The 72,089-nt window shown below is 44.2% G+C and overlaps 3 protein-coding genes across 3 annotated transcripts; 1 reads left to right on the top strand and 2 right to left on the bottom strand.

Annotated features, from left to right (window-relative positions):
* Positions 1–38,800: 38,800 nt before the first annotated feature.
* On the top strand, positions 38,801–48,115 carry LOC131290901 (tektin-3-like). Its single transcript, XM_058320087.1, has 6 exons — positions 38,801–38,923; positions 45,568–46,395; positions 47,219–47,328; positions 47,404–47,575; positions 47,655–47,791; positions 47,887–48,115. The coding sequence occupies exons 1-6, from the start codon at positions 38,801–38,803 to the stop codon at positions 48,113–48,115; spliced, it is 1,599 nt and encodes a 532-aa protein (XP_058176070.1).
* A 2,569-nt stretch (positions 48,116–50,684) lies between these two features.
* On the bottom strand, positions 50,685–53,587 carry LOC131290694 (xylulose kinase). The gene is made up of 4 exons (XM_058319857.1): positions 53,249–53,587; positions 52,615–52,736; positions 51,715–52,539; positions 50,685–51,563 (listed from the first exon to the last, which is right to left on the bottom strand). Exons 1-4 carry the CDS (start codon positions 53,297–53,299, stop codon positions 50,906–50,908), a joined length of 1,656 nt encoding a protein of 551 aa, XP_058175840.1. The 5' UTR covers positions 53,300–53,587; the 3' UTR covers positions 50,685–50,905.
* A 388-nt stretch (positions 53,588–53,975) lies between these two features.
* LOC131291267 (ubiquitin-like-conjugating enzyme ATG10) lies at positions 53,976–54,640 on the bottom strand. Its single transcript, XM_058320455.1, has 2 exons — positions 54,329–54,640; positions 53,976–54,271 (listed from the first exon to the last, which is right to left on the bottom strand). The coding sequence occupies exons 1-2, from the start codon at positions 54,633–54,635 to the stop codon at positions 54,000–54,002; spliced, it is 579 nt and encodes a 192-aa protein (XP_058176438.1). The 5' UTR covers positions 54,636–54,640; the 3' UTR covers positions 53,976–53,999.
* Positions 54,641–72,089: the final 17,449 nt, after the last annotated feature.

The raw sequence follows: 72,089 nt of genomic DNA, 5'->3' as shown, positions 1-72,089 counted from the left end.
TTATTTGTATAGTTTTCCAAATTTGTCATTTTGCACCCCGGTTTTTCACAAATCGTGTCTTTTATGAGTCATATCCCAAATCCTGGTAGGAAAGAGTCTTTCTTATTTGTGTCGTTTTCTTTTAGTTTCATCTCGTCTTTCAAAAAACTTCATTTTGTATAAATTCAAAAATATCTATTTAGTTTTATTCTCACTTCGCTCCATCGTAGATGTATTTCCGGCGCAAACACAAATACACACCTGCTTGGTGTAATGGAAGAAAGATTCGAAAGCACTTGATCCACCCGAAAAAAACATCCCTAAAATAGGGAGAAAGAGAAAAAAAGGTGTGATTGTTGAACAATCGTACATCTCCATATCGGAAGGCATAAGCGTTTCCTAACAATCGAACATGACATGCCACGAGGACGCTTCGATTGATGAAAAGCTGCGCGATCAAAGGCAACAGGCTGCCCGCCCGGATGCTGATGTCCGATCGCTGAGGCCACTATTAATGGCTTCCACAAACTCGGCAGAAGCCCATTAACATTCTCATTACCGTCCGAAAAACCCGGCCGTTCGACCGAGGGGCAGCAAATCCCCTCCCCTCCCACCACGCCTGTTGGCTAGCGATTTTGTTGCCCCGCGTGCGACATCCGGGAAAAGTTTGTGTGCGCCGCGAGTCAATTGAGCCGTGCAGTCCCGGGATGGAGCCGCTGAATTATTGAGCACCAGCAGGCCGGCGGAGGAGGGGTGGGAGGTTGTGGAATTTTGATTTGGATTCTGCCGGAATCGAACACCGCTGGCCGGAATATTTCTCCCGTGAGAATGCAATGGTTGGCGTTCCGAAAACCCCAAACCACTTCAAGGGTTGGAATTCCGGGATCGCATTCCGCGGGCATTTCCCAGGTGCGAGAGGGGAGTGGGAGCGCGAGGGGGAGAACACTGAGTGATTTTGACCCATTTTTCATATCTTTGCCACTACTGTGTGTGTGTGTGTGTGATTTTTTTTTTTTCGTTTTCAACTGTATCACCCACTTTTCTCCCGGCTTTTTTTTGTTACTTGCGTTTTCATCTTTCGCCTTGTTTTCTCGCAACCAACAACACGAAACCACTTCACCAAAAGGGTACTAGATTATTTATTTTTATTGCGTTTTTCCCTTCTCGCTGTCCCGGTGCTGCTGTTGTTGTTTTACTTTTCCTCCCCCTTCCCATTTCCCATTGCTAGGAAAAGCAGGTCAGAATTCAACCATCCGGCGAAAATCAATCACGGTAAAAGCGGGCCGCACGGCGGCTTCACTGTCGATCAATTGGAAACAGGAAGTTCAACCACCAGCACACAGAGACACAGCACAGCATCTCCTTGCACCTTTCCCCTCCCTCACTCCACTCCCCGCTCCACACCACCCCTCCATACCGCGGGTTAACAGGCCACAAAAACCACGACGATATTCGGCATGTGTGAATGGATGGAGTATTCCCTCTCTCACTCACTCAGCGTGTGTGTGTGTGTGCGTATGTTGGTGTCCATCATAGCGGCGAGCGAAATAAATCAATTTTTATTGCCGAGAAAAATATTGTGATTGCTGTTAATTCCCAGTTACTGTGCGGAACCGATCCATTGCAGCTTCCGAGTGCCCAAGCAATCGTCCGGGACATGATTTCTGGCACCAACCAACGTTAGCTATTCGTCTGCTTTTGTGTTTTGGGTTTTTTCCTTTTTTGTTCTTGTGTTTTTTTCTTGTTTTTTGTGTTTTTTGTTATTTCGCACACATTTTGTCCTTCAGTCTTCAAGTGCGGGAAGTGTTTTTATTCGGGTGCTCGTTGGTGCGCGTTTTATGGCACGATTCACCGTCGATGGTCGGTGTTGGAACTTCGAGTGGAACACACTTTAAATATGCTGAGTAACGATTTTCGGATATAAGATGAATAGAATTTTTAATTGACTTGTGACCGACCAGAACCACAGAACTGTCGAAAAAGGGAATGCCACAAGGAGGGCTGTGGGGCGGAGGGGTGGTGAATTGAATCGATTCCAACCAGCCCCATTTCACACCGTAGTTCAATCCGGTACCGGGAGGCACTAAAAATGGGTGGAATTATTTGTCATTTTCGAAAACCCGGGGGGAAAAACGAATTTCAAAAACCACCCACCCGAAATCGAGTCCCGATATCGGCAAAAAAAAAAAACGGAAAGGGATCGATAACGACGATTTCGGGCGACCGAATTCGAGCGGTCGTTATGCAAAACGCCATCATCATTTAAATTAAAGCCCCCGAAGCTGTTACATATGCAGCGCTGAGAGTGGGCTGTCGGTTTTTATTGTAACGATCGGAACGAGTTTATTTATTTATTTAATTTTCTGAGCTCGGCAAGACATTCAAGTCAAGTCATTAAAGATTATTTCAGCATCGAATCGCTCCATCATTATCGTGGACGATCCCGGACGGCTCTGCAGGGCGATTTTCATGGACACCATTACGAACGAAACGGCCGACTTAACGTAAATGTCGAGGAGGTCCAGCTATTGAGGATATTGTGACTTTAATGAATGCAAGAGGTGGAAAACTCTCAACGACAGCAGTAAATTTGTTAGAATGCCATTTAAATAACAAAACCGTTGCTTATTGAAAGACATTCTGCATTTCTTGAGCCGATGGGTTATTTCCAGCACAAAAATAATTGTTTAAGGTTTCATGCAGCGAGATTTGACGCATCTGTCATCGCATCTTACAAAGGACTTATACCTCTTGTTTACAAAACAACCTTTATAAGCTGGTTGTTGTAGTTTGTATGATTACAATTCAAGATGAAAACAACGTAAATAGTTTTGGGAAAAAGTAAACAAGCGAAATAAGATTATTATGCATATTTTAACCAGCTATTTTAACGATTTTTATTGCTAAAAGTGACACAAAAATGTTGCAGTGGAATGAAATTTTTGCTCGTTTACATCTCCGGTAGACTAAGGCAAAGCAATTGAGTGTCAAATTTTATTTTGATGCAGTAAAAGATTGCATTCATCTTCCAGCACCAATCAGTTATAAATTTCGGTTAAGGTAATGTGAGGCAAAATGCTCCCCGGATTTGCAAATATTGATTCTCTTTTCTATTTCCAACTTTGCTATCAGCACGGAAATAAGACCAATCTTGTCCACGCGTTTATTTTAAAATGTGGGGCAAAATGGCCCAGATAGTGCTCTCAGAAATACATTCACTTAAATATGCTTCTAACTCCAAATAAAAAAAAATTGTTTTACTGCAATGAATTTAAAATCATACGATTTTTCAATTAAATATCAAAAATAAATAAATTTGCGAGTTGCGAATGCAGAATACGTGCAAGGTTGAGTTAGTTTAGTCAATACAGCGACATACTGAAAAAGTTTGGAAATCTTGAACGTTTTACCTAGCATTTATAGCAGTGCGTTCTGTCCCACAGAAACCGGTGCATATTGCCCTCTAGTGAGGATGTTTGGATGTTCGTGTCCTCATCTACAATGCAACCATTTACTCAATGTTCCATATTGAGGTATTTTATGCATGTCTGCTTCATTGCTACCTTTTGTTTTAGCAATTGTTACAGCTTAAACCATTGTAGAGAAATTGAACATGATCTTAGACACAATGTTTTTTATCCTTTTTCTGTTAAACCTTGCGGTCGGCTCGTAGAATTCTCAAAGGATGTCTTAAACAATCCTTTGAAAATATTCAATTATCTTTATTTTATTTTAAATGCCCTAATTCAGTTACAAATGTACCGGTGTCTATTACCTCACTGGGGCATCTTGCCCCACTTGCCCTTACTTGCTTTCCATACCTTTCGCTTTAATTTAATCACTTTGTGTATGTTTAGATAAAGGAAATTGTTCATCTGTGAAATCAACTGTCCTCGCATTGATTTGTCGACTAAACCGGTTTGCATTTTATCGTGCGAGAAAAACGTCCAACTAACGATGTTCGAATGTCCAACACGGAAAATAGTGGAGAAAAAGGTGGTGGAAAACAAATTCGACCGGGATGCGTCAATGGTTAAATGGAAGGAATACAGCTTCACGACACGCTTTTCACACCATGGAGTGTGTGGATTCATAATAATAATCACTACAATTTCCTCTCTTTCTCTCTCTCTTTCTCTCTCTCTCTCTCTCTCTCTCCTCCGCTCTTTCAGTGTCTTCCCTTTCGTGGCCCATCCAGGTCCCCCCTTCAGCTGCCGGACAATGGCGTGTATAAGTAGCCACTTATGTTTAATGCTCTTTTGAATGACTCCAATAAAATAACGAAACATCGGAAGTCGGCACTCCGCCGGTTGGATGGATGCTGGGTGTGGCGGTTGGGGGTCAGGACGATGGGTTGAGCCAGGATAACTTGCGCTTAACGTCAAGGCAACAAAAAAAAACGGGGGAAAACGACCGTCAAGAGGATGTTCGTCTCCCGTTTCGTTCGTTCTGCGTTCGCGGAATTACGGCGAATTGCTGATGGATCTGGTGGGGGAGCCGTCCGGGTGTGTGGGTTGCGGGCTGCATTTGCTCAATCACGTACTCAATCACTTTCGTTTGTTCCGCTGCAACGATCGAGTGTCGTCGAAGTGAAGATGATTTTCAGGTGGCGTGCCATTATGAGATCGGATACGCGTCAGCAGGAAAATCTGACAGAAAACAGGCGTCAAGCTGAGACAAAGCGACCCAAATTCACACACACACACACACAACGGCGATGGCCTCGGTGGCGCACCGTAGCGCTCGCCGAAAAATTAAATAATCACCTGACAAAGCCCCCCACGCCATTTTTGAGCCTCGCTCCAAGCTCCGGAGCACGTTAAAGCAAACTGACCGAGCACGCTCACGTGCTAGAGAGAGAGAGAGCGAGAGAGATAGAAAAAAAATCGCAGATCAAGAAAATCCCTCACATACTTACCTGACACGTTACATGTAATCTATTGCACGCAGGATGAAACACGATGTGGCGACGATAACCATGATTTATGGCGATAAAAGTGACAGCTTATTTACCTACACGCCGAGCGTTAGCAGCGCAGGGGGGGGGGGGGAGGTGGTGAGAGGGGATGATAAGCCCCGCTCCACCAGGAGGCCGAGAGGAGGAGCACAGGGAGCAGGACGCGCGAGGAGTTCTTTTTTTAATCTGATCTTAACGCATCTCTGGAAATCTCGGAAGCGAAATCCCGCCCTGAGACGACACAACGTCACACGGGCTCTACATTGACAAGCGAACATTTGGAGCGGTGTGCGACGAGAAGTAGCTCAGTTTTCGCCCCAGGTCTACCCAGGAAGCAGGTAGGAGAAAGAGGGGAAAATTGTGCAACAATGAGAAATAAAGCCTTTCGTTTAACTTTTGTAAAACTCTGCCTTATGAGTGTATGAAATTTTTTAAGTTTTATGTACACCATATTCATTTGATACTCACAGAATAAAACAAGCCGGAATAGCTATGTAGTGACAAAAAAGTACGTAAATATTACCCCACCACACCAGGTTACATATTGTTCTCGCATCGCCTACTTCAAAGATTGCCGTTTACGCTTGCCAACAGTTTGTCTACATTGTGGCAACAGCAAAAACTTTTGCATGCCCTGCGCTCAATTAAAACTAAGCTAAATGCAACAGAGACGCTAGCTGTCATTCGAGTTGTAAACAAACCGAAACCGGGACGTGAACAAAGTAAACAATTTTGCTTTTCAAACTTTGAACATAGCAAATAAAATGTAATTTGGTTTCGCTACCCATTTCTACTCTTGAGAGAAATAATTCTCCATACAATGAAAAATGTCACAAATATCACACTAGATAATTATAAGTGAAGAAACACCGAAACTCTCGCCATACGCACTTTCGCTCAATTTTCTCTTGCAAGAGTAAATGCCCTACAATTAGCTAAAATAAGCTGCCCTACTAAGCTAAATGTAAGCAAAAAGTTATGTGCGAGCAGTTCCATGAGTCAAGTAGACCATCCCTACGTTGCTTTTTAGTTTTTGTTTGTAACGTTGTAACTTTTATATGTTTGATTATATCTAAAATTTAAAAACGGCTACCTTTTAGTATAGCTGTTGACTATCTTTGTGCGCTTTTCGTTTTTTGATGCACCTCTCCATCATTCCGCTAGCTTGGTGTAAGGAGAAGTTGAGCAAATTTGAGTTCATTTTTACTTTTATGTTTACAATATGTGTACTATAAATTCAAAATAAATGTATGCCCCGTAAAAACTAATAAATTAAGCAATATTTAAAAACTAAAATCAAATTTTTGCAACCATGAATGGCATCATAAATGGAACGTGAATGGCGTGAATAATGTAACGACGAAACGGAATAATGGAGCGACCTATGGAAAATTAAAAAGTAAAGAACATAAACAACCTATAAAAAATTAAAAACTCTGCAAACCCAAGGTCAATTTTGTTGTTTGTAGCTTTTTAGCACACACTTTTATTTCATTTGTATGGTCAATTTGGAAAAACTAAAGTTAAACTCCGTTCAACTTGATCTTTTTAGCTTTACATCAAGCTAGTGGATCGATGGTGCATCCAAAATTAACTGCGCCAACAGATAGTCGATATATAAAATATGCTAAAAGTATGAAATATTCTAAAAAGAAGTCAATTACGGATTAGAAACAATCTTCAAAAATAGGAGAGATAAAAGCCTTACAACAAAGCGGTAAAAACATTATCGAAAGATTCCAAAGCATTGTATTCTAGTGTTAAATCTCCTCATCACTGAATGATAAAAGCATTATCATACATAGGGTAGAAATTGCACATTTACTTATGGTGATTTTAGTTCTTGTTCTAGGGTTAACACTTTTGCAAAAACCGTATGCAACCGATTCTTGCCCCATTGTTACCTATCTTCCCTCCTTTTCCCCTGCCTTGTGTCGAGGCAGTGAGTTAGGTCATTGTAAGTCGATTTGATTCGCCTATTTTTCTCCTTTCAGGCAGAATGGCAAAAGCAACAGTAACCGTGCCGTTGTCCATCCCGACACCAGCCGAATTTATTTCGCCTTCAAAATAGGTTGTCACATTTCGGGCCGCGACGCTGACGCCCTCCGCGAACGTTCGCCAACTGTTGGCAGAAGCGGCAGGACGTGGACCCTGGTTGCCGGTTGTAGGCGAAGGTGGTGGTAAACGGAGGCAATATAAAATTCTGAAATTCATATTAAATTTATGCAACAGGTCGGATCACATGTGTACAGCTCTGCTGAGGGTGTGTGTGTGTGTGTATGTGATGGTAAAGTGCACCGTGAATCGAAGGGCCGCTCGGTCGGCTGCCAGCTGAATGCACCGGCACTTTTCAACAGGCGGCCGACTCCTGGCATGGTGCAATGGTTTTGCTGATCGCTGCCAGTTACTACGCCACACGCGAAAACGACTTCCTGGTATAAAACACACACACACACATATATAAGGCACACAGGCATACGCAGCTGGGTGCGCGAGCATGCACACGTACGCCGGAGGCCGCTACGGAAAGCGCAACTCGACCGACCGACTTCCGCTGGTGGTGGCGTCGTCGTCGTCGTCGTCGTCGCTAGACGCCATGATGGGCTCGTGGAATGCCGGAACATCTTGGCCCCTTTGGCCCGGGGAAACAAATTAGGTTACGGATGCTCGCAGGTCGTCGTCGTCGTCGTCGTCGTCGGGAGTCCCATCACCATCCGCATTGCGGAAGCGTCATGGGCTTCACTTTCTTTCGCCCGAAACGCTGGCAAAACCTCCCTAGGTCCCTGTAGGACGACCGGCGCTGCTTCCATCTCTTGTACTCAGACACACACACACACAATTTCGTGACCGGAAGCCGTGGCAGGCTCGCGTCCCAAACCACCACTGGGGAAGGGGGGAAAATACAGGGCCAGTCGAAAAGGGTTCCAAAAATGGGCATAAACTACATTGAAGGAACACGATATACTGCTGAAAGCCAAAAACCTGATCCGGCGGTGAAGGGGCAGCGGAACAGAAGCGGAACAGCAGTGAAAGGAAGGAAGGAAGGAAGGAAGGAAAGAAAGTAAGAAATAAAAACCCCTACGAGGTAGCGAAGCACAAAGGAGCTCGAGCACGCTCGCCCAACGCCCAAACGGCCACACTCGGACACAAACTAGGTTAGTCAATAAGTTTTGACAGCGACAACCTTGGAGTAGTACAACATCCAAAATTCCTATGCTGCTTTCATATGAACTTGCTCCAAATGTCATTTGGAAGTTGACTTTTTGGAGCGTTGTGCAATGATTTAAAATCTCTGAATAAAAGGCTGTAGTTAAATTCTTTGTTTTGGAAGGTTTATCTTTATTTATCTTTGTTTTGTAGTCTTCTCCTTCCTTTCTAACCATTCACCGATTGGTTTTAGACATGGTCTAATGTAATACACTGATCGTCCTTTGAAGGGCATTTTGACAAATCATCGATAGAAAAATAAAAGAAATTTTTGACAGTCCAGTTACTTTTGTTTACCTTTACGTTTACCGTTGTGTTGTGGTAATTGCGTCGGTAAGTAAAATTTGGAGCGTTTTTACAGAAAAAGTAGTGAGTATCTGATAAATAGATATGCGAGGATGCTGCTATTCTACGTATTCTGAAAGACTACGTCCAGAAGGTGCTGTCTTGGTTTCTTAGACCACTGAAGATGCAACACATGCCTATCTGAAGCAGGCCTATATTATCTGATTGTCGCAGACAAGTGCAGAAAGTTGTCCGAGAAAAGCGTTCTCGGCAAGGTCCCAACTGAGTGAGGCTTGATCTACCAGAAAAAGGGGAAAATTGTCGTCAATGCTTGTCGTTTTCACTTTGTTTATAAACAATATTTGACAGTTGAGTTTAACCAATATGCTGGATATAAAATCCCTTATTGGAGAACCGTATTCATTAACCTAAGATTTTGAAGTTTGGGCGTGGCCATACAAGCGTTGAAGCGTCCAAAAAGTTTTTATAAACTCCAGAAAGCATTAAAAAAGTACAGGATATGGTTTTGAAAGATCAAGAAGGTGTTAGCGTCAGTATTTTGGGATTCAGTTAAGGGATTTTCTTGGTATATAATCTTCAAACTGGTAAAACAATCAACTCTGACTATTATGGTAACCTTCTGGTCCAGTTTAATGGTAAAGTACTTGAAAAAAATCCCGGTTTGCAAAAGAAAAAAAACTCATTTTTCACCAAGACAATGAGCCGAATTTCAATAAATTGGGCTACGAATTGTAGAAACATCCACACCATTCGCCAGATTTAGTTCCCTCTGATTTCTGGCTGTTTTCACATCTAAAACAAATTAATTCGTGGAAAGAATTGCTCAACAAAGAGGCATGACAAAGTTGGGAAATCGTTGGACCAAGTGCATGGATCTTCTTGGAGACTACGCTGAGCAATAAAAAATGATAACCTCCAAAAAAGAAGCTGTTAAGTTTCAAAACTTATTGACTAACCTAGTACAAGCATACGGAGAAATGTATGCGCGCGTACACACAGCGGAAAATGAACGGTCAAAGGACACATCCCGTAGCTGCACGTGAAAGGCAGGGTGGCCCAGGGGACGGGCGGGCAGGCAGGCAGGCAGGCAGGCAGACAACCCCAACCGAAGGCCAGCCGGGAAAACCGGGAGCGAAACGGAAGTCGCCGGAAGTGGGATGAAAATTTATGCTCATCTACATTGGATATTTGCACGGAAAGAAGGATAAGTGCTTCTGCTGTTCATTGCTGTCGTTTATTGCTTCCGTCACGGACTTACGGGTCGCTTACAATGGAGCGCTTACCGTATACGCTCCTCAGCGGCGCACCAGTTGTTGGGAACCCACGTGGGCGGGTGGGAGTGCCTCTCGCTCTGCTACATTTACAACATCCTCCCCGAACCCGCTACCGACCGACCGACTGGACCCGCAACCTTATTTAATTGTTTTTCTCTATGTGTATGTATGTGCACTGTTCCCTTCCCCCCCCATCCTCACCACTTGTCCCCCGATACCTCTCAGCCGCAGCGTTTTCCGAAGATGTTTTCGGCTTCCAGGAATGCCCATTCCCCCAGGGGGGGGGAGGACCAAGGGAGCGACAGAGCGGAAGGGGGGAAAAGAAGTAGACGCCCGAGGCCGAGGCACCTTGTTGCAGATGACACATTAGTGGATATAATTTTGTACAAGTTTTCTTTTACGAGCCGGCTGCAACGAGCACTCTTCAAACGAGCTACTTCTGGCGGAGGGAGAGACCCTGGGCTGGAAATCTAATCGGGTTATCTAAATCACCGCGATTGGAGCAGGGGCGGATTGGGGGGGACCCCGAGCTGAAACCCTAAGCCTGAACCACCGATATTATTTGAAACTTATATTTTTCTCTTTTGGATACGGACAGCGAGCGATATAGCAAACATAATTATTCTAGTTACATTTCTGGTAAACTTTGATATTGTGTTACCATTTTTTATTTTCATCTTTAAAGCCTTAGTAGAGTTAGTTTTCTTTTTCCTTTTTGGGTTTAACCTTTCCATTTGAAGTGTCAGCGATTCATTTGCAAAAGTATTGTTTAGCTGCTTGAAGACGAATTTTCCTCGTCGCAGTCCAAATTGCTTAAAAGATTTAATGATTGGAGAGCGATTTCAAATGTATTGTGCGACCGTGAAAAATCAAAAGATTAATGGTAATAATTAGAACTTCGCATACAGAATACATACAGCATACAGACAAATTTTAGGATTGTACTGATTAAATGATGATAATAAAAAACTAAAATTTGATTCAATTGCATTGATCAGTGTCAAATAAAGTAATAAAAATTGACGAACACTTAAGAACGGGTATTTGAAGTAGGAAATGTTATGTTAAACGCCCTGCAAGAGCCTATTTTGACAGTCAATTTCTGGGCAAAGATGACAGTAAAAGTTCACAATCTAATAAGTATATTAACATTCGTAATTGGAAATTTATCCCAATCAGCAAAAATAACAGAATTCGTTTTTAAATGAACTCCTATTGATAAATATATATACAAATTAATAAAAAAATATACTGCAAACATGTATCTCGGATTATAAACTCTCGAAAACAAATATGGTCGACAAAGGTCTTAAGTATAGACATAAGAAAAAAAATGTAAAAGGATAAATTTGGTTGGCTGTACGACAGTGAGGTCGTCGCAGAGCCAAAACTCCTCCTGAATACCTTAATTCAGAACACGACTAAGAGGGTTTCACCAGATTTTGACAAAGTCCACGTCTCTGAGGCATATGTGAGTAGCGGGACTGTAAATGTCCTGTATATCATAAGCTTCACCTTTCTTCTAAGAGTTCTATCGGATGTTGTTGTCGGTGCCAAACTTTGACACCAAAATAGGTAAAATTCTGGACGACGTTTGGATAGAGGTGTAGCTGATGGTCACCGAAGTTCTGACTTTTTACTGGGTAGAAGATGGTCCTACGTCTGAGTTTTGGACTACAATCTCTACCATCCTAACGGTAGCAAAAGGTAGTACTATGTTGGTAACTAAGGTATTTGAAAGTTCTTCATTCACCTGAACCAGACTATTTAATTTTACCAGTATTCCAAAAGAACTCTTGGTTTGACACAGTTTACCAATGACCATGCTATCGTATTTAGCTCTTAAGGCAATTCAGAAATTGAAAGTATGTTGTTACAACTCTGCTACCTTTTCCAAGCATTGCCGTATGGTGAAGTCCAAATAAGTGGACCTTTGGAATCCTCTCTGATAGCTTTCTAGTTATAATTGTAATCTAAAAACAAGAGCACTATAGCTCTCATTTGAAACTATACTAAACGAATTAAAGTTTCATTAGCATAAAATGATAGCTATTTTTGGGTTTGCTAACTTTTTCCCAACGAAAACCCAAATTACTGTGCCCTTGCGCGGAGCATGTTCCTGCATCCCCAGACGAGGCCCTTGCACTGTGAGGTTTCAAACTACCGGTAGCGAAGCAACCAACGAAAGTATGCTGTCAATTTTTGTCACTTGCAGCTGCCTCTAGCCGTGGCATAGGTTTTGCTTCTTTATCGCCGCTCGTCTCTCTACGAGTCCTGCTCCTAGGTATCTGTCGTCCGACCGTCCCGACCAAGTTCGACAAATACGCCTTCAACGTGCGCACATGTGCTTCACACCTCACTCGAGGCTCTCTGTTTGCCCGGGCCCGGGTTTCGTTTGATGAAGGAAGCTAAACAAAAACTAGCCCTTTCCTGTAGGGCCAGAAACCGGACACTCTACATAAGCGGGGTTTTTTTTTTGAAAACCTCGAACTCCGATTTTTCTCCCTCATAGCATCCAACCAGAGCGCCAGTCTGCGCGTCTCGATGTGCCTGGATGGACAAATTAACACTGCCAGCTCTTTTTTTCTCTCTTCTGCCCCACCACTCACTCCACTTCTTTATCCATGTTGTTTCCTCCCTATCGGCAGTTTTAAAACACAGGACGCGGATAAAAGGCATGAATGTTTTACGTCAGCCAACAATTCAATGGCATCAATTGTCCAAAGAAATGGACCACCGCATTTACTACAGCGCCACGGTGTTCGATGCAAGTGCCCACACCCGAAATTCGGAGCACTCAGAGACGACAACAAGTCCGGCCGGAACAATAGCACAGGACGAGACAGAGACGGTGTGCGGCACGGCGGCAGCAGCAGAGGTGCCGTGCGAGAAAAGCGTGAAACATCCGTGCAGCGAGTAACGGGCGCGCGTGTTAATGTGTGTTGATAGTAAGCGAGATATAGTTGGGCAAGGCTCGAGTGCGGCGCGTGAAAATAAATTACGTATTCATGTTGAAACAGACAATATTTATGGCCGCTTCTCATATACACGTGAAATTTATTCAACATAAATTACCAGGAAATTTATTTTCGTGTTCTACACGGTGCGCGGGGGATTCCCGGGATCCATCGTTGCAGACCAATGGTGCGCCGGTGCGCCCCAGTTTCTGCGACTATTCTCTGTCCATCCCCGGCACTTCGGTTTTGCCGCTTTCGGACGATGGGTGTTGAGGTCCTCGTCCCAACGGGTGGGCCACCGTTTGTTTTTTTTTTCGGTAATCTGAGCAACTTGAAACCGAAAGCAGATCCCGGGTAACCAAGAGTCCGCTGCAAAAAGGGGAATGTCCACAGGTTTTTCGTTGGAGCTCCGCGGGAGATAGATTTATACCCAAGAATGTTTTGGAGTTCGCGGTCACATTTTCTTCGCCGCCACCGGGAGTCAGTCGAAGACTCACAATGGGAGCTAAAATCAGACCTCCACCATGTCCAGAAGAGGAGGGTTATCTGCAGCGAGGATTTACAGTGTTCCTAGACTCACTTTTCCTATAGGAGAAACGTCCCAGATATCGATGCGGTTGACCCCAGTGGACTGCTGAGCGTGTCTTTAAACACCGTTTAACTCAAACTCTGATTGATATCAGGTGTGTGTGGGTTTAGTAAAGAGAGAAGTACATAGGAACGCAGGACATAGACAAAGTATACTTATAAGGCATCCGTACGGTTAGAGCTCTCCTGGGGCATCTCAAACTGTATCGATTAAATCCCGCCAGCCTACGTCTAGGGATAGGTCTTTAAGCCTTTCCTTGTTTTGTTGCAAGCTGGAACCGTTTTCAGATTCGAAACTTTCCCTGGCCTCCACTTAGGAGGGATGGGCCCGTGACCATAGGACCCGGCCAGAGTATGCCCAGCGTCCGGACGTCCGGAAGACAAATCACTTCCTTTATGGCAGCCCCCTCTGTGCGCTTCGTGCCATGCGGCCCCAAGCCGCACCGCAAAGAAACTGTTCGTTAATGTAAATCACGGGATTAACATCGCATAAACAGGACAATCTCTCCGTAGCCGGGGCCGAAATTGTACATAACTTGCCCACGGGGTGCTGCGGGACTACACCGGACCCCCGGATTGGCGAGCCGGAGGCGGTGGTGTTGGTGGACGCCGACCACGAGGAAAACTATTAACTTAATAGGTTCAAGGAGTGTCATTAAACGGATAAACGCCTTGTACCGGCCTCAGCACTTCGGACAAAGCACTTCGTATCGAATTTAAATTAATTGCTCCCAATTGGCCCATGCGAGAAAGTGTTATGTTCAGTCTTTGCACCCTTCATCCTTTAACCCGTCCAGCCCCGCTACGTTGGGCCCCCCCCCGTTCCATGATTGCCGAATTGAATGCAAGAATTGGGCAAGTTTTTGTCCCAACCCTGCGATCCCCAAAACCGACAAACTATCAGCATATGTGAGCGGGTGTGTGTGTGAGTGTGTGGTTGTAAGGTGTTAGCCCTTTAGCGAAATACTACCGGTGGGTTACTTAATTAGTGGACTTTGTCCTCGATTTACTTGGCCAGCTACAAAGCGTCCACAATTTCCCTTTAACACTCCCGTGAGAGTAATCCTCTAGGCAATGGTGTGGGTGATAGTACGCCCTCGTTCTCTAGCATGCGTGTTAGAAGCTGCAGCGTCTGATTGATTCTTGTTCACCAGCACAATAAACTACGTACATCGTACACCGTGGCGGGACCAGATTCGACTTCTCTCGGTTGAAGCGGTATAGTTTTGGAACTCCACCGTTGGCAGCTGATCGGATCTAACTTTCACGAGAGGGATCAAGAGGGACTTTTCACACCCCTGTTCAATATAATATACAAGTAAACAGCGTGTCCAGTTGCTGTAAGACCATCTTTATTTTATCGAAAATGTACCTTCTTTTATATAGATAGATAAATTTAGAGTCTATTACATTGTTTGTTATGAAGGACAAATGATAATCTCACTTCTATTGATGTTTAAAAAAACAGCTTTGTCCGAAAAATACAGCTTTTTATCTTCATCCATTGGTTTCTTTGCTCCAATGGTATTATTCTAGGTTTGATCATAAGTTTTCGCTGCAAAATTTGTAAGTAAATGTCAGCCAACGCTTTTTTAGCACATCAGTGTTTAGGATATGGTTGTTTATGTTTTTGTTTATTTCTTTGTTGTTTGTTTTATTTCTTTTTCAGAGTACGTCTATATTCACTCCTGTACGTCTATATCTATTGGGATAATCGAAGTTAAAAGTTGTTCAGCAGCAAAACATTATTTGCATACACCTTTGCTTAGCTAACTCATACTATTGATAACAATGTCTGTCAATGTAAGAAATTTTTAGTCACGACGGCATACCCGGTTCCCGATCTAGTTGTATTGTTTTTAACCTAGGTCGAAAGTTTTTTCTGTGCATATCTCTGTAAGTTTTGGCGCTTTGACCCGTTTTCTCAACTTTATATAAGACTCTTTAATATTTTAGTTCAGTTTTTATTATTCTGCTGTTGGGTATCGTAAATGAAATTTGGGTTACTTCAAATAGAAAGCTAAATTTAAGGCATTATAGCTTATTTGGTTGTTGTTGAAATATTAAGCACAACTTGATTTGATCTCTTTTCCTCCACTTGGTGGTTTTTTAATCTATTACATTTTTCCCTGATACTACACGAATCTTACATTATGTCACATTACGTTGATTCTAAAATATCATACAGCAAATCAGCTAGCAAACCTCAAACACAATGCGGAAACGATAATCGAACCGATTTTCTTTTTCTAATTTTAATGATAAAAAACATACATCAACGTAAAAATGGAAATAAATCGAAAACTATTGCACTGCTACTATGCTTTTTACAACTCCAAAAAGAGTAAATGAGTCTTTTTTCGGTTGTGGCTACACCTGATGTGCGACGAAGTACCTAAAGGTATGCAATGGGTGATAGGTGTGCGGTTTTATTATTGTCGGCCCCAACCGGTACAGGGATTGATGAAAGCGCTAGGGAGAAAGCCTGAACCGGTAGAAGGATATCCGCAAGCATATAATTGCCAACCACGGTGGCTCGGGGGAATCGAGCAAGCTGAGTGGTACCGAATGTCAACCGATTCCAAACTTGTGGTTGTCTGCTGTCAACCTTGCAAAAGAAGCGGTGTTTACCGCACATTGAAATGTGCAACAAAGATGACCGGTAGATTCTCTGAAGCGGTTGGGGCTTGCAATATTATAACTACAGTCCCTATAAGCTAATTGCGACCTATGAGTATTTGAATCGAATATTCGGCTTCACAATCAACATACCGGAGCATGTGTCGCACATTGCATACCTTTAGGCGCAAATGCAAAATAGTAGGAAGATGAGCATCTCGGACGGGTCCTCGTTTACTCTTCATCACTAATATATAAGTTTTTAACCAAAAACCCAAAAATCAAGGTAGTCTTACAGCAGCAGAACAAAGTGTACATACTCGGTGAACCTGCCGCATGGACTTCCGCAAGTCGGTAGCAGGCTCACGCCGAAAAATGTAACCTTCTGGCGTCAACATGGTTTTCCGGATGATCAAACCCTTCATCGTTCTCTTCCCTTTCCCGTCCGGCAAAAGGGCCGGATTTCGTCTTCGCAAACCAAACGGAACGTGTGCCGGTGTACTATTACAACAGCTACAGCAAGCGCTGACCAAGTGCGAGCTGTTGGCTCGTATAACGAATGACGCGTGGGATGAGGATGCCAAGGGCCGTTCCGTTGTGCCGAGTGGCGCCGTCCGATCGCTTATGCATGCAGAGTGGTTCATCGGGATGCATCGTTGACAACAAATTTGAAAAGATTGCTTCATCTGCATACTCATAATCGTCTTGGGACAGCGAAAAAACAAGAAACGGAACGCCACACAAAGCGGGAACGAACTTCACAGTCGCACACGCAAGGCAAAGGTTGCCGGGGACCAGATTGCGACTGTCAAAATATGCTCATCCATCCGCCGAGGCTACATCAACAGTGGCGAGAGAGAAGAAGAAAAAAACAGAAGCAACTGCGAAGAAATAGAAACACCTATCGTTCATATGCATAAAGCGAGCCCTACCTATAGGCAAAAACGTCGTCGAGCGTAAAGCGAACCGTTACTGCCGAGCGTAAGCTGCCAGCTACCGAAAGGTCGTTTCTTTCGGGCGCAGGACTAACAAGAATGACCCTCAGCGGGGAATGGGTTTCCGGCCCGGAACACAAGCACATTTGCCCGCGCCGGGCGTGTGTGCGTGAGCGTGCAAATGATTGTATTTTCCGAGGCGAAGGACGAACGCAGCAGCGCACAGTGGCCCAGAGTCCGGTCTTTCGGTTTGACATATCATTCAAAACCAATTTTCAAAATCTTTCGACCATGCGAAAGAAGGATAGTTTCGTAAGAAAATCTCCACAGTAGTACATAATGATTTCAATGTACAATTGTGAGAGTTGTCGTTCGTGAATGAGAACTGAACACTGAAAAGAAAAAATGAGTTGATGTTAGATGAGTCTAACAAATATTTGTTTCGGCATAAAAATTGATATATTTCTGAAAATATAGACTTGCACCTCATATGCAAAGAAATGACTTTGCCTGTATATTAACAATATTTGCACAAAGAAAGAACTTTAAAAAATAATTCCAGTATGTTCCGGTATGTCAAAGCTCGTTTTTAAAATAATGATACGGACTTGCTTTTAATGCAAACCTTTTTCTTCAGTTCAGTTGTCGGTGCCGTAATCTTCTACTACATTTCGAGATGGTATTTCCATTTGATTGTAAGCCAAGGAACGAACTTTTGCTCGTACACCTTCAATCAGCTTCAGCAAATAATTAACTTGTTTCCCGATTTTTAGTAAAATTATCTAAATTTTACATTTCAAACTCAGATTGACTAAGCCAAACAAAATAAACATGTACAATCTCTGCACTCTCTTTGGCAAACAATCGGCACACCATAAAAATACATAAAATGTTTATTCACAAACCAAAGAATCTCTACGACTTTCTATAGTTTTTTTCGTAGTAGCAATTTCGGATATGCCATAATTGTAACTAATAAAACCTCACAATTACGAGAGGACTGACTATCCACGTACTACAATAGGGAAACAAGTCTCGTAAGCCCTTAACGGGCAGGCATGACCAAGAGGTCGTTACGCCAAGAAGAAGAAGAAGAAAACCTCCCAAAACAACTAAATATCATAAAATAGAAACTAATGTCCACAACTAGATGTCAACCGATGCTTCCTAAAAGTGTTTCTTATAAAGTTTTGTCGAAAAAGGTCAAACTTTTGAACAAGTGTAAAAACATAACATCAGCTATGAAAATGTCAATCAAATCAAAACAAAGTCAAAGTGACTGAAACAAGTGGAAAATAGAAGCCAAACTGTATGTGTCAAAGTGTATTACGAGGTAGAAAAAGATCGTTAACAAATCCACTAAATATGAGTTTTCATTCATTCAACAAAAAAAACCGAAAACTATGTGAAAAATCAACACGATCCCATCCAAAACAGGTTGTGCCACTGTGCAACACAAGGAAAACAGCAAAGACCCTTTACGGTGCGTCGATGTACTCTGCGATAAGATGCAGACATGATAGCGTTGAGTTGCAACTTAACCTGTCCTGCCTGTGAAAGCAGAAAAAACAAACGTTCAATGGGGAAAAAAGTGACATTCAAACGGGAAAAGCCGGTCAACTCGTTTCATTCACTGGCACACCGGAGTGCTGCGTCAGTGCTTCGCCGTAAAGAAATACTTTCATTACCAAAACTGGTCTCATTTGCCTACTTCAAAGGGTAACTTTGTTGCAAATACCTAAAGTACACACGAACAAAGTTCATCGGGCGCTCAGATCCAAAAACAAAACAAAAAAAAACACTCCACAAGCTGCAGCAGGTCCTTGCTGGAAGGAGAAAAGCGACCGGTGAAATTCTTTTCATTTTGCAACTAGTGGAAAACTCCAATAAAATCTAGTGTGAGGTTTGATTGTTTCTCAATTAAGTAACATCGATACGGTTCCCGCTTTCCACTGGCGAGCTGGTGTCTGCAGCGGACAGTCCCACCGTCCGACGTGGTTTTGCACCTTCCAACGCCCCTCCCCACAGCCTCCTCTGTGCATCCATTTGCAATCGTCTGGCAGTTTCTGGTTAGTTGGCGTGCCTTTGCCCACCGAAGGAGTGTTCATAAATTTCGTCCGTCTAAACGAAAACTTTTCCAAAAGGGAAAACAGATGAAAAAAAAACAACACCAACTTCACCATCGGTCGAGTTCGCCTCCCCCACCCCCGTACCTGCCTGCCCTTTACCACACACACATACACACACAAGGACACGTTCGATTCGGAAAAGTCTCCGCTACGAACTATCGAGCTTCGAGCAGCAATTTGGCCCGGACCGGGAGAGTTTGTCGGGGTGAATGTTGGCGAAAGTTATCATGTCACGCTATAATTTCTCTTTCATTGTCTTTGTGTGCCCCTTTCGAGCTCGCGGTAGCGGCGGGTGGCGGGGCAGGCATCGGTTTAACCGATGTATCGATTGGTTTATTTACCGGCGAAAAGAAGTTGGTCAGCACGAGGTGTGCGCTGGAAAATATGCCACCCGGTTGGTGTCTGTCCACAGCTCGGTGTGTGTGTGTGTGGGTGTGTGTGAAGGTGGTTTTCATACGAGTTCGTGCAGCACCCGAGAAAAGGGTAAAGGATATAAATATTAAAGAAATCGCAGCAAAAGAAAACCCATTGCAAAAGAAACAGCTCCAAAACAAAAGGAAGCTTGGAAAAATTGAAACTTTTGTTGTGTAGTACCGTGCCCCAGCTTTGGGGAAAACCATCTTTTCACACCAGGCCCGGCTTGACCTTTCGGGTCCGGCGATTCGCTAACAGCGAGGCTTCAGCTTCGAGGCAGCCAATTATTCGTGATTTTTATTCATCGGCGACCATTTGCCGGTAAAAAAAAACGGCACTCGGAAAAATAAAGGGGTTTGGTGGCCAAATACCGACACTGTGTGGACCATCGATGCCGTTCGTGATCCTTGCTTCCCCCATCGATGCGAGAAAAAGACAAATGACACCCTTTTCACACCCACACACTCTTAATCGGCTTCCTAACTCGACGATACTATCGAGACGTCGCGTATGGTTTTCTTTCTCTACCTCCCTTTTTTCTACTAGTTTTCATTTTTAAAGTTTTCTTTTCTGGACGCCCGCTGGAAAATCAACGATTAAAAGTGTCTCCCCCCTCCCCTCTCCACCATCACCACAACCAGCCCGGAACGGATGGCACCGGAAGCCGGAATAAAGAGGATTCAATTTGCAGAGGGCCAGTTGCATCGCCAGCCGATCGCAGGGCTGCCGAGTTCTGCCCATAAATTGTGCTCAGATGTCGTCTGCGCTACAGTGTAGAATTTATGGATTATGACGGTGCCCTTGCCTGACTGGATGGGGAAATTCGTTCCTCCCGTGCCGTTCGCCTCGTAGGTTTGCTTAGCCCTGACACATGATGATCCTCCTCTCATGGATGGCGCCGACGAGCCGACGTCGGCCGTCGGCATGATAGGGCATATCCTTTTTCAGTCCTTTTCCCACAAACCCATGCACACACACACACACATAGAGCCGCAAAAACGGTACGTTACGGAGTGCAAGTAATCCGGTTCAGCTTGTGCCATTCCGACGGTGCATGCTTCGATGCAAGAAATGGCATTTCACCTTCAGCACACCCACGCCTTTGACCCATGCACACCGACCGGAACGGTGTAGAACAGGGGTCGCCACACGTGTTCCGACGGAGGAAAAAGCTTCAAAGGATGTTGAACTACTTTTGATATAATATTAAACCATTTTTGAATCGAGAAATGTAGTAAATTATTTCTCGATTTAAAAATGGTCGCAAAAGAACTTAAATATTGAAGATTTTTGTTGTATAAAACAGTGTTCAACCTTCACCTACTTTAAACCCCTTTAACACATTGACTGCAAAGCCTTTTTCACACACTTTCTTAGTACAATATTTAAAAACAAAATTATTTTTAACAGTCGTTAAACCGGCCGTTTTCGAATTAACAGCAAATATTTAGCTTTCCAACGAACTTATTTTTAAAATTATTATAGGTTTTTGTTGTTGAATTTTCATTTATTTATAGATCAAACCCTTTTTAGAACTGATAGCTCCTGTCACCCACTTTTGGGTGACGTGGCAGTTAACGTGTTAAACGTTGCTATAAAATCAACCTCTAAGCCTGAGTTTTTAACAAAGTGAAGAGTTTGTTATGTTCATAACGAAAACTTCTTTTGAAACCAATCAATGATAATGTCTATGATAAAGACTTAATGTAGTCTTGTGACGGAATCTTTAAGACTACTTATTCCAATAAAATTTCTTTAAAATTGCCTATTCTATGCCATGTTAAAATTATTAGCACCAAACGAGGCATTTGCTCAGTCATCACATAGTTCTACAATTTTTAAACGGTTTTTACAGGGTCGGACCTCAATCTTTTAGCCAGAGGTATCTAGTTTTGCTATGTAATTATTCATTTTCAAGTACATATACTACTGTGTCCAAAAAGTAAGGTGACATTGGATGTTAAATTTTGCGCGCCAAAAATAGCCCCTTGTTTTTAATTAGGTTCATCCAGACGACAGCAATGTTTCTCGGCAATGTTGACGTTTACCGTATTCGTACATGATTTCGTTGACTGTATGTGTGTGCCAAGCAACATTGCCGAAAGAATTGACGAGCTATCCATGGGTCGATGGATAAGCTAGAAACATTGACGAGCAATGTTGACAGCGATCCGTTTGGCATTCAACAAGGTAACGAAGCCAAGCTATATGCTGTACGAATCTTAAGTAAATTATTAATTAGAACGTGTCAGTTTCATGTGGGCAAGTGTTGGTTCAGTTTTTCTATCATGCCACTAATTAAATTCACTTTTGTGATGTTAACTAGTTACCATTTGTTATTACTTTCTATTGATACATATTTTACCAAGATAACTATATGCCATGAAAAATGTTTAGAAACCTTGAACATTGTTGGAAACATTGATGAACATTGATTGCCATCGTATGGATAGAATCCGCCATTTTTGCACATTGCTGACAACCGTGTTTGAATGTGTGCGAAAGATTGACGAAAAGATTGCCATCGTCTGGATGAACCTATTTTCGTATGTCACTATGCATGTTTTTGACAGCTGTGCCAAGTTTTTAAGTCAAAATATCAACCCGGCTAAGAGCAGCAATTTTTTAAATTTGGTGCTACCTGTGTAATCCTCGTTGGGTAAAGATGTCTAGCACGAGCAACTTTGTTGAGCAGCGCTCGTGTATCAAATTCTGTTTGAGAAACGACATTACCGCATTGACAAAACAATGTCAAAAAAACAAGTGTACAAGTGGTACAGTGCATTTAAGGCTTTCTCAAACAGAATTTGATACACGAGCGCTGCTCAACAAAGTTGCTCGTGCTAGACATCTTTACCCAACGAGGATTACACAGGTAGCACCAAATTTAAAAAATTGCTGCTCTTAGCCGGGTTGATATTTTGACTTGAAACTTGGCACAGCTGTCAAAAACATGCATAGTGACATACGAAAAATAAAAACAAGGGGCTATTTTTGGCGCGCAAAATTTAACATCCAATGTCACCTTACTTTTTGGACACAGTAGTATGTCAACCTTTTCGGTATTTACAATAAGCAATCTGTAAAAAATTTAAAATTTAAATTTCTGGATCCCTAAAACGATTTTTGTATCTTGGAAAACATAGTGCAGTAAGTATTGTCAAATTATTGTAGCGCTTTATAATATTTCGAAAAACATATTAAATTCCATAAATTAAATTTTCTTTCCGCTTTTAATTTCTGAATCTGAAAAATTGAAAACCATGATAAAACTTGTAAAAATGTTAGTTGGAATGAAACAAAGCGATAAGGTAATATACTTCAAAGTGTTACTTTGATCCATTAATTTTGATACATTTTTCTTAGTATTTTGCATCAGACAATAAGCCAGCCGTTAAACTTTCTAGTATTTTTGTTTGAAATAAACCAGTTTCAGAAAGTTCTGAACATTGGGAATAATGTTTTGTACCCTAATGGTATCGAGAATTTAATTCCGTGAATGTAGCATTTGTATAATTGCGAAATAAACATACTAATACTCCCAACGAGATTCACAGTGCGTAACAGTAAAAGTTTCCTGCCATTGAACACGTCATTGAACAGTTCCAACGAAACATTGAAGTCATAAACAACAATGAGGAAAATGGAAATTTTGTGTAAGATACACAAGAGTTTTCTTAAGCGCTGAGGAATTTTCTTAAATTCACCTTATGGACCCGGCGTTGTCGAACCCTGGTATAGAATGTTTCATTATTTTATCCAACGCCTCTTGAAGGAAGCTGCCTAACCGTTCCTGAACGTGTATGTGTGTCTGTGTCATGTGTGTCTGTTTTGAATTGTGAGAAAAGATTATTACGAGTATGAGCTTCTCAGGGCGCCTTGCAACTTTGATCATCCCTGGTTCGACGTGTGCGAACTTTTATATTGTTGATTTGGCATTAGTGTTTGCCAGTTCGACGACCAGTTTTCTGGTTCGCTGATTTTATCATGTCAAATAATTAATCGTTAAGAACGGAAACGTATCGCAAATTAGAAGCAAAAAAATGCTAGGTTTAGTACATCCGATTTTAGTATATTGCATGTTGCCGTCCAAAAATCGTGTCATGATTGAAACCGGTGCACATGCCCTTCGTTCACGGTACCACACCGCATGTATTGCTGCTACATCAGAAGCACTCTGTTTTCCTTTTTTTTCCAAATGCAACTTCACTTGCTTTATTATCCTTTCACATCGCGCCTTTTCATTTGGGTTTTTGTTTCCGCCCCGTTCTCCCGATCCGTTTCGTTTGAATCCTTTCCTGATCAATTAACATAAAATGTATGATAACATTTGGCCAACGTCACGATTGGCCCAGAAATTGCTTTTGATTTAATTTGATTAAAAGGTAATTTTATTTTTCCCTTCTCAGTTTTAATTTTACCAATGGTTTTTTGCTTTCAATTATAGTCCTCCCGAGCCACGGCACGACAGGTGCACTCGAAACGCACCGCAGGGCCCTTTGGCAGGGGGAAGGAGGGAACAATGGGGAGGGGAGACTTTTACCGTAAACGAACTCGAAGCCGCCGAAAAATTGTGCACCGAAACTGCAACCGGACTGCCCGGTGCTGCCGCAATCGATTTCCCGATGCACTTTTTAGCTACTGGTTACGGTTTTCCGTTTACGTTTCACAATGAAATAGTGTCGGGTTGCGCAGATTGCAATGAGCGATGCATGCATTTTCCAATTGCCTCAGTGAATTTTCACGCTTTGCTTAAAGAGGAGACTTTTATCTTTCCAGCAATGTTTTAATTTTTTTTTAAATTCTACGAACGATCTGAGATTTATGTTAACTTTTTAAGATAAATTATTCTAAGTAGATCCATGAGTTTTTGGCAGGGTCGTGTATCTTTCGTGAATCCTTCCCGAAGTATGAAGGTTAATTAATTTTTGTAGTATCATTAGGATTCATAAATATCAAAAGATTCCATTCAATATGCACCTCAAACGTGAGGTTCGTAAGAAAATTCGCCAAAGGATACAACAGATAATAAGATAAAAATCATGTTTCATTTTCTCTTCTCTACTGTGATATTTTATTTCGATTTTGTATGTATATGTACTCTAGTCATGTGTAGTGATGAGAATAACAACTCTTAGCAAATCTTTTTCTCACACGCTTACTCTTTTGGGATACGGATCTTTGTTAAGGATTTAAATTTCTGTGATGACTAAAGAGTAACACAATAAAAACGTACATTTAAAATGGAAAATGTTATGAAAGCTACTCGTGAGGATTTAAGTCAGTCAATTCAATGGTAGGATTCTACTCACTCACTCATTCTCTCTCAGCATCTACATCACTATTCATGTGCATTCGTTGTGCTGCAAACCATGTCCGGAGATAAATTCAGCTTCTGTGATGATTTATTATTATTTTATTGCAAACATATCTCTCTCTTTTGCTCTCTCACTCTCTCTCTTTTTCTTTAATGTTCGCTCCCTCTCACACTTTCTTTGTATATTTCTACCCACCCCCTCCCCCCCACTCTTAAACACTAAGCCTCCGTGTTTTTTTACGAATTTTTTATTTTTATCTTGCACTGCACTTTCATCTCGATGATGCGTTGCCATGCATGGTGAAACGATCCTTCATTTTAATTTCAATCACTATTCATCGTGTCCCTTTCCTGTTTCCCCCCTCCCCCTCCCCCAACACCCCCGCCCTTGGTTCCATTTAATTAGGCAAGGCGTGCTCGGGCTTAAGTTCGCAGTGACGCGCAGAGCAAACAGTTAAAGAACCCGTTCAGTTCCGTGAAAACCTGGACGATTAACCAGCCGGGTGTCTACCCAACTGACCCACTTAATCCCCTTTACCTGCCTTTTGCGAAGGGAAAACATTTGAGCTGATGCCTCCCATTGATGACTGCACCTATCAGTGATGCAAATGGTAAAGAGTTGCATAATTGAAGGGCATTTCAGTGGCTGCCTGCATTTTTTGTTCTCTTTCGTTTTCTTTTTCTCTCTTTCCTCCTCTCACTTTTTCTTTCTTTATTTATTTTTTTATGGATATTTACCAATTCAAAGTACCAGCTGGTGGTCCTTTCATCCTTGCCGGATAGCATTTCCATCCGATGGGGGGGGGGCACGTCAAAGCTTTCCATCAAAGCCTTGATCAACACTTCCATCTCTTTGGGATTGAATGTGAGTCGTTTTATGCCTTTTTTTGCGCATAAAGCCTAATTGCAATTGCCAACCTTGAAATTTTAAAGTAAAAACAAACCGAGCGAAAGTTAAATTGTTCCCTTTTGTTAATTTAAAGTGCATATTTTGCGCTGAACAAAGCGGGGCTGGGGAAAAAAGGCTACAAACAACAACGAAAAAAACAATGCTGACTTTATGCACGCTTATTACAGGCGGTGTGTGTTTTTTTGTTTTTGTTTCGAGCCCGTTGCATTTTGCGGGATTCTTTATTCGTTGAAAGGCCCAATTTTTAAAAAAAAACCAACCCGTTGCCTGTTTTTCGCAACTCAATCAACAACCAGCTCGTGTTCGCGCTTACGGTCGTGCTATTTTAAAATGGCATATTTTATGCAATGGTTTATGTCGCGCTTTGCTCACATTGCGCCCCGCACTGGAATGGAAAACACCGGGAATGCTACGGCAGTAAAACATCGTAGCAAACGCGGGGGAGGGGTGGGGAGGGGAAAAAGAACGCAAAACGATCGAAATGTCATTGCAAACGCGATGGGCAGTGCAAACGTGCCTTGTGAATGCTGAAAACTGACTGCTCCATTCCATTCCGGTGGCTCCACAGCAAATGTTCGGGCCATGAGCATGAGGTCGATTTGTTTTCCCTTTCATCGCGCCGAAAAGGGCTCGCTGGCGTGTGGCGCGTGTTTCGAATAAGATTTCCACCGCAAATATCACACGACACCGACGCGCTGACAGCGGTAATGATGGAAATTTATAACACGGCTGGCGGGGGCGTTTGGCGTGGAAAATTCATCCCACGCTGCCTCGACTGCCCGAAGGAACATGGGTACAAATCGGCCGGTCCGTTCGGCGTAACCGGAGCAGGGCCCTGCACTCGATGGACGATGGGTGCTTCAAAGTCTTCAGAAAACCGTCCAGGCACAAACCGCAGGTGCGGGAAGGATGAGAAAGGCAGGCATCAAGGTTCAATGGAGTTGCAAACTTTCCGTCCGAGGAAAATCGAACGCTAATCATCGGCATCAAGTTGCTCCTGGGTTGAAGCGGTGTGTGTTGTTTGAAATAAAATGCCGACAAAAGTAAAGCATCCATTTTACGAACCACGTCCACACTCAAGGCACTAGCATCCATACTTGCTTTGCCGGTGTAATTTCTACCCCACCGAAGAACGGCACCCACCATTCTGGGGACCATACACTTTACTCGAACCCAAAAGGTGTCCTACAGTGATGCCTAATCGGTGCATCTGTCTCGTTAACACTAGAATCCCAATAGAGGCCATTTTGACCCCAACGCATTTTAAATATCTCTAAAACGGCTGAAAAAAAGGCTTTTCTTAAAATGCAAAGCTACATCTTTAACAAAACTTTCAGATTTTTCTGTTCGACCAGTTTCGAGAACCAACTTGACTATTACTAGAATGCTTTTTAGGGGTCATTTTGACCCCTATTATAAACACGCTATAACTTCACTATTTTTTTAAATTTTTCAAATCCGTAAACTGTTACTTTTTAGTCTATTTGTTGACTATCTTTTGGCGTTTTTAATTTTTTAATGTACCAGTTCTTCATTCCGCTAGCTCGGTGTATAGCAAAAAAGATCGACATAAGTCGTATTTTAATCCTTTTCAACTATTATTCTTTCAAATTATGTCATATTAAACCAGAAAAAAAGTGTTTGTTTTAATGCTGATAAAATAGGCCACATTTAAAAACTAATTTCACATTCGTACGATAACGAATGACGCCACAAATTGACCTTGAAGATGTAGATTTTAACATTTTCCATAGTGCTTTGTACCGTTATTCCGTACGCGAACATTTCGGAGCTTTATGCGCGATACGTTACCTACGGGAACTTTCATTATTTTCGATCTTTGAGGCCAACTTATGGCGTCATTTGTGATTGCAAAATTTTTGGGTTTAGTTTTTGAAAGTTTAACAACATACTAACTGTCAAACGCACACTTTTTTCTGGATTTACATGGTAGATTTAGAATAAATAAAAGCTGAAAAAATCAATTTTTTTTCTTTACCCCGAGCTAGCGGAATGATGAAGAAATGCATCAAAAAACTAAAAACCTCAAAAACAGTTAACAATGATACAAAAAAATAACAGTTAACAGATTTGAAAAATCTTCAAAAATAGTAAAATTATAGCGTTTTCAAAATGGGGGTCAAAATGACCTCTTTAAATAATTCTAGAGATAGTCAACTTGGTTCTCGGAACTGGTCAAACAGAAACATCTGAAATTTCTGTACTAGATGTAGCTTTGAATTATCAGAAAAGCTTTTTTTTGTAAAAATATTCAACCGTGTTTTTTTAAAATAAAATCAAAAATTACGTTGCGGTCAAAATGACCCCAATTTCGATTCTAGTGTTAAGGGAACGTGCGACGGAAGCATGGAATCAGGCGTACAGTTTCATGCGATCTGTGATTACCGACCACCAACCATCCGGAGCGTCTAGCGCTGTGTAGGACCGGTAGCGACACAATTATCGACAGCCCCATCGTTGCCCAAAGGTCTTCAGGCGTCAGTGAAACTGGCACCCTCGGCAAAACATCCAACCGGTGCTCGGACGCAAAGCGGGCGAGCGGTTTATACATCGGACGGGGAAGGCCGGAAATACCATAACGTGGGCATAACTGTGGGCTACCACGATGGTCTCGTCTCGAGGCGCTTCCGATTCGGATTCGGTAACGTTCGCGCCCGTGGCGAAAAGTGACAACGTCAGTCCACCAGCCTGTTGCGGTTTTGCAGCCCCCCGGGGCCGGACCCCGCCCGGGGGAGGCCGATTGGACACTGGCAAGATTAAAACAAATTTTAGACCCTGGTTTGAACAGAGTTTAATTTATCTTAGTAGAAGAGAAAATGGTTTTCACTATTCATGCACCAAACTATCCTTCAAAATGCACAAATCTTTGACTTAAAAATTTGGACTCACACATGGATCTAATAAAAATAACCCTGAATTCATGTATAGGTATATCCACCATTGGCCGTAACTGTAATCTAATAACAGCGACATATTCATCAAAGCGGGCTTATGCAATAGATTGATGAACAAATAACTATTTTAAATATGCTGTTATTGTAACTCTTAAATCAAAACATAACTCTCAAGTAAAGAGTAAAAATCATAACCCCTTTCTCAACCCCTTTCCCCTTCCTTCGTTTTTTCTTCCTCAGCCGGTTATATATTTTAGAATTTTTTGGTATGGAGTTTTGCGTACACTAAAAATTAGACTGATACTGCTTCTTCGGTTCTGAATTTGGTTACACATTAACTTTAAACGCCAATAGTCGTTGTAAAATATTTATCTGAAAAGTGTTTTTTATAATAAAATCATGTGAATTTCACTATTGAAACAACAACATATACTAAACAAGCTTGTACGCTCTTTACAGTTTCTGACAAAACAAAACATCACACCTTAAAAACTAACAAAGTTTTCAACAATTTTCTGTAACTTTTGTGTTAAACAGTTTTCGAGTTTTTAGTTTTTTTATATCGAAACCAATTTCTTGTATGAAAAGATTTTCAACCAATTACATCAATTGCAGCAGTTATAATTATCGGGTTCGTAGATTCATAACAATCAAACTGTAGCTATACTAAACATGTCCAAATTTCGCCCCAAAGACGTGTTTTTCATTTTTGCTTCACCCGTTGTGAGACGAAGCACCTAGATGTATGCAATGGGATGTATTCACCTTTTGCGTGAACCCTTTAAATTAGATGTCACGTTCAGTTTAAGAACTTCCTGGTGTATTTCAAACTATACGCAACGCCCTAACACAGTTTTTACATTTGTAGATGCAAATTCCCGCGAGCTTCCTTAAATTCACAAATTTCTAGCAAACTTTCTCTTTCGGTAGACCAACCGCGGTCGCCACAAACTCTTACTGTGCAGCTTTATCGATGTGTCGACAACACATTGCTTCAAATACTCGTAAAGAGTTCGTGTATCACCATTTGCATACCTGCAGGCGCAAATTGGGGGTAAAATAAGGTGATAATGATTTGTGCGAAGCGCTCATTTGGTATTCTAGCAAAACATCAATCAAACTAACTTGTGCCTATCGACAGGTATGTTTCAATCCGTTGTAAAAACAATTTTGAAAGCGTATTTTTAATAACTTTATATATTCATATTAAATTCTCCCATTTTTAGAGAAGGACAGAATTGAAAAGTGGAACAAAAACAGATCACTTCGAGGGAATAATTGATGCATTGGAGGCAAATATTTTGGACCTTAGTTCAACAGAAAAGCAGAAGCCTTTTGGGACAAAAGTTTGATAACCATGGTTGGCTCAGAGGGCCCCCACAGCTGTATCGCTTAATCCCATCCGCTAGATTCACGACCATACGCCGCCTAGCACTAGCATTGCGGTTTGCCGCTCTGCTGGCTTCTGCCATTTATGAAAACATGGGCCAGTGGAAGAACGGGAGTGTCCGGAACTTTGTCGGTCGGAACCGTCTACCGCATGGCCCGTCCTTTCCCCCCTATAAGCCCACCCGGCATCCAGCGGCTCGGAAGCGGAATTCATTAGTGGCCTATTGACTGGCAGCCGCTTCTCGGAAGCGGCGTTCTAAGCGTATTTACGAAATTGCCATCGCTCGTGCGATCCGGAACATCTAGGGGGCCCCGGGAGATGCTGAGCCCCGATACGGTCTCAACGGAGCGGAACCACGGCGGGACGACTATCAACAGACGATCCATCACACGTTGCACCTTTCGGTCTTCGGTGCGACGCGGATCGACGACGGCGACGACGACGATCCAGCTTCCACACGTTGTCGTTTGCGTGCGTGTGTTTGTATGTGAAACCCGGGCAGGTACGAGAGACCGTCGAAGAAAACCTGCGAGGGCCAATTTTCCTCTTCCCAGCGGCCTGACGTGTGCGGCTCAACCGGGGGCCGTAATGGGAATTGCTCAATTATGAGGTTAAAGAAATTGCCATTCTACACCGCAGAGGCCGAGCCGAGCGGTGGAGACGTCCCGGGGTCCGACGCTCCACCTCCCCCCCCCGGTGAAAAGCTATTGTCAGCCCGGGCGGATGCGGCAGTAGTCAAAACGGTTTGAATGCGCGGCCACGAAATCAGCATTTTCATCACGTTTGAAGATATTTTCAGGACATTATTAGATTTTGCCTGTAGGCTTTACTTATCGTTAGTAATTCCCCAAACCGAGACCGAAAAACGGGGCGCGATCCGTGTGCTCTAGCGTCACCGCACCGCCAGCGTCCCGTTGCGTTGTGTCTCCCTCCTCTCTGCATCTATGCATGCTTTCTCATGCCAACATTTTCCTTTTCCCCACCCGAACACCGCTCGGAAGCGCTTTGATCACGCCGCGCGGATGCGGGAAAGCGCGCGAAGCGCATCTTCTTCGCCATCTGAAGCGCTTGCTACGCACGTCGTGGCATTTTGTTGCGGTGCCAACCGGTCGCGGCGAGGCTTTCCGGTGGAAAACTCACGGCTTTGTAGCGCGCAACGAAAGAGATTGGTTAATCTGAACTGCTTCCGGAGATCACTCGCTCCCTCCATGGCGACGGAAACGGATGGTAAAGAGGAAAAGAGGAGAGCAAAGAAGCTTCAGGCCCACATACACCTCCTCCCCCACACCCACCCCCAACACAAATTTGTTTCGTTTCCGTTTCCAGCGTTCGGGGTGCGCATCGACGGAACCAAATCAACCACTTTCCAGGGAAATTTCTCCTACACCTACACCTTTTGCGTCCTACCATCCTACCATCAAACCCTTCTGTGTGGGTTTTGAGGCCACAGGGCCTGGGGGTCGTTCCCTAGCGAATTGCACCAAACACCAGGCGCCTCCATCGCGTGCAATAAAATCCATTGTTCGAAATTGGGGGGGGGGGGGGGGGGGAGGGGGGGGCGGGGGGGGGGAGGAAAGAAAATCGAGGAATACTTGTGCGGCCCGCCAGCTTTCAAATACATACATACGCGAACAAAAAACAACATATGGAAAATCGCCCACTACACATCGTCATGTATATGTGGGTGTCTGATTGTCATCATACGTCACCGATAAACCAGTACGGTTTTTTTGCGATGCCAGGTAAGGTGAGGCAGGTTGCATTCCTTGAGCGTAAACCTTTAACTTCTTCCATTGCACTCCATAAAAACATTACAAATATTTACAGTTTGAATCATTATTATGTTGATAAAAATTAACAAAAAGGAAAAGCTCCAGATGTTTCGTTTGGCAATGTTTTTGGAAGGTTCTTTTTCGCGTACGACTTTGAACAGTTGTGAGGAGAAAACACTTTTAACTTTGTGGTTGACAGTGTTACTGCTGTTTTCTGAATCATAAATGTTACTTTTACTTAAAATAATTTTGTTTAATTGTTGTTAATTGTTTGAAGTGAATTCTTCAAAAGAAATTATTTTGTGAATACTCTTCGAGGTGAAATATTTCAAAATAATCAGACATACTAACTAACTACCTAAAAAGCATGTAAAAGGAACTCAGACTGCTTATATTAGCAATGCTAGTGCGTTTTGATTCACCTCATCTGAAGCATCTTAATCAGAAGCTGGCAAACGATCGAGTTTTGTCTGGAACTAAAACTGTTTCGATTATGGCAATAGTTTTTCTCAGGGTGTTTGTAAATTACATTCTATCCAACTGAAACCTCCTTGAATTTTGTAATTTTTTATACAAATATTGGTTACTAAAAACTACTAAATTTATTTGAACAAATAGAGGAATGCCAAAAAACCTTGTGATATTATGTTGAAAGTTAATAGATAATTATAGTTTTAAGAGTATGACAAATTGAAAAATCCTTCGCAATCAACGATATGCTCTGAACAGTTCGATCTGGCATACATTGATTTGAGTTAATTAAAAAGATGAGTCAAACATGTTTCATCCTTTTTCCAGGAAGTCAGAAATTCAGCCTTTTCTCTTCTAATTAATGTTTTGTGTGCTGGCGTGGAATAAACATTAGTTTCCCTTTCAAATTTATTGAATAATTGGTAGCAAACTCATATTTCGCTCATCAATATAAACTCTTCTATTTACCTCAGATAATATGATAGGCCAGCTCGGGTATAAATACTGTACAGCAACGCAATATGTCATGCAAAGCTTCTATTGGTGTCAATCAATGTAATACAATGCCTCTATTAGTGAATTAATGCTCTTGTTTCCATCCATCCGCGTCAATATCCATTAAAACTATTAGTAGCAGACCAGATAAATGTTAATAAACGGACCCAAAAATGATTTATAAGGATACATATGAAAGTCACATCATTATTGTAGCACAACACAAGCAACAACAACTCAACTGTTTTATAACAATGTTCGTCAATACTACAAATCATAAGTCAAATTAAGCTACATGGTGCCACAGTCTAATTTTAAACATTTTTTTTAAGTTTTTCTATTTATTTTCGCGTTAGTGCTCACTTATCAACCATTTTTCTTATCCCAAAAAACGTCGAACCTCCGCTTTTACTCATTTTTGACAAAGGTTTTAAAAAAATCTAGGCAATTTGAACAAATTTTAGTCAAATTCTTTTATTGAATAAATATTTATAAAGTTTTTACAGTCCTTATGAATGGATAACACAATTTAAGCTTTTAATAGCTCCATTTACAATTATCCTTTTATCACATTCACATTTAAATCATCAGGAGTTTTTATTTCACTAAAATTCACTTTAAGTCTTATAGCAACTGGACTCTCATTTAGCGCACTTTCAATGATTTTTCATAAGATATTTGGCACGCTATGATTTACTAACAGTTTTTGTATTTGTTACGGAAAATTTAGCAGGTATTTATCAAATTATGGAGAGCAAACTAGTTTTCCAAAACTACCTGTTCAATTGCAATATCTCTCTCAACATGTATAATACCTTAAATTATAGTTTAAAAACGTTTCATGATGATTTTAGATTCAATTTGTTGTGCCTCGTTTTCTCCGTCAAATGTTACTGTAGAGCCGTGAAGTTTACTAAACATACTACACCTTACCTCACTATCCACTACTTTCTTCAAGATGTTTTCCCTCCCGCAGTGTGAGTCGAAGTTGAACATGCATCCGACAGGAGGTGCACAATTGGTTCACCACAAATGGAATGTCTCCCCCCCCCTTTCCCGATCGAATGTGGTTTAGTGGTTTTCTGCGACGTGCAACGTGTTGATAACGTTCCGACATCCTCATAGCAGCAGGGTGGCAAAATCCCTCAACGCACCTGGACGAAACCTGGTGGTTGTAGAAAAGAGACATATTCTGCGAGTGAAATGAGACATCATCAGGCATCACGAATATAACGCAGCGAGCGGTTTAACCATTAATTTGGATACACCGAAACTCCCTGTCCCTGTGTGCGGTGCTGGAATGGAAAGGAGAATGGCGGCTGGCGTAATGGAGAACCGTTACGCTGACCAAGTGCGCATTTTCGGGCACACCAATTTTTCGGCCACCAATGTAAAAAAACACCAATTTGTACACGCGACTGCCCATCGCGTTCGCCCATCGACCATCAAACACCATGGCCCGGGACAAATTGGCTCATCCTCGCTCCATCCTGTCATCGTTCGGGTGCACGGGAATGCGGAGGGGATTGTCTAGTGTGTGTTTGTGAGGGTCTGTGTGCCGTCGTCCATCTGCGGCCTTTCGAGCGACGAGCAATACGAGGGTAGGGATTCCTGGGGCAATACACACACCTTAGGAGAATAATGAGTTTTCAATTAAGTACTAGTAATTTTGATTTTATCAATTCGTTTCGTTCGTTGAGGTTAGAACTAGTAACCTGTAGATGAATTTCTGTATGTTTTAATCCACGAATTTTCACGAAAACAAAATTTACAAACATCAATTTTTGGTAGATCTGCATCTGATTGAGGCAAAACGCACCTGTGCTGGTGCTAAATGCTCCATAACAAAGGAGCAATATGCCCCGCTGCTCAAATAACTAAATTAGAATCAGTTGAAAAGTTTAAACACTGCCTATGATTTAAATCACCGAAGTAAATTATATTCAAAGGAACAATGCTTTTAATGTATCAACATCTTTTTATTCTCAACGATGAATGCATTTTTATTCAGTTTGTTAACGAAGTGATGTAGTTTGCTTCGACCTACGGGCTGTATTATGCCTCCGGTCTTAGTTAAACATATTTTCAATTCAACTACGAGTAATTCTGTATACTAACCGAGAATTCTACATGCAGTTTGAAGCTCAGATTCTCATGAACACGTTGGCTGTCATGTTACCCAAAAGTGGGTGACAGCAGCAATTAGTTCTTTAAAGTTTTTGACCCATAATTAAATGAAAATGCAACATAAAAATTTTAGTAATATTTAGAATCAATTCTTTGGGAAGCTTAGTTATTGCTCAGCCTTCAAAAATCGTTGGTTTAATAAATGTGTTAGGCAAATTTTATTAAAAAAGATTATACTAAAAATGTGTGATAAAAACACTTGGCAGTCAGCGTGTTAACAGAACTATTTAAGTCACGCATAAAACAACGATTTTTGCTATATTAATGACTCAGCGGAGTGGTCAGCAAAATGACATCAGAACATATCCCAACTGGAGAGGTTCTTATTTCGTTTTTATTTCACGCTTCTACTGATGTCAAACTTTTAGCTCACACTTGCAGGGTGACTACTTTTTGTTCGCAACCAAAACGCTATTTTCTTGACATATTGGAAACGATGCGTTTCGCATCCGGGGGTGCATATTACCCCAGCTACCCTTACGGTCCGCACCTTTGCAAAAATTGTTGCGTCCAAACGCATGCAACCAGTTCTAACCGGTTTGCAAAATTGCTGCAACTCAAAAACCCTTCCGCATCGTGTGCGCTCGATCCAACACCACACTCGATACACACACACACACGCGCGCACACACAAACACACCGCGTCACAAATGGGTTTTTGTAAAACGGGAGGAAATCGAGGAAAAAATCTGCTCCACCATGGCGCTGCCAGGGCTTCACTCGTAGTGTTTTTCCTGTGTGCTGCATTTTTCATCAGCCTTTCCCGTTTTGACGCCTTCCCCCCCCCCCTCCTTCCCCCATCCCTCCCGCTTTGGGAGCAAGCGAAGGAGGATGCGAAATGCGCCGGAAAATAAATCTCTTCAAGCGGCGGCGCTTCGGGCGCAGATTTTTATGTTTCATTTAACTTATATTTATTTTTATTTGCTCATACCTTCTTTTTTTAATTTTCGTTAAGTTCTTCCCGGTCCTCGGAGGGTTTGCAGGCGCACTAGTTGTTGAACCATAAGCCCTAACCCACGGGTGTTGCTGGGAAATCGGTGTGCTGCACAGCTCACTGAACAGAAGCCTAGCAATCACTACGAGTTCTTCATTTCGTTTCTTTCTCATTTTTTTTCTTCCCCCTTGTACGCCTCAAATATTATATTTATATTTTAACCACCCGCCATTGGTTATCGTGCGGCCAAGATGCAGCATTTTTCGTTCCCACGGTTTTCTTGTTTTGAGTAGTTTGGTTGGAAGGAGGTTCGGTCAAGCAGACACGCATTTCATGCCTCAACTGCAACGTAAGCTGCAAGGCAAATTATCATTACGTGCTCCACCGGGTTCTCATGACTGATAAAACCATGAGCAAACGGAGAGTTCATCTGGTTCTGGTTCGATCTGCCACAGCCCGTGTTGCACTACATCGTCTAACCGTCGTGTAATGTGCCTAGACGGTAAGCTTCCACAACACGCTCATTATCATTGAAGCTGGGAAGGTGACGGGGGGGGGTGGCATATACGAGATCCAGCATTCTTTTTTTCCAATCATCATCCTCCCCATGCGGAAGATAGCGGCTCGTTGCGTCCGTTGCTGCGCGATAACAAGAAAATCCCCGGTGGAAAACACGGACCAAATTACGAAACCCATTGCGGCGGGAAGGGGGAAGAAGGAGGGAGGGAGTTAGTTCCTCCGGCAAGGAAACAATGCTTATCACCAACCTTCCCGGTTCCCTGGAGCGCCTGAATTGCCCATCGCCCCGGAGATTTTTAACCCCAACACGACACCACAGCACAATGGCAAGCGAAACAAACAGAAAACGAAGTATCGAAAAATGTCAGCGATGCACAGTGGGGCAAAAGCGGGATGAAATTACCAACGTCATCTTTGGCTTCACTCAAAATGAAAAACGTTTTCTCAAACTTTGAGACGAGGCTAGGAAATTACCCGAATATGAGAGCTAATATACTTCCAGGTTTTAAGTATTAAAACATCAAAGTCAAGTCTTTTTCAAATAATGGGTGAATATTTAACACGTTGACTGCCAAACGCTTTTAGCACACTTTTTTAGTACAATCTTTTTTAATAAATTTTGTTTACAACATTTGTTAACACGTTGACTGCCATATCACCCAAATGTGGGTGACAGCAAAACTCAGTTCTAAAAAGTTTTTGTCCCATAAATACATGAAAATGCAACATAAAAATTATAGTTATATTTTATATCAATTCTTTGGGAAGCTAAGTTTTGGTTTAGCCTTCAGAAATCGTTGGTTTAGTAAATGTTATAAATAAATTTTATTTAAAAAAATTGTACTAAAAAAATGTGCTAAAAACGCTTGGCAGTCAACGTGTTAAACCGACGGTTTTGGAAGGCCTAACAAAGACTTTGGTTCCCAAAGAACTTGTTTTCAATATTACTATAGTTTTTATGTTGCATTTTCGTTTATTTATGGGTCAACAACTTTTTAGAACTAGTTCCTGCTGACATCCACTTTTGGGTGACCTGGCAGTCAACGTGTTGAAAAAAAACTACCATGCGACTCCATCATGACACATTCTGTGCACTATTTTTGGCAATCCAACTCTCTATTGAAAACTACAAGCACACATTTACTAACACAACTCAACTTTTAGTGTCAAAATGCACAAATCCAATCCACATTCCCCAACTCTTACCCGAGGAACAGATCAGAGTATCAGGTTTATTGTCGTTCTAAGTTATGGAAATGTGTTTTTCTTGATTTCGTTTGTATAGATGTAAGATTCTGGTAGATGCCCAACCGCAGTATGTGCATATTCTATCAAATCCATTTCTGTTGTTTCTTAAACTGGGATCTTTCAACCTAATCAGTGTAAAGATATATCTCAAAATTTCGACTCAGGATTCCTTGGCGATATGCAATGGGAAAGATTCAATTCATAGCAAACTTATTTGATGTCTTGGACCATCAGATTAATTAGTTTAGATAATCTCAAGATGAATTCCTACATCTTTTATGCAGTGAAATTGTTTTTTAAACACTCAAATCAACAAACCCTGACCATATCTTAGCAAATTCAAAACCAAGACTTTACATGATAGAATATTTTAATAGCAGCTCTTCGTTGCATATAGATGGATTATATATAAATGATACTGTAGGCAACCATATGAATGATGAGCGTTTGAAGTATGTTAGTTTTGCACAGGACTATCACAATAGAAAATGTATAGGATATAAACTATTATTTTGCAGAATATACTAACATTACCAAAAAAAAAATTGACAAATATTTTATTGGTAATTTTGTCCCTAGAATTGGTTCTAGTCGCTCCATTGTGCGTTGGTGAAAGCCGTGCTTACTGCACGAATGAAAACCTCGTGCAAAAGAAATAAGGTAGACACAACCCGTATGGAGAGGGAGGGGGAGGGCCGCGAACAAGGCAAGGCAGGGCAGAAAAAGGCGGGTTTAATCGCAGTTGACCTCGATTCCGCTTACAAAACCCCTAGCATGGTTCCGTTTCGATTCAAAGCCTGCATCGATTGTCCTATTTTACCTAGGTTTCGGAAACCGTGGCGCTTTGTTTTCGCAACACTTTCTGCGCGGAAAAGCGGGAAAAACATGGCTGACTATAACCGCAGCGCTTGGGAAAGCCACACGGCAGGAGGAGGGTGGGTGGGGGAAACGAAATAAACATGGGTTTGGGAGTGGGAGGGTTTGGGATGGGGTGAGGTTTCGGCAGTACGATACATCAAAAAAACAACAGCACACTAAAGACACACACATACACAGAGAGAGAGAAAACAAACAGATTCTAGCACCAAAAGCGACCGAACCTGAACCGAAGCTAGCTCAGGACACGGACGTGTTTGGTTCCAGTTCAGTTTCTTGAGCGTTGGTTCGCGGCTAGCACTCAGCAGCGCAGACCAGCGCACCACATCAATCGGGAAAAACAGCGAAGTGGCAGTGTGCAGCAGTGTCTTCAGCCGCCAGCGCCACATTACCCACCTGGGATGCTCTGCTGGGAAGGCGCCAGCGACTACGATGCACCAGCGACCGCGTCCAGCGCGCTGCCCTCGCAGGCACTGCATGCCAACACCTTCACGCACTCGAGCCGGAAGTCCAGCGTGCCGTTGGTAAGTCCAGCGAAGCATCTTCGCTTTCGAGGTTGCGGATCAACCGCACTCGTTCAGACAACACACTATGTCGGTTGGCCTAAAGACTTGTGAAGTGCGAATTTCCCCAGTCCAAGGCTACGAAAACCAACACTCGAGCTCGACACGCTAGGAAGCTGTAGCTAGCAAGGAAAAGTTGCACCAGTGGAAACACCCTGGTGCTCTTCCAAACTCTGCGCGGTACAAAAGAGCGTTTCGATGTCGCTGCGGTCGAGAGTTTATCTCCCTGGTGGAATTGTTTCCGATAAGAACCACCTTCCGCAAGCGGAATCAGGAACGGAAGGTATTTCCGGCGTCAATGCACGTGCTTCAAATATTTTAAGAACTACAAATCGAGGAAGGATAAAAGCAACCCTCTTTCCCTTCAAGCGATCAACCCATTGAAACAATCACAATCCTACCGATTGCATAGTGAGGCACTGTTATTAAAGTAAACGCCAAATACTGTGAAAAATGGTTAAGAAACTTTCCATTCACAAAGTTGAGTGAGAATCCCATGGAAAGTGAGCTCGAAAAATCGTAATGACAATGTCTATTGCGCCTGAAGAAGAAGGTAAGCGAATAGGGTTATAGAGAATAGTTAAACTAGTTCCCAAAACGATTGCCAATGTACTAGTGATGCGCGTTCTGAGTAAGAATGAGTGAGAGAGTAGCATAATCCTCTTTGGAGCTTCTTTTTGACTGAACAGAAAGTCGAATCTCAAAAAAGTGAATGAGTATAAGAGTTGTTAGATGCAACAGCGATTTGAATCCTAAGTAATAGTTAATCATCACCCCAGATATTTGAGCTATAGATTCGAATCTCCATTTCAATCAGGGATTCGAATCTCAAACAGTGATTCGAATCTCCAACAGGGACTCGAATCCCATAAGAGTAATTAAAAGAGCGAATAAAGTAGAAAGAAAGTGGAATAATGATGTGTTAGGATTCGATTCCTTGTTGCGGATGTAAATCTCTGTAGCGACTAGTAACTGTTTTTCTCACTCTTGGGATTCGATTTCCTACTTCAGTATTGACTCCTCCCTTCGGATTCAAATCGTTATGACAACTAGCGACTCTTTTACAAACTCATTCCCTCTTTGGGAATCATCTCTGTTTGAAGGATTGAAAGATTTAAATCGGTGTGATAATTGTGCAGACTAATTCAATTCTCTAAAAGGAGTGGCATTTATCGATGTTTAGTGCTAAAATTGCAGTAAGATTTTAACAAGCTGCATGCTTTTATCAGCTATCCTTGCGCTATTATTTTGAGGACTCTTTCTCTTCTCCACATTGCCAGGATTGAATAGATTAGTCAAGAGACATATGTAATTTCTTCTTTATATCTGTGTTCAACTAATGTCTGGATACTGCCATTTCGACTAATCGTCCAAAGAAAATGGAAGCCATTTTTTACACTCCAATTACTGTTTCATAGATTTGTAGTTGTAGTTTCAGTACAGTTTCAAAGCCCAGACTTTGGTGGTACTTATTTGTTCCTAACACTAGAGTACAGTGCTTTGTAGCAGTAGTTACCATTTTGCAACGCTCTGTTTTATGATTTTAATATAGTGTTTTGAAACGGTCACTTTTTAAATGATCTCTCCAACGATATCCTTCTCAAAAGTATACTGCACCTTCGGTACCGAACGCCGAGAAATGCTGTACAACGCTCTTGCCCCGGGCAACGCCAATTGTAGCTGGAAAAACCTAAACGGCGTGACACATTGCACCAAACCTGTCTAAGCTCATACCAATCCCAGCTGGAACCTTCAAAGTGCCGCACTCATAGTAGCAGGACCTACGGAATTCCCGCACGTGGGGAGTCACCATCGAGCGTTCCGCGCCGCGGGGCCTATGTAAACTTTTGCCAAATCCCGTTGATTTCCTTGACAGTATGGATTATACAAACTTTACTCGGGGCCTCGAGCTCGACACTGGCGGTGCGGCCTGACGGAGGGCAATCGATTGTGGATTGTTGATTTCGCCATTCCCATTTCCCACCCTATCCCCCGACCGGCGACACGGGGGAGTCCTTTGCTTGGGGATTATTGCGAGGCATCCGCAAAACCCCGGAAATACTGCTCACTACGATGGGTATGGGGGGGTGGAAGGTAGGAAGCAACGCACTGGAAACAATACGATACAATCATAAAGTGTGCATACAACATAACCATTTCTCACTCGCTCTTCCTGCGCTGCCCGTTTGATGTCGACTTCCGACCGGCTCGCGGCGCTCCGAATATCCATAAATCAGCCCTAGCTCGGCTGCCTACGACTCCACCCTCGTGGAGCAAAGGGGCGAGGGTGAGGAAGGTTCGGTGGTTCTTCGGCATGAGAATTCCGCTCGAAACCGTTTGGCTTTCCGTTCGACAAACACCTTGGCAGGCAGGCCAGCTCCTGCCTATTTCCGGCAATGTAGGTTTTAGCGTAGCCTGTAACCGAAACCGTGAGGGAGGCGCAGAGCCGTACCCAAATTTGCAACACCTATAGACAGGGCACGGCATGCCGAGACACGAGCCGACAACCAGCCGAGCGGGTAATAAATAGAGAGCCCAGGTCTCGAAACCAGCAGCGGGCGCTGCAGCGACGCAAATGGGTCACTGAGTCCGCGGCTCATTCGCTTAGCGATCGTTGGTGAAGGCAGTGTGCTGGAGCGTGCCGCTCCGGATCGGTGTACGCCGTCAGGTTCCGGCAGATCTCTACACTCCGCCCGTGAAACGCATCTCATCCTGCCACGTGTCCGAATTTTTGGGACGTTTCGGAGCAAAGGAGCTGGACGAGGCTCGCAAATTCGCGGTCATCTGAGTGTCAACCACTGCCAGGAAGGAGCGTCGGGAGCTCGTGAAAGCCAAGCTATACCAGGTTCTCCCATCCTGGTATCAATTCGCCTACTATTGCTAGCCAGTACTTGCCGTGTAGACGATGTGTAGACTATGAAAGTGGCGCGCATAGGTGTGCTACTCTGAGTTGCGGAACGAGTTCTAAGTGACGCACGAGCGGACCTTCAACCCTACCATCACCATCACCTACCAACCTACCAGCGCCAGCCATGGCCTACGAAGTGCAAGTAAATGTCCATCAAGCATTCGTTGTGGTGACCACACACACTTCTGTTAGCAATCATCTTTCCCGACCGGACAGTGCCGTCGTGTATCAATCCTCAATGACGCAGTTCCGGCAAGGAGCGGGACTAACAGGAACTATCACCTTCTTGAAACATTCAAACATGTGATCATGTGCTTGTGTGTGTATGCGTGTGTATATCTGTTCAAGTGCTTCGCCATGAAACGAGGCCAGAAGTTTGCGAGGCAAAAGTATTCTTGGCCTAGAGCACGTTTTTCTTCGTGACTGCCGAAGCGAGGTGGAAGGAGAAGCTTTTCCGTGTAAACAACGGCGGTTTCCCGCTGCCATGGCGACGTCTGCTGACGGTTTGACAGCCAAGGATTTTGCTCCAATTATATGCAAAATGAGGTCATAGTTTCTACCCATCGGAATTATTGCCAAAACGGTCTGCCCGGGGTGGAAGCAATAGTTTTAGTTCTCTATCGGTTGTTCGTTCCTTTGTTTATTTCTTTCATTTTTTTTCTGCAAACATTGTCATTGAATTGATTAATTAGATTTGTGTTTGTGATGTTGTGTTCCGTTGCTCGCCAGTCCACGTACAGCGTGCTCGGTAGGTTCGAATACACTTTTACCATCCAGTCGTCGCAGAGAACCTAAGAGACGTACAAATTCTACGTATTCTTATCATCGTCTTTGTATAATGAAAGATTTTTGGGCTACGGCGATAAAACAGGTTACAGTAGGAGAGCATCTGGGGGCCATTTTGAAGTTTTTGAGGGCTTTGAAATTCAACTAGCTGTTGTGCATCGACCCATTAGAAAGCCGAAGGCTCGTTGTGGAAGACATTAAATTAGGCTAGAACTGGTTAGCAACTCCTCTAGGCACAAATTCAACGTAAATCAAAACGCTGCAAATCAAAAATGGCGACCGATCGTATTGTCTTCCAAATTCTTACACTACAACTTAAGCGCAACCCAGAGCAGAACTAGAAGAGCATTTGTGTTTCCCGTTGTAGTCTATTACTCCTGCAACAGTCTCACAATCAGAGGCGGATCAATTCTTCCTCGACCCTCAAGTTCCATCGTTGACTAATTTTGTTTGACGACGTCTTCAAAATCAACGAACAGTGTTGCTTAACAGTCTTCCTAGTATTTAGAGTTTTTTTTGTTTCTTCAAATTTGCTTTTATCTTCTTCGCAATAATTCATGAATAATTTCATAAGCAAACATGTTATTTGACATGACTATAGATGTTGAGATCATTGTTTGAATAGAATTTGTGTCAAAGTATGTCTTAGAAAAAGATTTTAAACTCCTTTCTTTCAAGATAACGAACACTCTCTGGTGGCATTAGAAATAGCCGATGTTATGTACTTCTCAATTTAATGTGGTGAGTCTACATCAATGTTAGGCTTTTCCTAATATCAGTCCTCAGTCCCTGAGAACTTCATGAATCATCAAAGGATCAGAGTCCCAAACCGTGGCTTAGTGTCCTTAAAGGAAGATCTATTCGTTATATTCAAAATGGCAGGCTATGAGGCAGTAAGACAAATACTATTCCAGATATCAGCAGAAATTGTTCAACTTCGCTCGTTCTATATAAAATTGCCTCATTATTTAAATAACAGCAAAACAAAATACCGACTTCGATGTCGATGTAACGTTTTTGTTTTCGAATTCTTATTGAAAGCCGGTGAACAGAAGGGTTTATCGATTTTGCATTGGCCTGACAATCCTAGTGAGACTTGGTCTCCCGCCGAAGTGTGTGTTTACTGTGACCTATTCGAGCGGGGACATTATATAGAATGAAAGGTGGTCACACTCGCAAAGCTTCTGGCTCGGTGTGTCCGGAGTTCCGCTGCACCTTATCGATTATCAGACCTGAAATTTCAACACTCTGTTTAATTGGCCCATCCCACGGCACGTAAAATATATGAGCACGATAATCAACAATTATAATTATCGTTAATTTGTTCTACAAGTGCCAGTATGGGTGAGTGTGTGTGAGTGCAGTTAATATAGGGTCAGAATCGAAAATCCTTGGCAAGCGCAACAACGGGCATGCATATAGCGAAAGGTGCACCTGTGCCGTAGCAAAACAGCAAAGGCAGCAAAACCATAGGCGAGGAGGGCGAGGGGATACTGCGTGACATGAAAGCAATCTAGCCACCGACCACTACCACCAAGGATCATAACTCAGTACCGGCGGAACTAGTTCCGCAAAACTTGAACCATTTCTCACCCGGCAGGAGGGTGGCGGAGGGGGCTGGTTAGTTGTTATTTATTTTCACAACTTTCGCCGCTATATTTAAAATTTATTTAAGCTACTGCTCGCGCACCGGTCGGGGTAGCTGAGATTGCCATTTTTTTTTTTTTTTTGCTTCCAGCCTTTGCCCGAACCCCGGGTGATTAATCCTGAACATCCCGGAAGCAGTCTTGGAGAATACCGATGGGGAACCATTAGCATTCCGTGTTTGGGCCGGTGGCGACACGGCAGTGGAAGGAATCACATCCCTTGAACATGAAAGCGCTCAACAGCATGCTCTCGAAATGGCTGCCCTGCCTGCATATTTCATTCACATCGCTTTTGCAGTTTAGCTTGCCCCTCCGCCCCCATTCCCACCGCCCCGTTGTTTGTCGTGACTCGCACAATTCCCTTGCGGACTGGCTGGCTCCGGTCCGGTGGCTGAAGCAAACCGCATCGTCCCGACAACAACCCGTCCATTTCCGCAACCCGCTGCCACACGCCATGACCATGATGTGGCCCTTTTCCGGATGCTATTGCATGGCGGCGAAGTAGTGAGGGGAAGAAGCGCCATAAATGATGCGCAATCTATCCCGAACCTGCCCAAGGTATCCCTCTACGGTTGGCGGCGAGTGTCTGACACAGCAGCAGCACCTAACCATCAGTCTTCCGAGCCGTCCCGAAGCCGATGGTAAAATTCACCTAATGTTGTGTATCACTGGCTGACTGGCCGAGCCCCGACGACGGAACTCCGACGGGCAAGAAGTCGAACGGAGTGATGAAGCGTTGCGAGGGTCATGAGCGAGCAGTGGAATAGTTACACAAAAAAAAAAAAGAAAAGAGGGACCAAAGCCACAGTCTGGCTACCGCTAAACCATTTCCCAGGTCGGTCTCCCTTGTGCGTCCCTCTTTTCCGGCACGGTGCCATGACGTAGTCATCGGAAAGAGCCGGAGTCGTCCATTTGTTCAAGCAACTGAAACCGCAGATAGCTTCAAACCATCCCCTGGGGTTCCGACAGGACGAAAACGATCGATACGGTTGTGGCACTGGCTTCGGTTCTTTACCGTTCGCCCGCCTTCTGCACCCGACGCGGTGTGGAACACGTCGTAATTTCCAATTATAATTAATTTTAAGAGATGTGAACGCGGCTTTACCTTATCTCTACACTTTGAGCAAATGCCAAACTGCGAGCAGGTGTGTGGTGTGGCGTACCTGTGAGCTGTAGGATACAAATAAAAGGACAATACAATACTCTCGGGTTGACAGTTCGAGTGTTGATGTTTATTTTTCTGTTCTACCTCCTTTCTACCTCAGCCCTGGAGCACGACCACACATGCCACGCACAATATGGAGCAGATTTCGGGCCCACCGGCCAAGACCGGCACGTTCTACCAGACGCCCCGCTCGCACCCGTGGCGGCCAACGATGGGGTACGAGGCGGTGGAAGTGACGCCGCTGCACGAGCAGCCCATCACCAATCAGCTGGTCGCCTCGTCCTACTCACCGTCGGCCATGTGTGCCGATCCCGTCACCTTTCCGAACCTGGTGACCGGCTTCGAGCGGAACCCGCAGCATGCGGCCCGCTCCGCCCTCTACACGCGCTTCACGCCCAACGAGTGGACCACCTCGAACGTGTGCACGTACGCCGACGCGGACAAGAACCGCAACTACTCGGAGAAGGTGCGCTCGGAGGCGGTGCGGCTGATGCGCGAGACGGACGAGAAGACGTCCCAGGGGCAGCGGGACGCGGCCCGCCGGCTCGGTGAGCGCATCACCGACATCACGTTCTGGCGCAACGAGCTGACGACCGAGCTGGAGAAGCTGATCGCCGAGTCCGCCCAGCTCACCGACACGAAGCGCAACGTGCAGAAGGCCCTGCAGGACCTCGAGCCGCCGCTGCACATCGCCCAGGAGTGCCTGTACCACCGGGAGTCGCGCAAGGGCATCGAGCTGGTGCACGACCACGTCGAGAAGAGTCTGCTGGTGGAGGTGGACAACTTGCGCGCGAGCCAGGAGAAGCTGTCCCAGCTGCTGGCCAAGATCACCAAGCAGCTGGCGGACTGCCGGGCGGCCCAACACTCGCTCGAGGACGACATCAGTCACAAGGAGTCCGCCCTCGGTATCGACTCCATCTGCCACCAGGTAGGTGCTACTACAAACCAACCGTTTTTAACCCCGCCAAACATGCGAATTGCATGTGAAAAGAAATCTAGGCGTGATAATCATACAGATGTGTATGAGAGACTGAGGATGTTAAGATATAGATAGGTTCAGAGAGTCATGAGGAACCTGAAAACCTTATATGGGGGCTCAACCGATGAATTTGGAAGTCGTAAGGCTGGGGTAAGCAGTCGTCTGCATTGAACTAAGAAATCAAACAGCAATTCGATTGCAAGAAAAGCTGTCAGAGGTCGAATAGTCGTCCACGAACAGTTTAAGAGGTCAACCGGGAAATGTGAACAGAGGATAGACAGAGGTCGGAAAGAAGAAACCGTCCAGGAGAGATATGATGAGGCTGTAAACGATAATTCAATCGAGATAGTGCGTTATGTCCACAGAAGTGTTGGACTAAACTCAGTTTACTGTGTGTTAAAACACACTACCAGGCACTTAGGTTCGCATAAGATGGTTGGTAAGACAATCAATGCAGTTGAAAAATGAGCTGGTCGCAAGCCATATGAAGCTATACCAAGAGTAGGTATTCCAGTTCGGGATTTAAAAAAAATAAGAAGTGACCACACAGCTAGAATGTTAGAACAGGTCCTTCGAGGGTCGGAATAAATGATCAGGAGTCCGTCTGAGTTGGATTAAAAAAGAAAGGTTCATAAGCATAGTACACATGGTGGTAGATATGTATAAAAAAACCAGATAGGGGAGGTAACGATAGAAGCAAAGGTAGAATTAAGAACACGGAAACCTTGCAAATAAGCTGCACTAACTGCGAGGTATCCTTTCCACTCGACAGCTCAACAACTACAGCCGGGGTATCAACTACTATGGCGGCATAGAAAAGTACGATCCGACCGTCAGCACCCCAGGCACCTGGTCCGGTTCAAGCAGCACGCGAATCAACAAGTAAGCTGCACCCGGGTCCGACCAACCCATGTTCACGGAACAGAGTTCTGATCCATCCTGATCTCCCCTTTCCAGTTCCCACTCGGAACGCTCGAAATCCTGCCAGCTGCGCAGCGACGCGGAATCACTCATCAATGCCGTCGCCACCTCCGTCTGGGATTGCTGGAGCAACACGAACAACGCGTTCAACAACCGGGCGTCGGAGATGCTGGAGGCGAAGAGCAAAATGCAGCTACATCTGCACAAGGTAGGGAAAGAGGGGAACACTACGGGATAGAAAGAAAGTCCACTTTAACATGCAATAACCATTTGATCACTCGCCACAGACCCAACAAGAGATATTTGACGTTGAGAAGCACATCGAGCTGTTGCGCAAGGCGATTAACGACAAATCAAATCCGATGAAGGTAGCGCAGACGCGTCTGGAGGCGAGAGCACATCGTCCGGGAATTGAAATGTGCCGGTAAGATGCGCGGCATCTCAATGCCCATGACCCGAGCGATGGCCATGCATTCAAATCAATCTTCTTGTCCATTTTCTATTCCCAACACAACCTAGCGATAACGCACATCTGCGTCTCGTCGAGGAGGTGTGCACCATTCAGGACTCGGTTGCCACTCTGCATCGCAAGCTGCAGGAGGCGGAAGCGCAGCACCAGCAGCTGCTGCGGACGAAATCGCAGCTCGAGAGCAACCTGAAGCAGAAGGTCGATGCGCTGTTCATCGATCGGGAGAAGTGCATGGGGCTGCGACGCTCCTTCCCGGTCAACAATACCATTAAATACTAACAAACGTACCAACAGGGCACCGAGAACGACATGCACCGCCAATAGCCTAAGAAACTGCACAGCACCGCCACCGAAGCAAAAGAAGGAAGGACGCCTAGCTTGTCACGAGGCTATGCTTATCGTTATACGTTTATATATATACATAATTGATGAAATTATTTGATCACCTGGTAGCCTGGTAACCTGCCGAACACCCATATATGCAACAAAATAAAGCTCCATTATGTTGATCGCAATAAGTTATCACTTCTGTTGTCATCTATCGAACAGTTAACACGTACCTTCTTTCGCTCCGTCAGGCCCTTCTTTTACTCGCGTTGTTCCACAATTAGTAACCCGGCGTAGTCACTGTTATAACCGCCGTAGGTCACTCGAACATCATCGAAAAACGCATCCAACCGCACCACGATTTCACTAAACACATGCATCCACCGCTTCAACCACTATCACTACTCCACGCTTGAACCCGCCGAAGCGGCGACTGATGGATCGATCTCCCCCGTCCCCTCCTGCTGTGGAACCAGCATCCACTTTTCTCACTGGCACTGCACCTCCGAACACCATGGCATCTCATGCCGCGATAATATTACCGCCGGAAACGCCGAAATTCTGCCTCTCTATATTTCGCACTGCCGCCGAGCGGCCACTGTTTCGGAGATGCAAGCATTTGTCACCAAGCAAATGGGTATTGACGATGCCACGGTTGTGAAACTGGGTGCCGCTAAACAAGGAGCTCAGCACCCTGACCTTTATCTCATTCAAGGTCGGCTTGTCGCTGGAGCACAAACTGAAGGCTTGTGGTCTTCAAGGAGTTTATAAATCGAAGAAGCACCACCCATGGTGTACTTACCGCCTCTGAGGATCGTTCTGGCTTGGAGATGGGCACTTCGGGGCATGGTCAAACAATTCCAGTACCAGCCAGAAGGATAGATTCACCAAGCACCATCTTGTCACCATCCCATCACAACAGCAGTCTACTGGCCAGCGACACCAAATTTTCACCCGACCGAGTACCCCCGCCCCCCGCACCTCACGAAGTGGCTCCTGGATCTACCAAAATGTCCGAGGTCTGCGCACGAAAAGCTCCGATGTTCGACTGGCGGTATCAATATTCGATAATCGATATTGTGCTTCTCACCGACACCTGGCTTGACCTCTCGCTGCCCTCCAGCCTATTCTTCGATCTGGACCAATACACGGTGTACCGATGCGATCGGAATAATGCAAACTCTACACGCACACGAGCTGGAGGAGTGCTCATTGCGTGCTCTCATCGCCTTCCCTCGCACAAGCTGCGTTCTAATTATCTCTCACTGGAAGCTGTCTGGATCGATGTGTACGTGGGCGGTCAACACATCATCATCGGCACCATCTACATCCCGCCCTACCTCAGTAATGATCGCAGGACACTTAGCGACCACCTGTCCTGCACTTCACTCCTTGCGTCGCCTCACCTGCCGCCTCCATGCTCACCGATTTACTGCACCTGCATGATCTTCACCAGCTGAGTGGAATTCGCAACATGAACGATCGCCAGTTCGGACATTGTACTTGCGAACTCAGCTGCCGTCGCCTCCTGCCGTGTTTTTTCAGCCGTCGAACCTCTTTTGCCCGTGGACCCACACCACACGCCGATAGATCTAGCTGCGCCTCTCAACCTAGCTTTTCTAGTCGAGCTAGGATCAACACTCCCAGGCTCCGTAACTTTGCGAAAACCAACTTCCGCAAGTTAAACGGCATCCTCTCCCGCGTCGATTGATCTTTTGTTTTTCCTTGTACGACCATCGACGAAGGGGTGCCGGGTTTCAACGCCGTATTAACTCAGGCAATCTCCTCGTGCACTCCTTTCCTTAAACCCCGTCCATCCCCTCCCTGGTCTGACCACACTTTACGGTTTACGGGCCGGTCTGAGTTGGCACCGGGCTTATTGGGCACCCCCAGCGGTGCTATACACGTCACATCGTTTCCGGTGGGAGTCGATCGGGTTGAGCGTGCAATCCGTAGGCTCAAGATATCTTATGCACCGGGCCCGGACGGTATCCCGGCCTGTGTCCTTAAACTTTGCAATTCGTGTCTGGCGCCTATACTAAGCTCCCTTTTCGAGCGTTCGCTTACTATTGGTGTTTTCCCCCAGATCTGGAAAACTTCTTGGATTTGCCCCATCCACCAAAAAAGGGGACAGATCCTCAGTCTCTAATTATCGCGGCATCTCTCTTCTTTGCGCTTGTAGCAACGTGTTCGAATCCGTCGTTACTATTCTATATACGCTCTGAGTTAAGCAATCAACAACACTCTCCGATCCCATCTGCGCTCCTCTTCGTCCTAGATTTTCCCTTTACCCCATCACCATTCTCTTCCTCTGTCCCTTTTCTCCAGCAGTTCTCCTTGGTTTTGTGTTAGTTAAGGTTAGTTAATAAGTCGCGCAAGATTATTAAACCTTTAAGGTGGACAATGTATGTTAATAAAAATAACAAATAACAAAATAAATGGTCATTGAACAAGAACCAAGGAAGAAACGAACAAGGTAACCGTTACGTAAAGAAACAACGAATATACATATGTGTTGCAATTGATGCATGTATAGCTGTATAACTAGAAAAGCTCTATCTGTCTGTTTATTATTATCACCACAAATGGAATGTGTACGTACTGGACCGACGTCATAACAAAATCATCACTAGCTTAAGCAAAGCGTTAACAGTCTTCTCCTGAAGATTAAATGTCAAATGTGTTTCCTCTCCAACTCCCTACTGCCGTACCGATTTGCTGTACGTCGCGGACAGCCGGAAGCTACTCTTGATTCTCCAGCATAAAGCTTACCATCGCACGGTATCGCTCAACCATGGCCCCGTAGATTTCCTCGCTGTCCTTGCTGGGATCGCACACGCGCGTCACAGAGTGTGGCAGCAGCTCGGCTATAAAATCGTAGTACGATCCCGGACCGGGTGTCCGGTCGCACTGCTCCTTCGACCTAGCCACGCTCAGCACATACTTGGCCCGGTACGCCGCACCGCACAAAGCCGCCTCGGTCGTTTTCTGGATGTAGACCGGCGCGTTGAACACATCCGAGACCACCTGCAGGATCGATCGATTGGCCGAGGCGCCACCGGTGGCGAGAATTTTCGTATTCTCACCAAAGCTGAAACCCATCTCGGACGCGTACGCCTTCCGCGTTAGCATTTGGCCTTCTACGAGGGCACGAATTTCGGTCTGCGAGGAACTATACTTGAGGACGCCCTTCGCTAGCTCCACGCTAGCCAGGCTAGAGTTCTTATTCCAGCGAAGCGATCCTTTAACCGGTGGAAGAATCTCCTTCGAGATGAAGTGAAGCGCCAGGTTGCCAAAGTTACCGCGCGGTGTCGAGTCAAGCAATTCGCTGAAATTTTCCCAGTTATCGTTCGCTTCCGACCGCTTGAATATGTCCCGCACCAGCGAGCCATTCCGGAAGCTGTAATGGAAAAGGGTAAGGTTAAACAACACATCCTGTTGGTAGTGGAAGATGAAATAGCATGCACAAAACACAATGACATGCAACTGAGGTGGAGTAAAATCGAATCAAAATCAACCAATAATCCTATCGCAAATCGCGAAACACTCACCACAACAAGCCCATGAAACCATCATCCGTTGGATGCACTAGTACGTGTCCTTCCTGCAGATTGGACGGCGTGTCCAGCTTCATCATGACCGTATCGCTGGTACCGAGCGAAAGCGCTAGCCAATCCTGACCAACGTTCATTCCGGCGAGAGCGGAAAGATTGTCACCGGTAAACGCCACGATCCTGCAGGCGGGGTTGAAATTATATCGCTGCACGAAGAATGACCCTACCGTGCCGACAATGGTGTCCGCCGGCACTGGTTGACCCAGTTTCGCGCTCAGGTCCGGGGCACACGCCGCCAGGCACTCGTCCGACCAGTTGCGTGTTCGCACATCCAATAAGTTCATGCCGGACCCGTCGGAGCAGTCGATCGGTGCCACATCGCCAAGGAATATCGATGCCAGGAAGCTGCTCACGAGCGAGATACGCTCGGTGTTACGATAGCAATCGGGGCGTTGTTGGAAGATTTTGCGAATCTGCGGGCCCGTAAAACGCTCATAGCAACGAGAGCCGGTGATTTCCACCATCTTCTCGCGACCTCCTACAGCCGTTTCCATCTCTTCGCACTGCTTCGCCGTCGTGCAGTCCATCCAGATCGGTGTACGATGCATCGTAAAGGCCGAGTCATCCAGCTGTGTATGCAGAAATTTATCCGCATCTAAGTTGCGCAGTGTTTCAATGCCCGATCGGGACCAGTACAGCGACCCATGCTGCTGAGCGGATCCACTTAGTGCCACAACCGTGCTCAGATCCGCGCCCTGTACAACGATGCGGTCCAAAACCATATCCAGCGCCTTGATCCACATGACTGGTTGTACAAAAAATCTTAAAGAAACATTGAGCAACAAGAAACAAATAGAATCAATATCGTTCACACTTTAAAGATTCCGAATAACTTACTCATTTTTAGAAGATCCAACATTTACACCGCCAGTCGTTCGAAATTCTGGTAGATCAGAATCAAATTTAACCTCCGCATGAGCAACATTATCTAATCTTGTGTTTAGCAAGACTGCTTTCAGCTGTAAATAAATAATCATATAAGAACATGCTTTCAATTTCCATTCATTTATATCTCAACTCATTGCACATTACAATATTAGTAAATAGTTGTTCATTTACAAATAGAGACAGATCCGAATATGGATTGTATACTCCAAAGAAGAACGGTCGATCATAAGAACCGTTACATGTCCTACTATCAGTAGAGTTTCAACGGAACCCGGAAAAGTGATTATTGAAGAACAAAACAAAAACAAACTTTAACTTTATAGTCGGTAGGACAAGGCCCTACGTTACGGTGGTATTAAATCAATTATTTTGAAACACTCAGCTCTGGCGAGCAATAGCCACTGATAGGAAAGTTTAATTTGAGCAGGTGACTTTAACAACCCCCCAGATAACGGCTGTTGTAAAACAACGTTATGCACGTTGCGTTAACCAGTACCGGAAGGGCATATTATCATCGTGGGCTGATCCATAACGGAGAAGAGAAAGGTCGTATGAAGGTTTGTATATTTGAACGTAGATTTACCTTCTGAGTGCTTAAATCCAGCCCGAGGTAGGTTTCGTTTTCCGATTGCATATTTGCCTTTGTTATTTGCTAGCCGGATGGTAACAACTTTAACTAACTCAGACGCACCAAACTACACCGGTGATAATGTGAAGCAACGTTCAGCGTGCAACCTCAGGGTCGTAAGGCGCTAGATCGACTGATCGCGTTCAGTTTCCGAACGACTTTTTATGAACTCCAGCACAATCTACAAACTCCAGCCGATAATGAGCTGCCATATAGCGCTGGAAATCAACGACGTTTCACTCGGTACGCTCTGTTCGTCACCGAGCGATCGACACCGTAGCCGCACTTGGCAGATGATTTCATCCGCTGTTTTGACATTTCTCACCGACAACAAACAACGCAAACAATCGAGATGCTGTCAAAATCAGGCGTTTCTTGCACAATAGCGCCAGCTGATCGAGAATATTTAATAAGAAATTTTCAAAATCCATTCTTACTAAAACGCGAGTACGGTTTTGGTGAATGAACCATGGCATTTTATTTAGTCTACAGTGTTTCACAGCCAACGAATGGGTATTTCTAGTATCTATCTTTGGTATACATCAATCCTGGCTCAATTACAAAAGCTAACGTTTCGTCATAACTAACAAGTCTACCTAGAGTAAAGCACGACAAACAAAAATTAGTGAATGAAAAACATAGAGAAATTGCAAAGCTAAGCAAACATACAAAATACGCTCTGCTACCTTACTCCGAAACCACAAAGTCAGCTTTCTCCAAACTCACAGTCATATGTTGGCAGATCTGAAACGTTTAGATTCACAAACCGCCCGTACGTTGATAAAAACGTTATTATTGGGTTGCCCGATTTCAGGCTGCTCAGTATGTCATTCGTTTTACACGGATGAAGACACAGAAACGGGCGAAACAGCAAAGGATGTTCGACCATCGTCAACGTTTCATATTGCTTCGACGAACTCGCTTCTTTCGATAGTTCCAATGCATCCCATGTGTCTTCCATGTTCATCCTGCCTAGATCTGCAAAGAAAATGATATTTAGCTAAAACACCTTGTGGCACAGGATAAGCCTCTTACATTCTCTGTAGATGTTGAACAGGAGCATAGGCACCCCGTAGCTTTCATTGAATACGACATGATATTCAACGGAACAAAGTTCACCGCAGCCATGGTCAGCACTGGACGGATCGTTGCCAATAGTCAAATCAATAAAATTACTGTTTACCACCGGCGATTTCCTTGAAGGAAGGTTTCTAAACTCGTACGTTTTCACCAACCGAAGGAATGGTGAACCACCGGTGCTTATTAGCTCCCAGTGTTTACTAGAACGAACCGATTGGCAAATAAAACACGAGCAATAGTGCACAAAATCGATGAGCTGCATGTTGTTATTATGCTCGCTGTTACAGTAAACATAGCGCCTCCTTTTTGAAAAATCGCGATGGTAACCATCGTGTAAACCCATCACTCAATTTATACAACATTTGAAAAACATCGCCTTCCGGCTGTTGTAGACTGCAGGGCTGCTTGCCATGATTGTACCACATTTCGTACAAAACCTTCAAGGTAGAGATGGTGTACACGAGTGGCGGTTTATAGTGGCGGGTAAATGAATAACGCATTGTGATAAATCTCGCTGGAACTCAAAACGAATCATTTCGTCCGCTTTGGCAAACGCTTAGGCAGATATATTTAAGCATATACTTGTTTGAGAATAAATCTAAATCCCCCTGAAAGATTCAACTGTGTCGCGAGTCGAATAGCTCACTGCTTTTGCGAGTCATATAGCTCACCAAATCCACCGAATATATCTTTTAATGAGGGCCACTAAAAGTACAACATTCTATTGTCCTGTGAGGAGCCTTTAAAAAAAATAGTCCTTGAAGTTTTCATCACGCTAGGATCCAGATCGTTTCGGTTGAAAATTGATTGTCAAAATTGATGATGGATCTGAACCGCAATGGGTGTGATTCGCAAACAAAACAGAACCTATGGGAACCGATTGGCACTTTTGTGACTTATATCACATATTGTTTCACTATGTGAAAGATGATAAAAAGCTATAATGTTTTCTAAATTGTTTCTACTTTATGGAGCAACCTGCTGGTGTGAACCCACCACGATATCTGCATTCCCTGCACTGCGTCAGGGTTGCTTCGGAGGAAATCTGAAAGTTTTGACGCCTGCACGCACACAAGCCACGGCCAACAAGCTCGTTCACGTCGCGTCCGTCGCTACGTTTGTGCAGCAGCAGTCGCGTTCGGTCGTATCAACAACATGCGGATGTGTGCCGTACTCGTGCACGGGCGTCTCTAAGTTTTTGCTGTAAACCAAACACCAGGAACCATCGCTGGTCGGGTGGCAAAGTGCGCTCTCGGGCGTGTGTTTTTGCTGTAAATCTGTGCGGGTTGAATCGACGACGCGTGCGACGAGCAAACCGCGCGAGGGTGTGCGAGAAGGGCTTGTGAATTTCCTTCGAAAACGTCAATTTTGCAAAACCAAAGCACGACGACGACGACGGCGAGGACGGGCCCGTGTGTTAAAAACGCCGTACCCGGGGAATCCGATGTGAGCATGTGCTGGGCAGAACGGCTGGCGATGGTGGTACGCCCGTTCCGTCGCTACGAGACGACGCGCCTCGTCCCCGCGCTTACCGGCCGCGCTAACGACCGCCTCGTAGCGGTTCACTTCGAGAATGAAACCAAATCGAAAATCGCCGACGGAGGTGCTGCTTCTTTAACGGTGCGTACCTTGCGTGTGCCGATACGCTGAGTTTCCCGTGGTCATACGTTTCCACGAAGAAAAAAGCTTCCAGCGGCGCTTCCAAAACCCCGTCCGCGTTCATTGTAGCGGAAGGAAAACCCCTCTCGGTTTGCTTGCATGTTTTTTTTTGTGCGCGTGTGAGTGCAGTGTGCCCCTGGAAAAGTCAACGATAGATAATAATGATGCATGGCGCGATGATTAATGCATACGGTATCCGCGCGCGCTCCGGGACGCGCCTGTCGTTTGCTCCTTGGAGCCTGCTCTAAACCGCCACTTGGAAGGATCAAAAGTAATCGAAAACTCATTTCATTTTTTTTTGTTCAATTCAGCTGCTCCTGAAGCGGCCAAACGATGGTTGCGGAAAAAAGGAAAAATCAGTGAAAAGCTCATTCCGTGCAGTTTTCCGTGCGTATTGGAGATTCCAGAGCAAAACATACAGAGAGAGTGAGAGAGAGTCCATGAGATAGGGATACACGGTAGGAGAATAATAGAGCGGGAGAGCTCGCGCCCAAAACTAGGATACAGATGGGATTTTATATTGGAAAAATTGAAAATCCAAATCCTGCAAAATCCTGCTGTTTATAGGGGCAACCATCAAGTCCCGCCACCCATTTAGAACCGTAGGACAAACGGCTACACATTCGACGTGGAATGTGACCAATCCCTACGTCCCTTGCATCCCCAGCTCGCTTTTCATCTCATCCCGAAGGCACCGACGACAAACGTGTTGCCTGGAGATGCAGTTTCGGTTTTCGGTTTCCTTAGGGTTTTCCATTCACAACACTCACGTGCGCACGTTATCTGTTGCCCGTCTCGCTCACGTTGTCGCCACGTCCAGAAAGGGGTGTTTTTCACACCCCCCTCGAGCGGGCAAACAATTCTATCCTTCTTCTTTCTTGCTCTCACCCAGTTTGGGGCGTCCTCCATTTCGTCGTTCCAGATGCTCGACTCTATCGTCAGCCTCGTCGATGGCAGAAGCAGAAGCAGCAACAGCCACAGCATCAGAAGCCCCAGAGCGAGTCCCGTCACCTGCTGAGCGGTCAGGAGCGCAATATAATTACCCCAAATACTACTCATCCTGCCCAGTCATGTAAGAGATGTCCCGCATGTGCAGTGCAGTGCATCATCACCCTCGACAGTGACAGCACACCTACCCACACACACACACACACAGAGAGAGTGCATTGGGGTGAATCCGACCGCACGCAGCAGTTAGTAGATGAGGCAGCCCGCACCGACCAGTTGCAATGTACGGCGCGAAAATTTTAGCATGTCCAAAGTGTAACGTAGGAAACGAACAGAGTGCGTTCCGGGACCACCTCGGACCAACACGTTGCCGTTGGCCCGGCAAAGTACGCCACACTACGCGGGACCTCCCGAGACGCCTGCGACGCCTAAACAATCCTAGCGACCGAGCATGTGCGCGCAATGCTAGCTCGTTGTGAATCTCGGTGTGCGTCCCCCACCCCCTCGCTCTCGAGAGCTCCCAGAAATCTCACAAACGCTTTGCTACGACGAGACCGAGCAGCTACGGATCGTACCGTTTAGCCCCACCAAGTATTATTAGTCATAGTGCGACCGCCGATGCGGGCCCCGATGTCAGTCGCCGATGGAAACAAAATAGTATTATCCCGCACAACCGCTGTTGAACTCTGTTTTGAAGCCGGCCTCCCGGGGGTGTAAATGAGTGAATAGTGGTTGGCGCCAACAACCCCCCATCTCCCCGCGCGCGTGTGTGTGTACGTTCCTTCCGAGTGTCTAGAAACCCGCTTGGATCCTGCGAGTCGGCAAAAGGGCTTCAATCAACCTTCGAACGAGACTTCACCGACCGAGACTTAACCGGGATCGAATCCCCAAACGGGCACACGACGATGGCAACGCCAAAGGATGACCGGGCCGGACTCGGTTCGATGGCCTTAAATGGTAGGTGCAAGTTGGTTTTTCATTTACGCTTACTCTAGGTTATGAATTTATTTTAGTAAAATTTCCATCAACACCATTCGTCACTCAGTGCAAACGTTCCCGACAGTTTTGGAACATGTTCGGAAGATCAAATAAGACCACCTAATCAGTCGCATTATCTTGTTGTATGGATTTGTTTGTTTTACGAAGGAAATGTTAAGGCTGCATAGAAAATTTGTTGAAAATTTGACGGCACAACCAACAATGTTTCCCAAAACTGCAAAAGATCATCCAACATTATTTATTTGGGGTATTTATCCAGTTTGTTGATTTCAATAAACAAGCATAAGTCGGATTGGTTCTTATTTTCGAAACCAAGGTAGCCATGCATATTGCCATGCTAACAATGATAAAATGCTTTTAATCTGTGTGTTCTGCGTTTAGAATACGACCGAAATACATTTTTAGAGTAAATTTCGGGGACCGGGAGGAGGTTTGTGGACAAGGATCTGATGTTATCTACCGATTCTGTTGAATAGCACACATCATTATCAGTTCTAACGCCACTATCAGCGTCTGGGCATTTCTATTTCTCCTGGTCGACTCTTAAACACATACTTACACACATTCTCTACCTTGACCGTGACCCTGGAAGCAATTTCGAAAAGCAAACCTGGTGACGAATGCAATCGCATCGGAAATGCAACGAGGGGATGGTGGTATGCATTTAGAAGTGGGTGCGTGGACGGAAGCTGTGGAGAGGATGGAGCAGGTGTGTGTGTGTGTGTGTGTGTGCGACTTCTATCAACCGGACCTTCTCAACTCGTTGGTGACGCTGGGAAGCAACATGTTAATGCTATGATTTTCGCGTCACCCAGCATCCTCACCTTCATCAACCTCACCCAATCAACACACAACACACACACACACACACACACACACAAACACACCGGAGATGTATTTTTACACGTTTTTCCTCCCCCGTACCCCGGGGCGGAGAATTATTCATCAATCAACCGAACGTGCCCGTTTGCCCGGAAGGAAATGTTTGACGAACGGCAAATGTATTCCGGTGCTGTGCCTGTGTGTCAAACGATGCCCTCCACACCAGAAGAACGCATCCTTTTCTGGCATACCCCATCTTAAAAACCAGGCCGTTGGCGTGATGCACGAATGATGATGTCCTGGGAACGATTTTCCGATTAAACTCGAGGCACCAGGGGCACCGATGCCACTTGGACGTGAAGGCAAAGCGGGAAGACGGCAGACGAGAACGGTACAAACTTTCATCACCAGCTTGCCCTGGTCGGGTCTTGTTTTTCCCTTCCCCAAACCGGAAGCCACCCGTTCCACGGCCAACATCCGACTGACTAGTGATTTACGAAAAAGGATGCCCTCCCGAGAATGCACGTATTTGCAGTAAATTGCAGTAAAAGCAAATGAACTGGAATCAAATAAAACCTCAGAATACAGTTCACAAAAGTCAAAGTGTGCAATACAAGAAGAACGTATCCGGCGGGTTCGGGAAAACACATTGTAACCTGCAACTTATCGGAAAAAGAAGGAGATTATTGTTAACACAAACCGAAACACAAACACTTGGTAGGCCGTTGTTGTACCGAATGCAACCGAATCCTTATCCAGGTTTGATTCTAAAACACGGCATGAAAAGTACGAGTTACGTGATGTTTATAAACAAGTTGCTGTTTCTTTGAGTAAGCAGTTTTAAAATGAAATAAAAGCGGGCTTCTTATCGTGCCTGGCGCTTTTTCGAAAAACCGATAACAACCGCCCACCTCTCGGGGTGCGATGCTGTAGGATAGTTTTCTTTCAACGGATGCCACAGTGATGGGTTTTCCCCCGCCCTTTTCGACGGCACATGTCGTGGAACGTCGTTCCAGTAAGAAGTCCCCGAATGGAATGAAATTATTTGATGTGCATGAACAACGATTTCGGCACTACTGGCCGTCGGTCGAGTCCGGAACTGTTTCCGGTGCAGCAGAACATGAACCGAACTCCGAACGCCGGGGGGATTCCTCGGATGCCACGGGTGACGCATTGTTCACGGTCGAGGTCGGACCCAGTCCCCCGTATATGCAGCCCTTCAAAGTAACAAGCATCCGTGATTCATCGTTAACCGATGTTATGCCCAGCCCAGAACGAGAATGTGTGTTTTTATCTCTGTCTGTGTGTGTGTGTTTGTTTATACAGGGTTTCGATCCATATAATTGAATGTTACAATAGGTAGAAGAGAACATTTCAATAGCAAAGGGGATATTTTCAATCGATCGAGAGAGCTTTGTAACCATCGGTTCGCGGAGGGAGCTGCTAACTTCACGAAACTCATTGTTTTTATGCCAAGGAATGATATAACTTTGGGTGATTAAATATTTGAAAATCGTATAAGATGTTTTCAACTAAAATACAACAATATTCTCGACCAAACAACAATCGATCCACTGAGGTAAACGCAAAGTTGCAAGTTAATGTCTCATATTCGATGCCACGTTTGTCGTACCAAATTCGTTTCTTGACAAACGAGTGTCAGTGGATGCAAAAATCGCAGATACAAAATTTAATTAAATTAATGGACGGGTATATACACAGTAAATGCACAGTAATTAATTTACTTTTCTTGCGTGAACGTACAGGGGTCGGATCAAAGTAAACAAACACATTATAACAAATGAAGACTTTTGTGAGGTTGATAACTTGCTCCTCTAACCGGTTGCACTATTCTGCTGCCTGAAATATTACCCTATATGATTGCAATGTTCTCTGAACCGATTGAAAATACCCGCTTATGCTTTTGAAATGATCTCTCTACGTATTGAAACATTCCATTATATGAATCAAAACCCTGTAAGTGTGTAATGTTAGGTTGAAATGGCCTTGTGCGGAAGCAAGAAACCGCTGATAAAAACGGATGATCTACGTTTGCTGATCCGTCAGCATCGGAACTAATCCGCTCTCGTCTTCGGGCAGGACTTCCGGCCGCGTGCAATCAACGATACGCAGTTCGCAGGCCGCTTTCCTTCCAGCCGAGCGAGTGCACAAAGTTTGCCTTACAAGAACTTTTGCCGAACAAAACTGCACCGCGAGCCGAGAATCTTCCGGTGCCGCAAAAATGGTCGCGATTGACATTTCATTATTTCTTGCTTCACGGTCACGGTCACTTCCCGCTACCCCTCTACCAACAACCCGCCCGCTCGCCCGCCCGCCACCAGCATCAACTTTTATCTTGTCCGTGAAGCGCACAAGCGGATGGAAAAATGCTTCCATTTCGACGAAGACGCAACGCTGCTCCAATCGGTGTTGCAACGCCCGCGCGCGCGCGTGTGTGTGTGTGGGTGGGTGAATGGGCCAAAACTTCACTAACTACCGTCGCAACGATGATTGAATCCGAACGCGACCAACGCTGAACTTTTGTAGCACGTTCCCGGAAACCGGAACGGTGGAGCAAGAATGGTGCATGGGGTTGCTTGGGGGGGGGGGGGGGGGGGGGGGTGGGGAGGGAGGCTAGTTTGCTTGCTCGGAAAACTTACCATCGAGAGCCGTTCAGCAAATCCGAACGGGGGGATCATTGATATGAATGCATCATCATCTAGTTCGCTAATTGGCATGATGGCGCACACGGGAGAGGAGACGGGAAAAGGAAAAACAGGTAGTGGAGTAGGTGGGTAGTGGGTAGAAAGAAGTATCAGAACCCGGTACACACACACAGAAAGCACGAACCCACGCACCCACGCACGCACCAAATCGTAGCTCGTTACCGGGTATTTTAAGCTCTTTGAATGAAAATTCCTTTTAACATCCCGGGGACACCACCATTCTGCAACTCAGGCAGCCTCCGGCTGCGCTGCTGCACCTGCACCTGTGTGTGCGTGTGTGTGTGTGTCGTTCTAATGGACTGCAGTCGTTGCCGCTTCATTTTACCCACCAATGAACGAACTGAGCGCATCAACTTTTGTCCCCGGAGAATCTGTTTTGGACGTGACGCATCCATGTTTGTCTCAACGACAACCAGTGTTGTCTCTAGTGCATCCACTTTTGTCGCGCTGTAATCTGTTTTTCTCTCAGATTTCCGGCGAAATTTGCTTGTTTAGCATGCATTTGAACATGAAAGTAATGTTTTGCCTTCAGGTTTATGCCACAAGTGGCCTACATAAAGAAATTATGTAAACTAATAAACAAAATAAAATTCAGTTCCAAATTGAAAAAATATGGCCAGGTGTCAAAATAAGGTGTCAAAAAACGAGAGATCACTGTAAATGAAGTTGCTGTGTAATACAATTTGTTCATTGGCGTGTCTTAAACATCATATGTGAATTTCCCGGCTGTACTGTAAGATTTAACAGAGAAAACGGGATAAAGCAAATTAAGTAGTGTGATTAATGAACCTTTAGGCGAATTTTTCACGTTGGATTCATTAGATTGGTTCACAAATCTTTTGGGATTCGAATCTTCAAACGCTGACGAATCCTTAATGAATCTTCACGAATTTTTCGTGGATCGTTAACGAATCTTAATGATTCTTTCATTGGCAACAACAGGGGTCTCTTTGCCAGTTTTTGGTCATTAGTTTTAACATTAATGAATCTTTTGAGTTCATGAATCTCTCATTAAAAAATTCATGAATCTCCTCAACGATGCAAAGAATCATTCACACGATTAACGAATCTTAATCGGAATTACACTACTCTTAAAATTAAGCCTTAGATCAGGTAGGAATTCCCTACAATAGGTTAAGCTATAACATGTGTTAAATGCTAAAATTTCCAATCAAGCAAGTACTCATCAAGTACCTCAATATAGTACTTAAATAATACTGAATAGAATTTGATTCACAATTTTTTTCTTCCATTATTTTTGCTAGTAGAAAAGAGACTAGAGAATCAATGTGAAGATTTGAATTATTTTCTTTTGGTAAAGCATTGCGACAAATAAAAGTTTTCTGCTTAAAAGGGACATATTTCGTCATATAAACTCATTTAATAAATAGGGTAATAAAGGTATGGTAAATGGCACTATTTATGTTGAAAGCAAAAATAAGTTTGCGGTTTAATGCATAAATGTTAGAGCTTAATTATCTAGAATAACTTCTCTTCTTCTTCTTCTTGGCGTAACGACCTTTTGGTCATGCCTGCCCCCGTTAAGGGCTTACGAGACTTGTTTCCCTGTTGTACGTGGATAGTCAGTCCTCTCGTACAGAGGAGGGTCCGGTCTCGGTTGGGATTCGAACCCACGCCGTCGAGGTGGTGAGCCCCGGCGCTCATGAGCCGATTTTTTAACCAGCGCTACCGCTCGGCTGTCGCGGACCCCCATCTAGAATAACTACAATCATCTTTATGTAAATAGTTGCGTGTTTAGCACGAAAAGTTGAAGTACTATTTGAAAACTTGGTGCTTTAGAGGAAAACAACACCTACCTACTGAATAGGCAAAATGGTCCGCCAACGGCTGTAACAATGTTTGCGATTGAGCGATTGTCATCCCATCCCGCGACAATCGAGCGCGGTTTAAATTCAACAAGCAAACTCCCAAGCACGTACACGAGGAGTGGGTGAGGGAACGATGGAATGGGGTGTGGGGGGGGGGGGGGGAGTGGGAAGGATTTTAAAATAGCACGAGCAGAAGATGCACCGTGGCCGAAAAGCGACAGACAGACGGGATGCATCATCTCATCTCGCACTCACTCCGCTTTCTTGGTCCTCCGCACGCTCCAAGGAGTTGTTTGCATGCTCCAAGGTCACCGGAGACAAATGTTTTAGTGCCTGGCAGTGTTGTTGTCCTTAAAAAAGTTCTCCGTTTGCCAGGATTTCCGTATTTTATTTAGTTTCATTTGCTTTATTTGGTTATTTGTTTACTTAAACTATAAGTTTTATATATTTTTGTACCCTTTCCATTTCTACCCTTATGCTTCTTTCTTTTAGTTGTGGGCCAAGATTTTAACATTTGTTTTATTTTGTTATTTTTTTATTTAAACTATATAAAAGCTATATTTTTGTACCCTTTCCGTTTCTACTCTTCTCCCTCTTTCTTTTTGTTGTGGCCGTAGACCAAGCGTATCAATTTCACTCCAAAATCGCTTGAGGTGTCTGTGAGGGGAAGCCTTTTGTGTTTTTTGCTTCACGCCTGGTAGCATTCCGCCTCAAGTGAACATTTGCGTGAACAACACAAACGCGTCTTAAGCCATCACCTATGGAAGTGGAACATGGCAACCGTGTGGACATTTCCTATCCTTATATGTTTATGGTGTTAAGTTCCTCCATGATGTTTGAGCATGGGATAAGTTTTTTTTTTAATTTTATTTTATTTGCTCGGTTTAGTTGTCTTCAGATGTCTTCATTCGTTAGGGAATCATGGTGTAAAGTAACCACTAGTTTCTTCTGTGAAAAGCACCATAGGGAGAGGAATGGTTGTTGCATTCATTTTTCCCTCTTTTGCGATGCGATAATGTGACGCTAGTTTCGTTCGAACCAAGGATGGGATTCGATTCATCAGCAGCAGCCGGACAAGCGTGTGTGGTGATGATGTGTCTGGGCAACCTCTTACAGTTCGCCAATAAAGTGTCCGTACAGTCACCAATTTTAGCATCAAGTCTTATTATCACATCTAATACATGACTTTGGACAAACATTTAAATATCATATGTTAAATAAACTTCTTTTCCATCCATAAAATACTTCAGGTGTGGATAAAGTTGTAAAAAGCGCAAAAAACTTACAGTTATTTTATCTCAATTTCTCGAATGAGTATTGTACTGTTTATTGTGGCAGTATGTTGTATTTAATGCTAGGTGTGGCCAACATTTGCTATAGTTTTAGGTTACAAGTGCCAAGACATCATTTCTACCTGGTTGTTTTCGAATGGTGTTACGTTTTATGTCCCTTTTTACCACAAAATTTCTACTGAGCAGTTGTTAACATATGTTCTATATGGTTCACTTCTGAAGGTATTGGCAGTATCATGAACATTTTTACAACATCATGCAGTGGGTCACTCTTGAGTGAATATTATTCGAAATAAAAAGTGTATTACTTGTTAGGAGAAATAGTTAGCTACTTTTATCTCGTCAATTAGAGCAACACTCTTTTGGCATCAAAATGTACTGAATTGTATTTTCCTAGCGTTTTTCTCTGTTTGTCTCGGAAGTATAAAGGCTAGGCTACGTGCAATTCTTTCATGTACATCTATTTCCCGCAGAACTTTCACCAGTTGACGTAGTTTCACCGTACGGATACTTTGAAGACTAACTGTATTTCACCAGTATTAGAGCCGTGGCTGCTTCTACAGCGATTGGAAGGTGTGAAAATTAAACTAGATCCACGAGCAAGGATGCACAGTGTGCCGCTAGGATGTCCAAGGTCTGCCCCAACTCCTGGGGTTCCTGGAGCCAGCCGTTATAAAAAGAGCGCTCTTAATTGGATACCATAAGCCATATCGCTTCTTTCTTCGACGACACCAGGCGCCAGGGAAGGGGATAATACTAGACCAAGAAAATGGGAAACTTTTTTCCGAACGTCTCTGATGGACTGCCGGCGACAAACTGGCCGGTTTGGAACGTTGAGTGAATCAATCAAATTAAACGTCGTTCCGTGACGGTATTCGGAGGATCGCGGAAGAGAGCATAATTGGAAGGTGCATGCAACGTTTTCCTGATCCGTGCGTCAACTCTGTCTCGCAACCGGGATCCATTTTACAGACCTTATTATTTCCAGCAGATAATAAATCCTTCCAACCGAGCGGTTCTGCACAGCGGATATCCGTTCGTTTTTACCGCGAAACATTGCTTCATGTCACTTCGTAGATATGACTTTGTGACCGACCCACTGACACTGACCAGCTCAGGTTTCCACGAGGAAAAACGTCCGGAATACGATACCACTTCAATTGCGCTCAAATTGTACGTCAGGCCGTTGCTATGCACACGCCCGCACGTGCCATACTCGGAGCCTTTCCGCCAAGCGATTGTGATTTAAATTTGCTTTACCTTGGCCCAAGTCGAAGGTTTTTTTTTCCTGTGACGAACATTTCCTTCTTGATTTCCTGTTTCATCCTCAGTGCAAAGCACGTTGGCGAGTGAACACGTTTAGCAATCTTTTCTGCCAGTATATAATTTCACCTATTTATCACAGTTGCTTGCTATCAGCTGCATCATTTCTCTCCGAGTTCAAAAGGTCCATCCCACGCACCCTGTAGGGATCTAAAAGCGCGCGAGAATCCGTCAGAATGCACTCGTTCAAATAAACGAATCGAATTGCTACTGGATGCAATATTGAATATTGATTCAAGTAAAGATGAATGCACGACGGAAGAGTCATTAGAATGATGGAAAGTGGGCCAACATTGCTCCGCTTCATCTCTGATTCGAAGGTTTTGATTTTTTTTTTGTTCTGTGCTTAAACTTTCCCCCGATGACGATCCACCCACGGATCTAGGGATGAGCGCGTTGATTCGAACCTACACGTATCCGATCCGATCTCATGATACAAAACGACTGGATCACAACCAAGGTTACTGGAATGAAGCTGTGGTTGCTACAAGAGGTTGCATCGCCACAGCTTTTTATGATGGTACTGCAACGTTTTCAAGTCCACCTAAACATCTTTCACTCTCCTTTAAACAACCGTCAACCGTAAGTAAACATTTGACATACAATTGATTTCGTGAGACCGAACTAAATATGTTCAGAAAGTTACGTTTTGCCCATTTCGTTGCGAGGAGTTCACTTGCATAGGGTTTAGTATGCACACGAAACAAACTTACTGCAAAAGCTCTAAATAAGTATTTTTCCCACTATCGCTTTAGGGTTATTGTTGCACTCGTTTAAGTTTAAGGTGTCACATGTTAAGTAACGTTTGGCATATATTTAGTTCGGTCTCACGAATTCAGTTATACGTCAACTGGTTACTTACGGTTGGTGGTTGTTTAGATGACAGTGACAGATGTTTAGGTGGGCTCGAAAACCGTGGAAGTCCAAAAATATATCAATTTTGAAGTTAATATTGACGGTTGATGTAGGTACACAGATAGGATTATTGCTTTTAATTGCATTCGAAGAGATTGGCTGGTATGAATTGCTGTTAGAAAATATTCTTTTGAGGGTTTATAAGAATTTAATTATGAATCACATGGATTAGAACTTGGTCAGAATTTTTCCGACGATTAGCTACGGCAAATAACTATTAATGTGTTTTGACTCATGGTTAAACTAATTTATTAATTTACAACTTTGTTTACGAATGTTTGTGTTGGTTATCGTTAATTCCAAGATAGTACAATGATCTTATCCGTTATTTATCTATGAATCTGTACTCTAACTGATAAACTTATACGCTAGACCAGGGGTCGGCAAAGTGCGGCCCGCGGGCCAAATCCGGCCCGTAAGAATATTTTAGTGCTTCATACAAAAAACCCATCCCAATTTTTATCGGATTCGCCAGGTTTGTTTTCTTCCCAAAAATGAAGATGAAAATTGTTTAACGAGGTGTTCCTGTTATATGTTTATCGATAACATTTTAAATACTTTATCTTTTCCCACTTTTTATGTAACTTTGCGATTTAGAAAGTTCCTCTCTCCATTAGAAAGGGTTTGAAAACATTAAAGCATCGTTTAAAGTATCCGGTCCACGCCTTCGGTTTCTCTTAAATCATCTGGCCCTTTTTGGAAAACGTGTGCCAATCCCTGCACTAGACATGTCCGGAACTAAAACAAAAAGTTTCGGAGTCGCCAGAATTCGGCTCCGGCGTAGGAGTCGTCAACAATTGCCCATCACTACACTCGTCAGCCTTTTCCTCTAGTCTTTTATTTTCGCAATTTCTCGGTCCCGGGAAACAGCAATGGACGTCATTTGTGGGTGAAATTGGTGCAATTACTGCTGGTTGCAACCGAACGAAAGATCATACGAGAGAGGGTGGTCCTGTTGAAAGGAAGGAGGATAAAGGAAGCGAGAAGCGCACGATGGACGCGTTTGACACGAGAAAACTGCAGCCCTTTTCCACGAAACTGCATGCTCAGAGCGAAGATAGAGCGGCATCGATCCGCCGTGGGGAAAAGTCCGGGGAAAACTCTTTATGCAAACGGGTACACCGAAACCACCACCACGCCAAGGAAGAAAGAAAGGCCCAGCAAGGATAGCGGGAAGGACACTGGAGGGCACAAGGCGAGCAGGATGTAAAGTGCAGTGAATCAATTTCCCACCCATTTTCTACACTTTTCATGATGTGCGCACACAGCGCACAATCCACAACACAGCAACAGCGGATGCATCCCGTTTTCCACACACTCTGTGGTGCCCCGGGTGTGGGGCGGGTAATTTTTTCCGGAATGAAAAATCATGTAATCTAGGTTTTCTATCGTTCGTCACGTCTCCAGTTTTCTTTTAATTTTCGTGTCGATGTTGCTACCGTTCCTTTGGAATAACTCGATTAATTATTTTAATGCCGCGAACGTCATCGCTGTGGAATGACAGAAGGGCTTAGGAAGGATGCACACAGGCTGGTAGCATTTATTTTGCATCCCAATTGGTCGGTGGGTGTGTAAACATTGCATTTTCCAACTACCATTATTGCGATCGGAAACGCATTAGGATACCAACGCCAACGGTTGCTTCCAGCTGTGAAGCCGGGCGCTTAAACGGTGCTCCAGTTTCTAAACGTCAAACCTTCCATCGAACAGGTCGTGGACCGTAAACAATAACGAAGCGACCAATCCAAACTCTACGAAATCCCTTCGTGATGCGTCTTTTGGCGAATGTCTCCAGCTGGATCAAGCTGTTGTTTTGCTGCGTCCTATGTCAGTGTGCACTTCCACGCAATACGATCCTCCGCAGCGGAGAAGCGGCCCCATTTTCGATGAAATGATCGTGCGAAACCCCCCGGGCTAGTGGAATCCACCGGCGATTCCACCCTGGCATTCTGCTACATTCTCCGTTTCGCTGGGAACTAAACTACGCCATTTCCAACACCATAAGCCTGGTCAGGTGCGGCCGCCCTTCTGCGAGGGAGGGAAAGCATTATTTGTTTAAAATGGATGCAGATAGCATTCACAGCTTTACGCGGAGTGTGTTTGCCAGGCTGATCCCCCTCATGTATCTATGCTTCTCAGCACTTTTCAGGCTCAACATTTATTCGCTGTCTCTCGGTTTTAGCCCGTTTATCGAAATCGGTTACCCAGCGCTGGACCATATTTCAATAACCAAAACATCAGCATGAGAAGCGTCCGGTTTTACTTCACAAGCCGTTGTTTTCGTTGTCGCAGTAAAAGGCGATACGGGAAAAAAGCTATACCTCGTTTGGGAGTTTTGGTTAATGTTAAATACGACATACGCAAAATAATGTTTATAGATTTTGAGTAGACTAGCGCTCTTTCCCACGGGCAACCGCGTCTTGCTCTGATGCCGTAGTCAGGTTACCTGTTGCAAACTATTAAAAACTCCCAATCTACCAAAACCAGAAGTCAACGAGAACATTCTAATGATCGTTTCGGGCTGCACAACCCACGGCTGGTGCGGTCTAAATCGTATTTGGCTCTGTTATAATCGTTTGGTCGAGGTCGTCGTTGTCATCTCCCAATTCGTTTGTCCAACAGCGCAAGTATCGTGGGACGCCAGATGGCAATTTGTTTCCTAAATAAGAACCCCAGCCTAGGGCTGGATCTACATCGCCGGAATTGGAGTGCGAACACAAAAGAAGACGCAAAACCCTTCAATGTGAGCATTCCGGCATTTGCAAATATCCTACGACATCGTACGGTGGGATAAGTAGGGGACATTTCGAAAAAAAGTGAAGTGTTAGTAATGGTAATAAAGCTTTAATGATGGTCAGGTAGGCAACCTAAAAAATGTAATAGCAATCATTAACATTTTTATTTAAAATGTTTATTGATTTGTCGAAGAATGGAGACAAAAAGGTCTCCAAACTTTGCTTGTCAATAAAAAACAGTATCAAAGTATATTCTGGAAATATTTACCACATTAACTAATATGATTAAACAATAAGTCCTGAAAACTTCAGCCGTCCGAGTTTGCCTCTGTTTGAGATACAGCCTTTTGAGCATTTTGAAATTTGTATGACCCAAGCCTATGATTCGTACCAATCGAATAGAAAGAAGCTGATTAAAGCAATGCTTCGAAGCATGGTGAAAAGGACATTGCCTAGGGCCTCGGACTTATTGGTCATATAATTTTGAGTTTTGAAAGGCATAGTATGATAATATATAGTATGAAATGAAAATGATGAAATGATGCAACTAACCTATCTGGATTGTTTTTTTTAATGCAGCCAGAAAAAAAAAACAATTCTATAGTGACAATAACCATGTTACAAGAGGAAGTTAGAATAACTAAAACAACGAGCACAAAAATATACATAAGAGATCAGCACATCACACATAAGCGCCATCTGGATGTCCAGGGTGAAGATTGTTCTTTATTACGATTTCGATTCGATTTTGTTTTGAAAATCAATCAAACGTCATTGAAAAATTCATCATAAATTTGAAATGTCCACTTGGTCGTTCTACCTCATCCCACTGTGCATCGTGGGAGGAAGAGCTCGGATCGTATGTCGTAGGGCGCCAGCAGATCAGTACGGCTGAAATGTCACATGTGGCCTCCATCTCTAGGCGTGTTCCGAATATTTGCTGCCACAAATAGGTTTTGGCATGTTCGCCTGCTTTAGCACGACAAATTTTGCACACCATTATACACCCGCACTGGAGCGTGGATGCTTTACAGCAACGACGATGGATGGTTCCAACCGTCTCGGCGGTTTAGATTTTAAGTTTGTGTCCAAAACCCGAGTCTACTCCACTTTGGTTCACTTTGGTTTTTGATCTCAGCCGGAAAATTCATCGGTGGTCAGCTAGTCGATGGTTGATTTTTCTCGTACACATGTTTCGCACACATGCCGATCGCGTGGACACGCCACGGATCTCGCGATTTGTTTGATTCCCCCGTTTTTTTCCACCCTTTGTTTTACTTTTACCCTTCCCACTCCGCTGATCCGCGATCACCCCTCACTCTCGCTTTCACCCTTCGAGCGAGCGTTGTTTTTCATCTCACTGTTCTGTCTTGTCTATCTTGCTCTCTCTCTCTCTCTCTCTCTCTCTCGCATGCCTTCGTCTGCACGCGACCCGATTGCGGATCCGAACGGCTTCCGAGTTGCGCTGAGATTCGAATTCGCGCGCGCGCGCGCGCGAACTCTTATCTGGTCTCGCACACTCCTACAGTTCGACCAGCTATCGACCAGCGTGCAGATGAACGTGGGCTTGGCGTTTGGTGCCGGCTGCTGCCTTTCTGTTCGCCGGTCGCCGGTTCAGTTAGAGCTTTCGAGTGCGATCGATCGGACGTCCATCAGGGTCCGGGAAGCCAGGTGTACGACTCGGTGCTTCAGTTCAGCAACCAACAATCGCCGAGTTGGTGTCGTGTTCGTCGATCGGCGCTCCTTGGAGTGGTCTCTTATCACTTTACACGCAAACCCACCGCTTAGGGTAAATAATCGTCGATTCGGAAGCTTTGCACGTGCCGCCATAAACGGTGTTTTGTTTTCTACGATCGTCGCGGAAATCAAAAGTGAAGCTATCGAAGAAAGTGGCCTTGCGTGCGTGTCACGCAGCGCACCTTACGCAGCGCGCAGGATAAAAGCCGCAAATCCGTTTGTTCCCCGTTGAACTAGGGCGAGAAAAAAAGGGGTGGGCGAAGAAAGCATTCGGAAAAAAAGAAAGCCTCCCCAGTACGGAACGTGTGTACTACGTGCATATATCTGCATTCAGTGGGTGCATCGGTTTTGGTTGAGTGTCTTTAAGTGGTTGCCCGAATCGAAATTTGTGAGCGAATCCGTGTAATTTGGCAATTAGTGCCTCGAACTCCAATTCGTCCAATAAGAAGCATCATTCAACCATTGCAAGGCATTTGAAAAAGAAAAAAAAACCCAATATGCAATCAACCTGTCACAGATAAAATCATCCAAAGGTGTCGTGAAGCGAACGTGACATCACAACGTCCCAACAGTTCTTGAGCAACCAGCGAATCCTTTCTCTTCTGCGATATCAGTCACGGCGAACAGGCATTTGTGGAGTTACATTAGACATTTCTCTTCCCTTCAACGAACGAAAATTGAATATTTTTTAATTTATTTTTTAATTATTTTTTATGGCACGACATCACTAG

Source organism: Anopheles ziemanni, chromosome X, assembly GCF_943734765.1.
Source record: "Anopheles ziemanni chromosome X, idAnoZiCoDA_A2_x.2, whole genome shotgun sequence".
Classification (NCBI taxonomy): domain Eukaryota; kingdom Metazoa; phylum Arthropoda; class Insecta; order Diptera; family Culicidae; genus Anopheles; species Anopheles ziemanni.
Note: the sequence above shows the minus strand (reverse complement) of the source record. Positions and strands in the feature narration are given on the sequence as shown.

Bases quoted from the DNA above. Each gene is read 5' to 3' on its own strand.
- LOC131290901 (XM_058320087.1), top strand. From the start codon at position 38,801: ATGCTCTGCTGGGAAGGCGCCAGCGACTACGATGCACCAGCGACCGCG. The intron at 38,924-45,567 runs GTAAGTCCAGCG...TTTCTACCTCAG, and splicing joins GGAAGTCCAGCGTGCCGTTG to CCCTGGAGCACGACCACACA. The intron at 47,329-47,403 runs GTAAGCTGCACC...TCCCCTTTCCAG, and splicing joins AGCAGCACGCGAATCAACAA to TTCCCACTCGGAACGCTCGA.
- LOC131290694 (XM_058319857.1), bottom strand. From the start codon at position 53,299: ATGCAATCGGAAAACGAAACCTACCTCGGGCTGGATTTAAGCACTCAG. The intron at 52,540-52,614 runs GTAAGTTATTCG...TGTTTCTTTAAG, and splicing joins GTTGGATCTTCTAAAAATGA to ATTTTTTGTACAACCAGTCA. The intron at 51,564-51,714 runs GTGAGTGTTTCG...TTTCCATTACAG, and splicing joins GGTTTCATGGGCTTGTTGTG to CTTCCGGAATGGCTCGCTGG.
- LOC131291267 (XM_058320455.1), bottom strand. From the start codon at position 54,635: ATGCAGCTCATCGATTTTGTGCACTATTGCTCGTGTTTTATTTGCCAA. The intron at 54,272-54,328 runs GTAAGAGGCTTA...TTTTCTTTGCAG, and splicing joins GTTCAACATCTACAGAGAAT to ATCTAGGCAGGATGAACATG.